The sequence below is a fragment of the Podarcis vaucheri genome (genome assembly GCF_965113315.1).
Source record: "Podarcis vaucheri genome assembly, chromosome: 2".
NCBI classification, from domain to species: domain Eukaryota; kingdom Metazoa; phylum Chordata; class Lepidosauria; order Squamata; family Lacertidae; genus Podarcis; species Podarcis vaucheri.
In genome coordinates, this window is record NC_138760.1 from 92,218,481 (window position 1) to 92,276,598 (window position 58,118).

At 44.8% G+C, this 58,118-nt stretch overlaps 1 protein-coding gene across 1 annotated transcript; it reads left to right on the forward strand.

The window, feature by feature from the left end:
- The first annotated feature begins 1,664 nt into the window (after window positions 1-1,664).
- On the forward strand, window positions 1,665-50,442 carry CHST13 (carbohydrate sulfotransferase 13). The gene is made up of 3 exons (XM_082210488.1): window positions 1,665-2,384; window positions 44,477-44,559; window positions 48,893-50,442. The coding sequence occupies exons 1-3, from the start codon at window positions 2,291-2,293 to the stop codon at window positions 49,736-49,738; spliced, it is 1,023 nt and encodes a 340-aa protein (XP_082066614.1). The 5' UTR covers window positions 1,665-2,290; the 3' UTR covers window positions 49,739-50,442.
- Window positions 50,443-58,118: the final 7,676 nt, after the last annotated feature.

Genomic DNA, 58,118 nt, shown 5'->3' on the forward strand with positions numbered 1-58,118 from the left:
CCCCTTTTACCCTACAGGTGGAGGTAAGTTGGTTACCATGGTGATCTGCCTGCCAATAAATAGCGTGGTGAAAAGTGGGATAGATGAATGATCAATGTGTAAACACCACACAAGCAAAACAGGATGAGACCAGGATGAATTTAATTGTCGTATAACAAGCAAATCAAAGAAAATGCTCAGTAACAAGGTTATTATTATTATTTATTAAATTTCTATACTGCCCATCAGGTTTTTTTAATTATTATTGAGTCTGTCAGCTGCTGGTTTGTTTTTAAAATGATACTCTTAAAGGTGGCTTTAAAACAGCAGCCACGTCTGAAAATAGGCCTATAGAATTAAGCAGGAATCACCTCTCAGATGAAGCAATGGCAAAGGGTTCAGAGACTAAGGGACAAAAGGTTTGACCAAGTATTTGACTAAGGGACAAAGGGTTTAAGGGCAAAGGCTTTGAGACTAGTCAGATTCCAGTTCCCAGCAAGTTGTTGCTCTGCAGACCATGTGTGGGGAACCTGTGGCCCTCCAGGGGGTCTTGAACTCCAACTCCAACCAGGCAACACAGACCAGGGTCACAGAGGTTGGGAGCTGTAGTCCAGCAATGTCTGGAGGGTCACAGGTTCCCCATCTCACTGTATAGTAAATAGTAGTACAGTGGAACCTCGGTTTTTGACTTCCAAGGTGTGTTTGAAAACAGAAGCATTCACTTCTGGGTTTCCGGCGTTTGGCTTCCAAAACATTTGGCAGCCGAGACACTTGAAAACTGAGGTTTGACTGCACAATCAAAGGCCATAGATTTGGAGGTAGAATCACAAAATTCAGAGTTGGAGGGGAGCCTGAGGTTCATCTAGTCCAGTGGTGTCCAAACTTTTTTCAAAGAGGGCCAGATTTGATGAAGTGAAGGGCCATGAGGGATGATGACCAAAGGGCCGACCAAAGTTATTAACCTTTTTTTAGGATTGAAGTTGTTGAGCTTTTTTAGGGTTCAAGCTATTGAGGTTTTTTTTTGGAGTTTACCCCAGGAAATAAACTGCCACAGGGGCCGGATTAAACTGATCAGCAGGCCAGATTAGGCCCCTGAAACGGACTTTGGACATGCCTGATCTTGTCCAACCCCCTGCAATGCAGGAATCTCAGCTAAAGCATCCATGACAGGTGGCCATCCAAGCTCTGCTTAAAACCTCCAAGAAAGTCCACCACCTCCTGAGGAACTGTTCTAGATCAGTTCCCTGTGGAAAGTCCAGATAGAGCATCTCCACCAGACGTCCTCAAGCAGACTCTGAAGAGCCATCCACCAAGGAGCTACTTTATACCACGCTGGACCAAAGACCCATCTACCTCATCATTGTCTGTGGGTCTCCAGGGTTTCAGGCACGAATGTATCCCAGCGAGACCAGGAGACACCAGGGGTCCAACCTGGAATCTTTCACATGGCGCGCAGCTCTACCGAGCAAGCCAAATCCAAGTGCTGGGAACCTTTGGCTCACCAGGTGCTGCTTAACTAAAAACTCCCATCCTCCATGGCCACGGTCTGCGCTGCCTGGGGCTGATGGGAGTCGTAGTTCAGCAACATCCGGAGGGCCGAAAGTTCCCCACACCCTCCCCTAATCCACCCCCACGTCCTACTCTTCTGACCCTTGCCCTGAAGGCGTAGGGACGAACGGCTGTGCCTGCTAAATCGCGCCAAGAAGAACTCTTCACATGCTCAGAGGCGGCCCCGCTTTTCTTGGCGAGCATATAAGAACCAACCCCAACTCAGGCGGGACCTGACACAGGTACGCGACTTGGGAAAGGAAAGCCGCAGCTGGGCGCGCGCCTGGCGACTCCCCTTTCAGCCGGACGCATCCACGGGGCAGGAAAGGGGGGAGCCGCCTTCCGCACGTCCCGAACGAGCCGCGCAACGAGCTTCCGCTCGCTTTACTCCGCCTGATCCCCTCGGTGAGAAGCGTCAGCAGCCGGGCGGGGAGGGAAAGGAAAGGTGCGGGAGGGCGGCGCGCCTCCCTTCGACGCCCTCGCCCGCTGTCTCCCCCCCCCCCCGCGCCACCGCGCCGCCTTAGTCCGGCCCTGCCCCGCGCCGAGGTTTCCCTTTGCCTTGAGGGACTGCGCTGTGCTGCTCTCGCTTCGCGCCGGAGAGGCAGAGCCGGCGGCCGGAGGAGCTGGGCGTCGGGAGGCGCCCGCAGCGACGCCGCCAGCGGCAGCGCGAAGCCCGGGCCATGAGGAGCCGCCGTGACTCTCTGGCGACTCCGCGCGACTCCCTCGCCGCCGCGGCCCCGGGGGATGCCCGCTAGGCGCGAGGATGAGGCAGAGCAGGGGGCAGCGGATGGTCCTGGCCACTTGCCTGGGCTCTCTGCTCCTCGTCGTCTTCTACTTCCAGAGCAGCTCCAACCCAGGTGAGTTAAACATTCACCCCGCAGGCAAAGGTCCTCGACCCGGCCCCGCTCCCCCGCAAGGCGTCTTTTCTTCTCCCCTCTCTTTCTCTCAAGTTTGGGCTTTGCTGGGTGTTTGGTCTTCCCAGCAAACTTCGGCAGCTGCTCCTCTTTTAAGGCGACTCTTTCTAAAAGTCATCTTGGCAGCAGCAAACCCAAGAGTGCAAACCTGGCGCCGCCGCTGTAACGGGGTCTACTCGGAAGTAAGTCTCAGTGAAGGCAATGGGGCTTACTCCCGAGTATATGTGGAAGTAGGATAGCAGCCGTGTTTATTTTAACTTTTGAGACCACTTTCTCGACCGCTTTTCCAAGCGGTTGGCAGAAGGAAACCCAACTCCGGAATGAAATCATTAACATTTAAAATCCATTTCCATCCAAGGTGCTCACACCAGCATGCCATGAAATAAAAGAAAAATAACCCAGCTAGCTTGAAAACAAGATCCAAGTTGTAATTTAATATTAATTAGCTTCCAAAGGCCATGATAAACAATTAACATTTTAAGGGCTTTATTTAGGTTAAATGTGTAGGGTTGCCTCCAAACACAGCTTCCTTTCTGGAAATTGTTGTCCTGTAGTTGTCTGAGAGAAGCAAGCTGCCCATTAAAAAGAGAGGAGATCCTGAAGGTAATGTCAGGGTATTATTATTATTATTATTATTATTAAGTCTGTCAGTCAGCTGCTGGTTTGTTTTTAAAATGATACTCTTAAAGGTGGGTTTAAAACAGCAACAGGTCAATAAAAAATGGTGCAATTCAGTCTTTATTCCTATGCATGCCTAGTTGGGTGTCAAGTCCCATTGAACTCATTGAGAAAATATAGGATTGGATTTACACAGCAGCTTTGAAAAATAAAGTAGCTGAACAATGCCCCAAACATTTTCAGTAACTTCAATACATTTAAGCCCATTGATTTCAGTAGAAAATACTTAAGTGTGGGACTCACTTTCATCCTGAGTCAATGAAGAACAGAAGGTCAATACCCTGAGAAGGCCTTTTTATGGTGTGAAGATAGAAAAGCAGCTTCCTTGCACTGAGTCAGCCAATTGGTCTATCTAGTTCAGTATTGTCTACACCAGTGTTTTTCAACCGCTGTTCCGCGGCACACTAGTGTGCCGCGAGATGTTGCCTGGTGTGCCGTGGGAGGGAGTCGGGCGAGTCGGGCGGCGAGAGGCGGGGTGGCGGCGGCGAGGAGAGGCCGCCCAGCGCGGGGCTCTCGCCGTCTGCCTGCCTGGCTGCCTGCGTGGCGCTGACGTCACGGGGCTGTAACGTGCCCCACATAGGCACACGCGGGGCGGCGAGCGAGCTCCCTCCCACATCCCATCGCCGCTCTGCCGCACGCTAGCTCGCTTCGGCCGGCCTACTGGGCTGTCGCAGGCGGAAGGCCTGCGCATGCACGAGGTTTTCGCGCCTTCGGGATTCCCTTCACGCCTTCCTCCTCCCGGGGCCTTGAGAGCGCGGGAAGCGGCAGCGCGAGACCGGCGTTGAGCCTGGCAGGTATTGTGCGGTGCTGGTGCCAATATGGTAAATATCCTTTGCTTCATTCTTGTCACATCACTCCTCATTCTGACTCGGTCTCTTATGATCCTCAGTGCAATGGCAAAGGTACCTAGTAAATAGTAAGAGTGGAAAGAATTGTTCTATTGGAAAAAGTGACCATTTTAAGTTTTAGAATGACAAGCTTCAAGATTTGTATTTATTTATTTATTCTGACATTTTTATACCTCAGTTTTTATTATCTTCTTAATAACAAAATATATAAAATAAAATGCAGAGAAATAAAAATCTCTCTCTCGCGCTCTCTCTCACACACACACACTGCACAGGAGTGGGACCAGGAGGAGGGAACCCTCCATAAATCTTAGCTGCCAGCCTGGCACATAGCAGGAGGGGTGCTCCAACAGGTATCTGAGTACCAAAAACACGCACAATCATTTCTGTTAAAAACAAAACCAGACAATGTAAAATACTTTCTTTGTGTTTATTTGATTCCTATTAAAGAGAATTACTTTATATATAGTCAATATAGGCACAGAGTTAATTTTTAAAACATTTTCTAATGGTGGTGTGCCTCGAGATTTTTTTCATGAAACAAGTGTGCCTTTGCCCAAAAAAGGTTGGGAAACACTGGTCTACACTGACTGGCAGAAGCTCTCAAGGGTTTCAGACAGGAATTTCTTTGAGCCCTACCTGGAGATGTTGAGGATTGAACCTGTGACCTTCTGCTTACAAGGCAAATGCTCTACCTCTTAGCCACAGCCTTTCCTCAAGTGGTTTCTAGGTAGGCCTTCCTGGGCAGTGACTTTGAGAGAGTAGAGGTTGCGGTGGGGAAAGTCTTCATTCCAGGTCCTACTTAACTTCCCTGGATAAACAGAGGGTCACAGAGGAATGCAAATGTGCTGACTCCTCTTAACTTAAGTAGGCCTTGAACTTATTTCTTTAAGCAAGTCACTGAGATGTTTTTTGTTGGACCATACTTCCAAGTACTGTAAATTTATGAGGATCACAGCCTTGGAGGATTAGAGTCCTAAGTCCAGATTTCATTGAAAAAAGAAAATACGAAGCAACTCTAGATCTGTGAGATTAGCCGTGCCTTCTGTTTGTGGAAACATTCAGTCAGATATGTGCTGAATTTTCTGAACCGCAGCATGGGTGCATCTTAACGCCAGGTACGTAAAAAACAACTTTAGTAAGCAAATACCAACTTGCTGGAAAATCCTTCTTAAGTGGAATCAAAGAAACAGCCCAGGGCAACTCACTCTGAGATATTACATATTTTCTAGCTAAGATCATGTTCTTCATCGATGCACATTTTTGCAGTGGGTTGTGACACACAGACTATGCTTACTGCAAACAAAACTGTGTTTTAAAGCTGGTCTTGGCATGGGTACCAGTGTGATGCAGTGCATCTGTAGCAGAGATGGAACTGAACGTGTGTTTCCTCAGGTATCCCGCAGAATTCAATGGTGCTTACTCACAGGTAGCAGGTAAAGGATATCAGAGTGGCTTTGTGCCTGCTGCTTTTGAGCTTCTATCCTAGCAGTGTGTTGTTCCTCCTCACAAAGAGTGGTATCTACTGCATAGCTATTTTCACCAACTTGCTTCCCTTTTGTGCTGAACTACTACTTGTGGTGGAGAGCAGCACACAGTAACAAAATGATGCAAGTGAGAAAGCACACATATGCATTCAAGTTGAATGGTTCTAAAATAGAGGTAGTTTCTGAACCCTCTGTGCATATATACATCAGTGGGCTAAAACATGTTTTTATAGAAAGGTTACCAGACGTCCCCATTTCCCGGGGACAGTCCCCGGATTTACAAATCAGTCCCCTGACAAAATCCATCCATTTAGTAGGGAGTTGAAAAGTGTCGCTGGATTCATTGAAAAAAGTCTGGTAACCTTATTTTATAGTAACCTGATAATGCTATATCTAGCAGATTATTAGCCATAGCATCAGCCACCTCTGGGCAGTGTGGATGGATTGAATCCTGAAGCTTCCAGCAGGACTATAGAGAGAAAAAATGCATGGGAAGTCCTTTCAATGTGGAGAGCGGTCCCCATTCCATTCCCCACTGAGAATGAATCTTCTCCATCCCACAATAGCTCATTGGCCGTACTGCAGTTCATCCTATTGGATGAGGTTTCACCCCTTCAGGAACATGCACACAGCACACTTCTGGAGCTGGGAGTCTGTGCACAGAAATGTATTTCACACATGTTTGACCTTAGCTGCATCTGACTTCAGCAGAACAATTTGGAACCAGTGTAAATTCACACCCTGTATTTATGTTCTGAGGCCTGGGACAGAAGTCGTCCTTGAGATGGGTGCAGTCCAGGTAACTTTAAGCACACGTTCAGAAGCACTAACCTACCCTACTCTGTCTGTTGCATTGCTTTCAATGAGGCTTAAGCACAGTGCATCTTCTGTGTGTGCACTCAGGGGTAAGTCCCATTGAGTTTAATGGAGCTTGTTCCCAGATAAGTGTGTATAAGATTGCAGCCCTATTTTTTATTTTTTTAAGGAGGGCTAAAGGCTATATGACTAGAAGCAGGCGTTTCAGTGAATTAGGGTTTAACTTCTTTGACTCCTGCTATATTTAATGAGCTATTTCAAGATGTTCTCTGGCTGTTTTATGAAGGCAGCAATTTCTCTTGTGTAATGAAAGCATAGATCTTTTCTTTTCTGGAAAGTCACGGCCCAAGAATTCAGATGATGGATGATGAGGCTGTCAGCAGCGAATAAACTCTCACAGAGGGCCCACTTGAATTAAAAACTAAGTCAAATTCTGTGGCCAGTGAATTGATAGATTAATCTCCAAATTAATGTTTTCTGTTGAACAGCCAAACAATGCGAAGCCAAGAAGAGTTATAATTTTCTTGCATGTTTCCTGCACCTTTACTAGAAAGTATGTTGCTTATTATTTTCAGAGAAACATGCGTGCATAATGCTTATGATTCAACAATGTGCCAGGGTCCTACAGGGCACTCTCAGCCAACGCTAAGTTGACCTAAATGTTCACAGATTTGTTTTTTACCATGATGCATTGAAAGGTGGTATTTCCATTTTATTGTGTTAGTTGAAAGTATAGAAATTAGCTGGATGAGTATCCTAGAATTCGAATAGGTCACTCTGTGCTTTAAACTTACTATGGAAGTATCATATAAGGCCTACTGGATAAGGGCTACAGTTTTGAGAAAACTGTGCTGGGATATCTGTTGAGATAAGACAGCTGCGCACTCTCTGTACTTTACAAAAACAAAAGTCATGTGTATTTCAACAAACTTTGTCAGCTGGCTGAATGCATGTCTGCCAAGGGCGTAGCTACCTGGTGTTGTTTTTTAAATTTATTTGTTTGCATTTATCTTTAACAGTTACTTAAGAAGTTTGTGGGAGGTGATAAATAATGTTGTTGAAGGAAAGCGAGCTCCAATTCATGACATGACTTTGTTTTTTAATGAAAAGGTAAAGAATTCTGCAAGCCACTTCCCAATGAGTTTAAAGATAAACAGAAGTACCCATTTGAGGGAAGGGAAAGCTACTGCGATGAAATAAAATGGTGCAGTTGATGTGCAGATTGTGTGGAGGAAGGTGAATGAATGGTAGGGGTGAGCGATATATCAATATATCACCCAAAACTGGTTTGAAGTCCATATTGTGATATCGGTTTTATAATTTTTGACCCAGCAATATATCCTGAATCATTATGTGTGTGTGTGCATGTATGCTATGCAAAAATCACAATGTGGGGAAAAACCATGAAGCCAGTCAATGCTTCTCTTGTTTGTTGCAACCTCTATTAACTCTTGCCAGCTCAGCTGTCCCCCGTCTCACGCAGAGGGCAGCGAATCGCAAGAGCAGGTGCTGGCAAAATTCACGATGCAGGAAAAACCGTGAAGCCTCTACATAGCTCCATCCTTATTTGAGACATCATGATATATTGGTATATCGCAATGTTTCACTGATGATATATCACAATGTTGAAAACCAGATATCACCCAGCCGTAATGGATAGCTGGTTCATTTTTGCGTCTGAGTCTTTTGCTTGCTCCAAAACCAGGCTGCAGGGATGTGACAACACTGGGGGAACTACACTTTGGATCCTGACAGTCTGGGTGAGGCAGCGTAGGCCAACTGATCTGTATAAGAGCTTTTTGGAGAGGCATCTTGCCAGCTAGGCTAACCTTCACCTGCTCCTGATTGTCATGTTCCTGTCTTGAGAACCTTCGTGTGCATTTCTAACCTGAAACTGAGCCTTGCAGCATTTCTGGAGAGGCTGACTCTGGAGTCCCTCTAAGTTTTCCTCCTATGTATGTTCTCTTGCCTCTGACCTTGCTTTCTCTGATCCATGCTGTTGTACCTAACTAGTTATCTGAAATGTCCACACATTTTGAAAGTCGGTGGTTTGCCACTTGACATATTTTCAGTTAAAATATCAGGAAGTCTTCACCTGGGGAAAAAAAAAGTTTGGTGCTTTTATTTCAGCTAGTTTTTAAAACGACACACTCTTTGTCATTTCAGATAGCAGAAGTGGCTTACTTTCGAGCTGAGGAAATTCTTGTCTGCTTTTGGTTTCTTTAATACCACAAAAGGGGGGGGGATAATTAAAGAACAAAGTGAACCTGGCACACATTTCCCGTCAAGCTTCTTGCATTCACTTCCTTTTAAAGTTGTCTCATTTGTTTTAAAAAAATATTGTTAAGTTTATTTGGGTAAACCTGATTTGGATTGAAAGGCTGAATGTAGAATTTCCCATTGAGTGTGAGCATAATTCATGGGGCATTGCTATTTGGGGCGGGGGGGGGGCAGGCCAGCAAGGTTTTTAGTAGGCCAGTAACTATTATTTACAAGCTTTTTTTTTTTAAAAAAAAAAAATCACTCAGCCATGTGCAGCATAGAATTGTCCACTGAGTAAGCCAAGTGTGCGTGTGTGTATATTAAGAACCTAAGAACAGTGGCGTAGCGTGGGGGGTGCAGGGGGGGCGGCCGCACCGGGCGCAACATCTGGGGGTTAGGGGGCACAAATCCACGGGTTAGGGGGTGCAAATCCACGGGTTAGGGGGCGCAAATTACTTGCCTTGCCCCGGGTGCTGACAACCCACGCTACACCACTGCCTAAGAAGAGCTTGCTGGATCAGACCAGTAGCCCATCCAGGCCAGCATCCTGTTATTATAGTGGCACACCAGATGCACTCTCCCTTCCTGCTGTTTCTAGCATCTGGTATTCAAAAGCGCACTGCTTGTGGCAGTGAAGGTAGAACATAGCCATCATGGCTAGCAGCCATTGGTAGCCTCGACCTTCACGGATTTGTCTAAGCCCCTTTTAAGGCCATGCATGTTGGTTGCTGCCGTTATTTCCTATGGAAGCAAATTACATAATTTAACAGTGTGAAGTATTTTATTTTGTCTGTCCTGAATCTACCGATGCTCAGCTTCATTAGATGTTCTCCACCAGTCCTAGTGTCATGAAAGAGCAAGAAAAACTATTCTTTATCCATTTTCCCAACATAAGCATACACTTTCTGTGCTTCTGTCATGTCACATCCTACTCACCTCTCCTCTAAATTAAAATGCCCCAAATGTTGTAACTTTTCCTCATGGGGGAGTTGCCACATTCCCTTGATCAGTTAATAAAAGGTAAAAAAAGGTAAAGGACCCCTGACAGTTAAGTCCAGTTGCAGACAACTCTGGGATTGCGGTGCTCATCTCGCTTTACAGGCGTTTTTGTCCACAGGGTGTTTGTCCACAGACAGTTTTTCTGGGTCATGTGGCCAGCATGACTAAGCCGCTTCTGGTGCAAAGGAACACTGAAACCAGAGCAGTGCACGGAAACACCTTCCCGCTGGAGCTGTACCTATTTATCTACTTGTACTTTTTTGGCGTGCAAGAGCTGGGACCGAGCAGTGGGAGCTCACCCTGTCACGGGGATTTTAACTGCAGACCTTCTGATCGGCAAGCCCAAGAGGCTCAGTGGTTTAGACCACAGGGCCACCCGCATCCCTTTGATCAGTTAATAAACAATACACCAATTCCAAGTTGTAGACAAGCCATTAGCCACCAGCCAGGGCTATTAATGTGTAGAGAAGAAGCTAAGTAGCAATTTCTGTGCACTGGACAAACCCAGCTTTTCTGGGAATGTTGCAGGAAACTGCTCCACCCACTGATCTGTTTAGGGCTCTGCCCTGCCTTGATGCAGATGGCTTTAAGCCCAGAATCTCCTGACTAGCAACCTGACTCTTTTATCTGAAGAGTGTGCAATCCTATGGAGTGAGTCTGCTAATGAAATTCTGCAGTCCTGGCTTTTGTTATTTTGCAGTGGGGCAACAACTGAGGCGTGTGAGGGTCACAACCAAGAGGTAGGGAAGCCCTTCTGGTGTGAGATGCTCTGAGGAAACAGTGCACTTGAGTCTCCTCTCTCTCTGAGCTCAATCCCAGCTGTGCCTGTTTTAAAATGCAAAACATGAAAACTGAACTGAGAGGCAGGGCTCTCTCCCTCTCTTTATCGGTTAATTATGTCTACAGCAGTTTTCCCACAGAGTTTCACCCTTCTGATAATTTGTAGGAAGGATGTGGCTCTCTCCTGCGGTATCACGACAGAGGCTGAAAGCATCAGTGAGGTGCCATTGAGTGATTGGGGGCAGTTTACACTGTTGCCTTTCAATTCTGATACAAAATGGATAAGATTAAAAAGTGGTTAAAATGTTTGCAAAGCTAGATAAATTCAATAGGCTGCAGAACGATATCCTACCAGCCCCAGAGGTTGGGCGCCATTTCTAAATGTGTCATTTGTGCATCTGTCTCATGGTGTGCATGGCTGACAATGCTAGCAGATGTTGAGAGTGCAGATTCCTGTCAGCCGCAGCAAGTGTGACCACTGTAGTCCAGCAACCCCCAGAGGTCAGCCCCTGAACTTCTTCAAAATCCAGGATATTTGTATATAGGATTCTGTTGCTCATGGGCTATTTAGGTCGTGAGTGCATGGATTTCAAGCTTGCAAGATCTACTTTGTTTTTGTTTTGTTAGAGAGGCCTACCCGCTGGAGCAAGTTCACAGTGGGAGAATAGTAGTTTGGGGAAGAAACCAGATACAAAATGGTGGCTCATGGGGTGGAGCCAGTTACCTATAACAGCACATGAACCAGACATGGGAATAAACTGAATGAGAATTCTAATCTCACAATTTGAGCCTTTTTTCTGTTGCTGTTCATAAACTATTGGACGTCAGCAACACTTTCTGATCTACTGCAATTCATCCAGCATTCTGCCTGCAGCTGCCAATGTACCTTGTGCCCAAACCTGGCTTAAGGGTTTTGCCAGTCAAACCCATTCACCCTAGTCACTTGTTCTCTGCACCTAGAACAACTGTGTGGAGAAGGAGGGAGCAAGATCATGCCACATTGGCTCTGGCCCTGAGTCTGCAGGTGTTTCTGTACCTCTGGACAACTGTATATCTGCTTAGCTGACCTCTGTTTTCCTCAAGAATATGATTGGAAGTACAGCCCCATGGTGAAAGAATGACCTCTGGCAAAATTCATTGTTGATTGCACTCAGCTGTGCATTTTTATTATCGTGCCCATCTTTTAAATATGTAATTTCCTATTAAGATAAGGAGTAAGAGGCTAAACAAAGAAAGGTTATTGTGGGATAATTACTTATCCACCAGTAGCAACTAACCCTTTGTTATAGTGTGAGGTTTTTTACACACACACACAAATATGTTTTGCCAAGAGTGTAGAAAATATTCTATGTAAGTTAGCCATATTAGTTCTCTGCTTATGATATCCTCAACTTCTGATTGTTGAGAGTCTAATGAGCAGTCTAACTTCTTATGACATGTGCATGTGCAAACACACACACACACACACACACACAGATGGGGGCGGGTGGCTTCCCAGGAAGCCATTGCACTAACAGTCACATACCTGATTCTGAGATGCAATGGTGGGCAAAGGATTTCTTAACCCTTCTCCAGTGGCTGCATACATTCCAGTGTTTCTTCCTGGAAGGTAAGCCCACCACTAACCTTTCCTCCTGCAGATGTTCTATACAAATACTCAAACTAACAAGATCTCCTTGCAGAAATGCAGCCCACATATTAATTTTGGTTATTATTCTGATCTTATTTTCCACACAGCAGGGAATTCTCAGTGGGTCATTCCCCATAAGTTATAAAACTGCCTCCCATATGAGTTTTGGTTGTTCTCATTTAGGTACCAGGTGAAAAGTTTTTTTTCTGTTTACTTAGGTCTTTGGAATGTAACCCACCTTTTTGCCAATGCTGCTATTTTGTATACGGGCACTTCTGGATGACCGGTTTGTTGAGCATTTATCCTGACTCATTTGCAGGGAGATTAGATGAAGTTGACTGTTTAATGAGCGTTAATTCCGATTTGCTTTGCATGGAGGTTAGATGACGGTGAGTCAAAGCAAGTGTCATCCCACATGTTCCTCTGTCTTTTCCTTTCACTTCCCCTATTGCAAGAAGTCTGATCTTTGGGGGAAGTGGGTTTCTTGGGCAAGACCTCTTAATCAACTAGAATTGGGTGAGCCAAGTTTGCCATTAAGAGATTAAAGATTGTGATAGTCTTTAATGTTGTTGTCAATACTTTGTTTTAAAAAAATATTGCTGTGTTATATATAGTGGCAAAGCTGCATGCTCCGGCACTGGGGTAGAGAGCAGGTGGGGGTGTGGCACGTCACCCACAGGGGCAGGGTGTGCATCCCGGGGGTGTGACATGCTGCCTACGGGGGGGTGGCATTTGTCCTGGGGGTGTGGCGTGTGTCCTGGGGCGTGGCACGCCACCCACGGGGGGGGGGGTGCGCCCAGTGTGGTGGGGGGGTGCGCAGTGCGTGTCTGGGGGGCAGCCGCAGTAGTACCCCCCTCCCCAATGGTGCTGGGGGCAGTGTGCTTCCCCACCCTCCGTTCCTCCACCAGTGGTTATATAGCTTGCTGCTCTGTGCTCTCATTGGGAGGAAGGATGGGGTAGAAACACAAGGAGAGAACGAAGGGGATGAATGATTGCAGGCAGCTGGGAGGACTTGGGTCTTTGGGCAACTGGCGGATATATAAGCTTATCTGGTTCAACAACAGTGATGGAACAGATTTCACTTTGCCTGTGACTAGTAGGCAGAAGTGCAAAACTCGCTCTAAGAGGCCCTCTTTTTCTTTACTTATTCAAACTCAATTGTTTCAGCTGCAGACCTTTTGTCAGCTTAGCTTCCCATATGCGTGTAATGTGAGAGGCTGTTGCTAGAGAGAGGGGGAAGAGAGAAGGGCTGTGCTGAATGAAGGTCCTCGTGTCAGCAGAAACTGCAACACTGGATAACACATGTTGGAATTTCATTTCTGCAGAGACCACAGCTTCCTTCAGCATTGAACAATAGGGGTGCAGTAGAGGCTTAGCGATCGATCCCATTCTTGTATGCATGTGGCCTGGACCATGACTACTTTGCTTGCAGCATGAGGAAAGGGTCATAGCTTAGTGCATGGGTAGGCAAACTAAGGCCCAGGGGCCGGATCTGGCCCAATCGCCTTCTAAATCTGGCCCACAGATGGTCAGGGAATCAGTGTGTTTTTACATGAGTAGAATGTGTCCTTTTATTTAAAATGCATCTCTGGGTTATTTGTGGGGCATAGGAATTTGTTTATTTTTTTCCAAAATATAGTCCAGCCCCTCACAAGGTCTGATGGACAGTGGACTGGCCCCCTGCTGAAAAAGTTTGCTGACCCCCGGCTTAGTGGCAGATCACATCCGTTGCATGTGCAAGATCCCAGATTCAGTCATTCACAAGGGCATTCTCCTGCCCACCCCCCAAATTACCTTCCATGTCTGTAGAAGGGGTTATGAATAAGAAATGCAGGTAGGGATCCAATTTTTTTTTTTAAAAAAAACAAATTAAAATCCCATGCGTATCTTTCTTTTTTTAATCATTAGTTTTTGCTTGATTCTGAATTTTCAGCTCTGGCAGATTAGAACAGCTTGATGCTGGTGCTTCCTGTCCAGTCTACAGCACCTCCCTTTCCCACCTCCAAGTTCCAAACGTGCCCATACATAGCCTGCAATCCAAAGAACTTCTCTCTTCCATTTTTTGCTTCCAGTGTTTCCTTAGGTACAACTTGAGCAACGGGTTTCTTTAGATGTCCTTCTCTCCCAGCAGTGGCAGAACTTTTCTCCCTTTATTCATCTCAGCTGGTTGCTTCCCATTGGTTCTTGTCTTGGTTTCTGTAAGAGAGAGAGTAGCTGAGGGGGAAAGTTCTGCTAAAGCCTCTGCTCACTTTGGGGAGGAGAGGATTACATCTTTCTTAGTGTCTTGGCTTAACTGGGGTGAAGCTGGTCAGTGGACAGAGCTAAAAGTGCTGGCCTTCCAACTTTTGCTCAGTCCCAAATATGGCCCCTTGTATTTTATTACATTTTTTAAAAAAATCGTTGCTGATCAGCAGCCTTTATTGGAAATGACTTTGTATTTGGAGCTGTTATAGCTGGAGGATTGCTTGGCATGGACGTCCTAGCTGTCTGTCGGCCTCTCTATTTTAGCATTGCAAATATTGAAGCAAGCAAGCGGGTTTGTTTTTCCGTGTGCATTTCTCTCTCCACATGTTCCGTTTGCAGTGGCAGCTAGAACTGTGCTGTCTTGTTGCAGTGTTTGGGGTGGGATTGAAGCTTCTCTAAACCTCACATCCGTCCCTCTTGCAAGACTTCTTTGCACCTCGCAAAGCCTGGAAAGCTGCTCAGCCAGCCAGACTTCGGAAAACACTTGCATAGGTCCATGAATTTGCTTTGCACATTCACTAGACCCTTGTTTTGACTCTCTGGCCCATGCTATTTGACTCTGAAAAAAGGAGCAGTTGTAAGGAATCTACATTTCACCGTGATTGCACGTATACTCAGGGACTCCCTGACAGGAGCCAGTTTTAGGCACCTGCTAAAAACTCTGTGTGTGTGTGTGTGTGTGTGTGTGTGTGTGTGTTTAGGCAAGCCCTCAAAGACATGTAAAGCTGTTATTTTCCCTTATTTAATTGGTATTATTGGTATTATTCACAGAAACCTACAAAGAGCATAAATGAAATTCTGTTCTAGAGACTAGCAAGCACAGCAAACAGCAATGCAGTTTGTTAGCAATCCCTCTCATACTCCTTCTCCAAACAATTCAAATTCCCGGGATTCCCTGTGCAGAAGAAGGAACCGTGATACTACTTAGTCATTTTAACAAGCCGTCTCATCTCTGCTTCAAATGCAGCGAAGTCTTTGTGATTCACTCAAGCCAAAGGGAATGAAGATACGCTGGGAAGATGTGGAAAAGATAGGGCTCTATCTTCATTCTCCCATAATCTGGTTGCTGTACCGTGGGCTGGAATTTATCAGTTCCAGATGTGGAACTGGCAGCCTCTCTAGAAACAAGCCAACCAGGCTTTCTCAGCCCTCTGAGGTACACCAGGCTGTGAGCAATACATCATCAGGGGAAATGTGCTTCTCCCACTTGTGCGTGTGACCTTGAGAGTTCCTTGAATTAATTTGGTGATGTATGAAAGCAATAACATGAATGAATTGTGCAGTTGTTAGAGGAGAGACAGGTGGGTCACATTTTACTCTGGAGGAATCGAAGGATTGAATGCCTGAACACAACCTGCATTTGAGACTGGGATAAGAGAGTGAACGGACATGGAACAGAATTTGAATTATTGTGGAAAGCTCTCAGATCCAAGATAGTCCAAGACTAGATCCTCTGGACAGAGGCCAGCTTTTTGTGCTGAGTCTGTGGAAAAACAGCTTGCTGCACAATTGCATGTGGGTCTCTGGCATTGCCTTTGTGGAAAACCTTCTGCTCTGTTGTATCCAGACCAAAGTTTGTTGCTTTCTCTCCATACCTCCACCTTGCCTCCACTGGCAGCCTTGGTATTTTTGGCACCAACACATCCAAAAGCCATGTCACAAAGGAAGCATACTTAAGCATTTGTGGGTTGAACATGCTGTGCCGCTCTCTTCCATATGCTGCTGATTCCATCCATGGTCAAGCAGCTATTCGGGGATATAATGCAGAAGGCCAGTTTTTGGAGATCACCCTGTAGCTTGGTAAGCAGAAGGGACTCTTTCAATATCACAGTTGATACAACTGTTAAAAAAAACCCCAAGAGATGCAAAATAGCTTCTTATTGTGGGCTGGTTCAATGCACCAAGTTCTCTGTCAAGTGCTGGATGAGGAAAGCGAAACATAAATAATAATGAAGTCCTCTTGCATCCACACCTGGTGACAGGGCACCTTGCTGCTCTGGGGACAAAGGTGGACTTTGTCTTGGTTTGGTTGAGTGGGTTCCAGGTGGTCTGCTCTTGCATCTTCTGTTCTGGAATTCTGGCAGACTTTTGTGACAGGTCTCTGGATTTTTCAGTTCAAGATTTATAGCAGGTTTAAACCTTCAACTCTGATATATCTCCCCTTACTTTCAGGCCATTTGGCTAGAACGATATGTTTGTATCCCATAATGAGAAACAGTGAAAGTGGTTTGCAGCCACACTGGCAAAAGTGCTGACTTGGCTCTGTACACGTCTTTGGGACTTCCTTTTGGAGGCCAGGTGTGCAGGTATCCAGGTAACTAGTACTGATGGCTTGGAAACTGGAGTCTCCTTTAACCAACAGCAACACGAGCTTCGTTCTCAGTGAGGTAGTAAACCTGTTTTCAGGCTGAATCACTTCATACTCTAGGTGGGGACTTGTACGCATTTGAGTGCTCTCCATAAAGTAATAATAATAATATTCTGCATGTACTATTATTCAGTGATCTATGATTAGACTTAAGGCTATCTCATGTTGGTTCAAGCTCTACAGAGCCAGGAAATGGGAAGCTAAGGCCGATGCCTTAAAAAACATGATCAATGATGTTGTGCAGTGTCATAGGTTGTGCTTCCTTACAACCTGGCTCTCCATAAGCCAACACTTTCCCTTTGTCTTAGTCCAAATCCAGATGTGGAGGGAAAAAACACCTCACAATGTCTTGTATTGCCTTATGAAATGTTTTGAGTGTTGCTTGAGGGATCCTCCCGCGAGTTTGACCCATGTTGCTTCGTTGCTTATGTTAGTAGCCATCAGAATGGGTTAAAGAGTGGGAGATGGAGGACTTCTTGAATGCAGGAGGGGCAAGACTCTGGCTCAAACAGAAGTTGAATCAGCTAGTTAGACAAAATGGATGGGATAACACCATAATTTGAGGGACAACCCTGCATATTCCCGATCTTGGCACTTTTGCCATCACTACTTCTGATTGATCTCAATGCCCATGAAGTCTAGAACCCTTTCTTTTGAATGTGGGGATGCATTCCATAGTTAACTATCTAACTGAGCTTTAGCTGCACTTAAGCTCATTAAGGGAGCCTGATTCCGCTGGGTCGTCACCAGTATATATGCAGCCAGCCACAGCAAGCCTTTATTCAAAGCGGGCAGAATTGGTGAAAAGGCATTGCACAGCTGCAGTTCTCCTCCTTCTCCGCCCTTTCCCCCCTCTGTATTAAAATAGGGAAAGCTCCCCTACTGAGATGTCTACCTCCACTGAATTTCCAAGCCATTAGTAAATACATTCTGGCAGCTGGGTTTCCTCAGGTCACAGACACTTTTTGTAGTGAATAATACCAGCTGATTTTAATGTCATTGTTCCTTAACCCAATTGAATCGGATTAAGGTAAGGAAACTGTCTGGCTTAATTAGGATTTACCAGAGGTCAAGTTCAGAGCAAGTGATCAAAGCCCAACTAATCCTGATATATACACATTTTTTCCACTCTTCACAGTGACAATCATCGCCAGTCATTTTATGCTGCCAACCCTTAATTCCATCTTTCAGGTATCCTTTTCCAGCAAAACCACACTAGAGGAGTGCAAATAGAAGCCAAGTTTTCCTTAGTATTGATAATAGGATGTTCCAGAATCCATATTTGGACAATGTCAGTATTAGGCCAACCAAAGGTCTTTGCCGACCTAGCATGTTGTTGGTGCCATTCAATGGTCAAATCATAGAGCTAGATGGAAGGGAGTCTTGTAGACTATCTAGTCCAACACCCAACTTCAAACAGAATATCCCCAGAGCTGGAGCACTCCCAGCAGGTGGCTGCCTAACCTCTACTGAACTACTACCCCAATCAGCACTGACCATTAGCCAAGACTGTGTGGGGCTGATGGGAGTTGGAGTCCAATGGCATCTGGACAGCCACAGGTTCCCCAGGTGTGCTCTACTAGTAGGTCTCTGGTAAGAATTAGCCCATCAACCACCAGCCAGCAATAGCTCAATTAAGCTTTTGGTTTTGCATTCTGCCTAGAACTGCAAAATAGAATAGGTCCAGTCCAGAGCAGGTCACAATATATGGCATATGTTGGCCTGCCATGGTTAGAACAGGATGCAAAACAGTGACAACAGTATTCAGCGGAAAAGCCAGGTGTCCCACCCCCAAACAAATTCTCTTAACTGAAAAGAGACTGTCTTATTTGAGGCATGCAAACCAATCACAGTGAACTCTTATTTTTGCCCTTTTCCTATGTGTTTGTTTTGCTGAACTCAGAAATAGTTCTGAAATTAGATATTGCAAATGTTCAAAACTTCAAAGAATCTCTCGGGTGTGCTGTGATCAAGTTGGTGTATAAATGAATATCTGTGAACACTGCATAATTTCTGGCCAGAAAGCTCACCCATTTTGTGTGCTTGCACACCAAAACTTTTAAAATACAGGATGGATTTATCATTTATTTATTGCAAAGCTTTTTGTGATGTGGTTTACATTTTCAAGTCTGGGCTCAAATTTTCTGTTTTCCATGGTTGCTCCAGCTTCTTTCTATAAAGGATAAGATGATGTGTTCTGTCAAAGCAGCCTTCCTGAGACTAGCGATGGCAGTTCACCTGCTCAGGGTCCCACTCAGTCTCTGAGGGGTCTTTTCTTCTCCCAGCCGACATTAAGCACCCCATATTCATGATCAGTTTTGATACAGCTGGGAGAACATTTAAGTGACTCCCACTTAGGAGTCTGGCATAATTGTGTGGATCCCACGAACAGGACTCCTAAAAGGGGCAAGGTGGAGATTTCATGGGAAAGGGATGCACACACCAGGTTTTGCTCACCTAGCTGGGCATTGAACTCTTTTCTCAGTTGCACAGAAACCACTCATAGATAATCAGCTGCCTGAAGTTGAAGGAATATCAGAAGATCATAGGAGAAGGGCTGGAGCAAATAGAAGTGACACCATCAGCATCAGCATCGTCAATAAATAAATTCATGCTGTAACAAATCTAAATGCCATCGGTGAATACAGATGTACAACAGGTTACTTTTATTCATTGGGTTTTCTAAGGTAAGGAGAAATCCAAATGATTTTTTTAAACAAAAGTATGGGCTATTGGGTTGACAACAGCATTGTGTGGATGCTGCAAAAAAGGTGTGTGTATAAGCAGCTCAAATTCCACAATAAATGTCTGCCTGCGAACACCCTGAATTTCTAACACAAATCCCCAAACAAATGCATTTATGATTCTCAAAATGTGGAGGATTTCCTTACTGGCATCTGGACACTGAAAAAAGGAAAAAGCTGGATGTTTCCTTGCTGTTTCAGCTGCAGTCAAGCTCAGGTGCAAAGTTGCTAATGGCCACAGGGTCTCACACTTTGCTCCCCCCCAAAAAAAAATCAATTTGAACCTCTGCACAGGTGCAGATACCACAAAGAGCAAAAAGTAGGCAGTGCTGAGTCTTTTGCCAGACACAAGCTAAACTGGCACTCCAGGTACTTTGAATTTTTTTCTGCAAAATTTTCATTTACCTTTTGCTTAGCAGGAAACGGACTCTCTATTTGAGGAAAAGTTGAAATGGCATGTGCATTGATTACTGTCAAAAGTATAAAAGAAAAGCACTAAATTCATTGCACATAATGGGAGTTTTATCTGATGACATGGGCTATTGCATCTTGCCCAAAGCAAACAAATTTGGAAAAGGCAGACTTGAAGTTTTTATTTCCTTCTAAATGTTGCTTTTAACACATCTGGAACTGGTTTAATTGCTTTTCTTCAGTCACAAATATTTGCATATAGCTGTATGTTGTTTTAAAATAGAATAAAGTGTGAGTTTTAGAAAGTGGCCAAGACTGAAATTCAGAGGCAAGGAAATTAAAAGCTAAGGATAGTTATTTGATGCTCCAATGAGCTTCATCCAGTCTGTTTCCTGTCCCTGAGAGCAGTGGAAAAGAAGAGTTTTCAACTTAGCAGTCACATTAAATTAAAAAAAAATTGGAACCCAGCTCTTTGAGATGACTTAGCTGTGGTGGCTGGCATTAAATTTTCTTCTGTCTCTATGCCTGTTAAATTTGTTAACAGTGAATGCGTCTCCTGGTAGGAGCACATCATATAGCTGACTACAGTCTCCAAAAATTATGCTGCCAGGAATAACTAACAGTACGTCAGAATTGGCCCTGGGACAGAAAACATTTTTTGCTTTATGAAAGGAGTTCTCTGGAGGGATCCATATGAAAAAAAAGAAACAGGAATGCAGAATTCATTTTTAGGAACCCAGTCTCCTGCTTCTGGATCTTTCATACAAAAACCATATGGATTTTGAATTCTGACAGTGTTCTCCACCCCCGCTTTAAATGGCTTTTGCTTAAATACATATATTATTCTTTGGAGTAGGGAGGGTGCCTATATTGACCATAGGCATTGCTCCACAGAGTAAAAGAAAAGAGAGAGCGATGTCTGATTATTGTGCCCTGCATCTCCAGAGTTCACAAGAAGTTAGTTTCACAAAACTATGGAATTTACTCCCACCAGAGGTAGTAGTTATGGCCACCAATTTGGGTGGTTTAAAAGTGAATTTAGAAGGGGGTGAGGAAGATAAGGCTATTTATCAATGGCTACTAGCCACAATGGCTTTGTTCCACCTCCATCAGAGGCTGCACCACATTGGCACCCATTGTGGTTATAATAATTTCCTTTAGGTGCCACTTCCCCACCCCTCTTTCTGCTCGACTTGCTGCTTTCTTTTTGCCCCCCCCCCCCAAGAAATAATTTTAAATGAATTGAGGGAAGAGAGTTCTAACTTTTTACTGCTGTTTGCTGGATGGCTGCATATGAACCAGTGACTCATCAAACCTTTCCAAGTATGTGTGTGTGTTGGCCAGAAACTTGCTTTCCTTATCGGCAGGGGATGAGGTGGGTGAGCAAGCAGCTCTCATTACTTTCTATCAGTCCACATGCTCTCCCATGGAGGAGCCACAGCCTGTTTTATTTTGGGGTATGGGGTGAAGAGAGGGAAAGGAAGGATCCATGCAAACTTGCCTTTAATGGAGTGTGTATACAACTGTTTCCCTCTGACAACAGTAAGTTGGAAATGTCTGTACAGGGAAAGGGGATTTTGCTATTCCATGCAAACTATATAGCCCATCGCTCCATGTGCCATGGTCGCCTCCAGACTGTGCCACCATTTTCCAGGAGGGATCTAATGGCATACTGGCAGTCAGTTAGAGTATGTTAAAGTGCTCCATCAATACAAATCTGCTTTGAGAAAAACGAAAACTTCTGAACTTTTGTGGTAAGGAAAGTGACGAGGACATGTGCTAAAAAATGTGGGATGGCAGTCAGTTGACGTGAAATCTTATAACCTCTGTGCAATCAAATTGGGACAAATACTTGATAAACAGCAAGCACAGTATAGCCTCCACGCAAGCTTTGGGCTAGCATATCAGGATTGAATGCTCAGCGGACAGGATGTTTGGAGGAGAGGAACTCCCAGTTGCCCCCAAATGCTGTTTCCTCAGTTGAGGGAGTGCATGTGTGAAAGAGGGAGGAGAGAGAGAGAAAAAAAACTGTTCACATGGATTTTGAGAAAGACCTTATATACACTAAATTTTACTGCAGCTCAAAATTCCATGTTGTTTGTTCAGAAGACATCCACAGCCCCTTTATCAGTCTGTCTACGCTTTCAGTAGTGAATCCTGAATTGGAAGTGAATTTTGTATTTACACAACAGAGGGTTTATCACATGCCAACAAAAACAACGAAACAAAACATCCTCTGTCTACAGGCACAAAGGAAGATTTCATTATCTTTTGTTATCTTTTGTCTTCCTACAGTTCATTTTGTGTGTGTGTGTGTGAGTGTGTGTGTGTGTGTGTAGAGGGAGGGATTGTGCTCTGTTTTGTCTTCCAAAAAATAGGCAGTTCTATCTTCCTGCTGTACTGAATCTGTAGAGTTGGCACAAACCAATATGGACGGCTTGTGCCATGGACAGCCAAACTACAGAACTGTTTGGAAACTAGTATCCAGTGGGCTTGAGATTAATCTTTGCAGTGGGCAAAGGCGTGATTGGGGGAGGGGGAGAGAGATGGATCCTTCTGGAGTTGCTGTTCGAATTAGGGGTAGTTGGCACTGCTTTGCAGTGGTTCTGGTCTCACATGGATGGTTATTTACAGAGGGACCTCCTTCATGTGCCTCCTCTATGAGAAGTCCGGAGGGTGTCCTTTTCTGACGTGGCTCCCTGCTTGTGGAATGCTCTCTCCAGGGAAGCTTGCCTGGTGCCTTCATTGCATATTTTTAGGTCCCAGGTGAAAACATTCCTCTTCTCCTAGGCCTTTGGCTAATAAAACAACTATGGCCTCTTAAACTGGGGGGGGGGGTATTGTTTTTGTTTGTTACTATGGCATGTGTTTTTATGTTGTAAATCACCCTGTGATCCTTTGATGAAGGGTGGTATAGAAATTAGATTTTTTTAAAAAATAATGGTAGATAGGACCATTGGTCTGTTTAGCTCAACACGGTCTCTACACCGACTGGCAGCAGCTCTGCAGAATCTCTTTCCTGGAACTCTACTACAAACCCTTTGCACCATTTCTTCCCTCATTTCACATCTGGCACTGCCTTCGCTGAGAGCAGGAACCACCTAGAGTGTGCTGAAAGCTGAAAAATGTAAATGCCAGGCTTAAAGGGAAGGGTGTGGAATGGCATTACCCATGAAGGGCATGATGCAGGATTCCATTCGCCTACTTTTTTTTATGGAGGGCTCAGCTGGAGCTGGGGAATTTTGCCCCTCTTCAAGCTAGCACCACACATAAAAGGATCCCCAGAGGTTTTTTGTGCAGCTGATGCAAGACAGGCATTAGTAACAGGTACCCCAAATAAGCAACAGAAAGTGATGCCCCCTGAACAGCAAACAATTTGCAAGGGGGACAATTTGTCACGATTCTGGGTTTTCTGATGTGTCGGTGTGATTTCCAGTCCAGGCCTGGCAGGAATTTTGTCTGAAGCTGTGCTGGAGCTCACCTTGTCGTTTTTGCATTCTGCTTCTGGAAGGGCAGTTGTGCAAAGGTGGGAAGATCTTGGAAGGTTTCAGGTCAAGAAGCTCTTCTGGCGGAAGAAGACTCGAGAACAGTTTGAATGCTGGGAGTTTCCTGGCACAGCCTAGTTTACAGTTGGCAGATGAAACCAGGATCTGATATAGTGGCATCTTTCACTTCAGAAACCCTGGTTGGCATTTGAGTCTCTTCCCTCAGCGCTTCTTAATATGGGGTAATAGTCAACTAAGTTTTACACAGAGTAGACCTATTGAAGTTAAGAGCTAGGTTTTTCAATTTCAATGAGTCTGTTCTGAGTAAAATTTAGCTGAATCCCCCCTGTGATTTCTCATCGCTTGCACGTTCAGGGGTATTGCTTGATTACTGAGGGCTGGATGACAGACAGCTGAATGTGTAAATGGGCTCTGTGGTGAATTAATTCTGCCTGTTTGTTTTATTATTAGTAATCTGCATCTTCAGGGGAGAAACACTCCCATTAAAGCCCACTCAGATAAATTAAAATAATAAAGGAATAAATTCATCGTATGACAACACTGGTAAAAAGAGCAGCGGAACAAGACACCACATCGTTACAATGTGCTAATTAAAACTGCTTAGCTGGGTTTAAAAATCTGCTGGAAAGATGAAAGGGTAGATGCCCTGTGGGTGTCCGTTGGAAGTGCACTCCATAAATGGGCCACCCTCTCCACAGTTGCTACTCACCTGCCACCAGAAGCTGAAGACACTCGAGGAAAAGTCTCTTGTCTGGCGGAGGTTACCAGCACATGGATAACTATGGCCAAGCTCCACCCTTGGGCTGGCGCACCAACCTCAAATGGAGGAGGCTGCTCTGTAACCTGGAGGCCTGACACCTCCTGTAACAACGCTGGGTCTGTCAGCATCCTCACCAAACAAAATGTGACGCTGGTTCTTGAGGTGGAGTGCAACCCCTCCTCCACTCTCACCAGCGGCACCTCCATCTTGTCAGGATACAGCCTCAGTTTATCAACCTTCCTCAAGTCCATCATGGATGCCAGGCACTAACTTGACACTTTTCCTCCTATGAAGTACAGTGGTACTTCGGGTTAAGTACTTAATTCATTCCAGAGGTCCGTTCTTAACCTGAAACTGTTCTTAACCTGAAGCACCACTTTAGCTAATGGGGCCTCCTGCTGCCACCGCGCTGCCAGAGCACAATTTCTGTTCTCATCCTGAAGCAAAGTTCTTAACCTGAAGCACTATTTCTGGGTTAGCAGAGTCTGTAACCTGAAGCGTATGTAACCCAAGGTACCACTGTATAACCAGAGGTTCTGAGGTGCCATTGGTGGCCATGTGTGAGAGGGGGCTTACTCTGTGGTGGTGCCCTGTCCCTGGAACTCCCTACTCCAAGAGGTTAGGCTGCAAGGGTATCTTCCTCTTCAATGGTTGAAGACATTTCTTTTTTAACAAGCTTTAGATGTTTGTGTTTTGGCTCCTTGTATTCTTGCTCTGTGATGCTGCTTTTTAGTCTGGTGCTTGTTTGTTCTCTCCCTTCCTCCCCAAATGTTCGATTCCTGGTGTTTTTATATTTTATTCGTTGCTTTGAGCAACCCCTTTTTGGAGGAGAAGACCTGGATATAGATATTTAATGTAAATAATAAGAAGAAACATTGTTGATGGCTCTCTAGGTGACTTCATCCAGCAGTTTCCGCGCAGATATGAAATAGAATGGGGACTAGATAGGATCCTGTGAAGAGGGGTTGAACACCAGTTCCCCATAGCCATCTTCTGGAATTTGCCCTTAGAGCAGGAGCAGAGTCATGGCAACTCACTGTGCCATCAGTCCCAGCTGCCTGTCCAGAAGGATTTCATGCTCAGTGATGATGAATAGCATTGAGTGGTCCTTCACTTAGCTTTTCAGGCACTTACAGTGTCAAAATCAGGCCTTAGCTCAGACTGAAATTAACCCAGGTATGAGATGATATGGTATAATATTGTGCTAGATCTCTGGTGGCCCATTCAGACGACCAGATTTTCACCTGACATTCTAGATAGTGGACAGTTTTATTTGTGAACTATTCACCCACAACTTACTGAATTGTTTCTGAGACAGGAAAACCGGCTGGCTGCTGCATAATTTCATTCAACCTGTGCTGGGCTTATTTGTGAAGGACCTGGTTGAAACAGCCACTCTGAGACGAGAATTGGGCAGTATTGTGTGGGTGAGCCTGGGGAGACAGGAATGGAAGGGTGCTTATAATTTATATTACAACATGGAAGTATCTATCTTTTGTTTTTAAAAAGTAATAAAGGGAAGTTTGCAGTTGTTGGGAGAAAGAGAAACACAGTTGTTTCACTTCATTATTTCCTGGAGATATCTGGTTTCTCTGGTAAGTGAAACTTAACAGCAGCACATCCCCCTGCAACATTTTTTTTCTGAGTCAGGAGAGCAGTCCTTTAACATACCTGTCCCTGTTCTGAATCGCAACACAGTCAGTCAGTGTTCTCCCCATTTTTACTCCTGAGCCAATATGCAGACTGCCACAATCTCCATAGTTCACACAGCTGAAACTTGGCTGCTCTGCCCATTTCGGGCTCTTATCTAGGGATGCTGGAGAGCTGTGAGGGGAGCATAAATCGCCGGTGTTCGCTTACTCATTGTGTTTCCGTAACAGAAATCAACCCAGGAAATAAAATTGGTGTTTGCTGCCACTGTGGTTTTCAGTCCACAAAACAATATGTACTAGATTACATTGTGTGCTCTCTCCCCCCCCCCCGCCCCCCAAAAATGCACGATGTTTCTCTTGCTTTGAAATGAACATGGGGGGGGGGAATAATGTAAGGACAACATAATGACATTATTTACGAAATTTTGCCACATTGGACAGTGAGACACATAATGTAGCTTTGGGTGGAAGATGAACTGCAGTGGAATGGAAACAGTGCTGCATGAGAAAAATACAATAAAATACACTTCTTTCACAACGAGGGATTTTGCTGGATCCCTGGCACTGAGAGAAACTGCCAGAGGGAAATTGGGAACCTGTGGCCTTTCATAGAATCATAGAATTGTAGAGTTGGAAGGGAGATCAAGGCCCCAACTCTCTGTAATGAAGCAATTTCAGCTAAAGCATCCATGACAGATGGCCACCCAACTTCAGCTTAAAAACCTCCATGGAAGAGAGTGCAGCAACTTCTGAGGGAGTCCATTCCACTGTCAAATGGCTCTTTCCATCAGAAAGTACTTCGTGAGATTTAGTTGGAATCTCCTTTTTTGTAACTTGAAGCCATGGCTAACCTGTCTCCTCTCAGTCTCCTCTTTTCCTGGCTAAACATACCCAACTCCCTCAACCATTCCTCATAAGGCTTGGTTTCCAGACCCTTTATCATCCACAGGTTCTCCCTCCTTGTCATAAGGCAAATAAGAAGAGCTCAGCTTTTCATATAGTTTATACATATCCCCTTTTTGGTGCTAATATAATCGTTTCCCAACAATTTGAGCTAGGAATACTGGAAAATAGAGTCTTTGCCATCCCAGCTACTTTGAAGAACCAGCTGAAGGGCTTGCCACATTTCCACTAATCACATTTTCCACTTGCATTACTAAAATAAGAATGCCGTTTGTGGCTTTTGAGCTTGTCCACGATAAGTCTCCGGTGCAATCTTCAGTTTCTCCCAGCTCCTGTTAAAAGTCTGTCCTCATTTCACTTTCCTGTACAGCTCTAAAGATCATATTCTGTTGCTTGATTGGGCTGTTTCCCGTTTAAGATGGCACACTACAGTGGTGCCTCGCAAGACGAAATTAATCCGTTCCGCGAATCTCTTCGTCTAGCGGTTTTTTCGTCTTGCGAAGCAACCCTATTAGCGTCTTAGCGGATTAGCGCTATTAGCGGATTAGCAGCTATTAAAGGCTTAGCGGCTAAAAGGCTATTAGCAGCTTAGCAGCTTAGAAAAGGGGGGGAAGTGGGAAAAAATCGCAACACTTGCAAGACATTTTCGTCTTTCGAAGCAAGCCCATAGGGAAATTCGTCTTGCGAAGCGCATCGAAAAATGGAAAACCCTTTCGTCTAGCGGGTTTTCTGTCTTGCGAGGCATTCGTCTTGCAGGGCGCCACTGTAGTTCGTTAAAATTAACATTATATTTACTCACGTAGAATCATTGGCTCATTCCTACCTTTATGAACTTCCAATAGAACTCTGGTTGTGGCAGTCACTTCACAGGTGGAGGGAGAGGGAGGGTGGGGGGCAGATGGAGGGTGGGGAGGAACCTTCTATAACTTCTGGTAAAAACCCTCCTTTGTAGTGGGTAGATAGATAAGGGTTTGAGGGAAGGTAAGGGGAATTGATTTGAAAGAGCTGAGTGCATGGAAAACATACTTAAGGAAACATATTTGAGGGGGAAGAAAGAATAGAGGAGTGGAAGAGAGAAGTGAGTGATTCTTCCTAGGATTTCTTTTTCTTCTGATGCTGAGGACAAACAGTGGAATGACTGATGGAGCTGCTCTACTTTGAATGCCAAGCTCAGCTTCACAAACATTGGCATTCCTCAAGGCCAAACATTAAATCTTGACAGAATGGTGAGACAGCCTCAGGTCGACGTGGAGGGGCAGCCATTCTGACATTTTTATTTTTATTTTATATTTATGCACGTATTTATTTGAGAATTTATTTCTCACCCTTCAGTGTAAATTCAGCTTTTGGGGCAGCTCACAGCATATAAACTTTCAATTTCATAACAATAGGACTCTCTCTCTCTCTCTCTCTCTCTGTGTGTGTGTGTGTGTGTGTGTGTGTGTGAGAGAGAGAGAGAGAGAGAGAGAGAGAGAGACCCAGTACAAGATTTAGGGCAAAGTGGACAATTGCCCTGCACAGGGTACTGAGGGGGCATGATGAAGATGAAGCAACAGCAGCTGTAGCAAAAGGAATTATTGTGGAAATAAGAAATGTTTAGGAGCGGGTGCCAAATTTAGTCATCGCTCAGGGCACCACCATATTAGCAAAGTCCGACCCTGATATATATATGCAAATTTAGAAATGATTTCTATTAGTAAAGTAGAAATACAACACATCTCATTATGATGGGGCAGTCACCAGGGAACTTGTGTGCTTGCTCAGTCTGTTGACCAGGTGCTGCTAACAGTTGACAGGCAGCTTCGGAGCTCCTGCTCTCGCTTTTTATGGTTCTTTAGCTTTAACCAGACTTGGACTGGACAGCCAATCAAACACAGGACTGTCACATGTAGTGTAGGTCACATGAATGCCCTGATCGCAAACATGTCACAGCCTAGAGATTTCCCTGCCACAGTTCCTCATGCAGTATCCCAGGTTCCCGGTTCTGTGGGAAATGGTTTCCTGGGGGCTTGAGCCACACAGTGCTGCTTCCAGGCCCAATGAACATCAGCTTGGGGTGTGTGTGAGAGCTGGCTCCCTGTCCATGTAGCCAGAAACCTGAAATCCCCAAATCTCCTGGGGATGTTTCAGGTGCTTTTGTTTTCTTTCCCCTAGTTTTAAGACTCTGCTTTCCCCCTCAGTGACACTAGAAAATGTCATTCTGGCCTATTACTCCACTGCCACCCTTTGCCAGCTCCCCTCAAGAAACCTCCTGAGGCAGCTGTGCCAGACACAGGACTTTGCCAGTCAACAGCCTCCTGTTACGTTGCACAGGCATGTCTGTATGCGTGCTTGGTAGGTTATCCAAGCCACTCGGAACAGACTCCTGCCTGTTGTGTGCTGCTTTGTCAGATCACAAGCATGCAGGTCTCACTTGGCAAAGGAAACCACCTTAGTCAGGAGACAGAGATGCACCTAGAGGAAGGGAACCCTAATGCTGAGGAATAAAGGTGCTATTCAAGGGCAATGTAGGTCAGGGCCTGGCTGGCACAGGAGTGGCTGGATTTCCTCCATTCAGAAAAAGATTTCTTGGAACAGCTTGGTTTGGGGAAGGGGGTCGAAGGGTGGAGAACAGAACTGATCCAGTCACCAGTTTTACAGGGGTACATCAATTGTAGATTTGGGAGTAAAAAGCTTGTCACATTGCATCCCACATCTGGCCAGTGTAGCTCACAACCAAAGGCATGAAGAGCATGTTGGCCAAAGTTGGTGGACAGGCTTCGCCTGTACAGACCCATTTGATCTTTATGATCATTGGAGGAGGCCCTCCATGGTTAGTGGATTGCCACCTAGGGACAACACTGAAATGGGCCTTTTCTGCATATATGTGACATCAGGCATGGGGGGCCCTGGCTTGCGTAAAATCAGCCTTGTGGGCTAAATTCTAACCCTTGCTGGGTCTATTTAGGCCCTTGGCTGAAGTTCCCCACTACTGCTTTTAGGAAAGGGATAGGCAACTTGAGTGTGACAGTTTAACAGAATTGTTTCGTGAATTTGGCATGCACCCACCTTCATTTTCTGTCTAACAGCACAATCTAACCATGTCTACTCAGTAGTAAGTCCTGTCAAATTCAGTAGTAAACAGCATCAGGATTGTAGCCTAAATTGCTTCCCTGCCACCCAACAATATTTATTTTTGGAGAAGTTTATCTTTAGATGAGAAAACCATGAAGTCAGTTTATAGCATAATATGTGGACTAAGGAATGGCGACAGTGAGAAAGTGTTGTGAAGGCTGGCTCCTCCTTCCTTGCATCTCCTGAGAGAGCCTTTAAGACAAAGAGAGATGTTCAAGCTAATACTCTCTCTTTTTAAAGCTTTGTCTTTCTACTTTCTACTTCATTTCCCATACTCTCTGTGGCATGCGTCACATAGGGTATGTTGGTTTGGTATAGCTCCTACAGAGGCAACAGTTGGGTGAGGTGGGGGCAAGGAGATGGGTCTGTTGACCAAAATTTGACCAAAATATTGGTTTTCTGAGCTTCCTTACTTTTATTGTAAAAAAGACGATGTTTGGGAGCACCATAGTTTGGGGAAGCAACTCTTCAACCAATGTGACAAGAAAATGCCCCATGTGGAAAAGAAGTCTAGACTTTAGGTCCTTCTCTGCGCTTTGTTAACAGTATTACATATGGCCCTATTACTGAGAGCGGATAAAAGTTGTATACATGTTAGCATTACAGATGAAAATACTCTTAATTTTGGACTGCCCCGGAGAGCAGTGGGTGATATATGTTTATTATGGCCTGGAAAAAGGACAACAACAACCAGTTTCAGTTTTGACAGATGTCTCTTAGATCTGCAGGAATCCAGCAGAGAAAGGCATGCTGCTCTTGTGTGTTTCCCATTTTTCTCATTTGTGGTCATTGCCGAACATTTAAAATGTTAGCTTTAACCAAGGAGGAAAGGTAAACAGGATCTAAATGCAGTTACCCCTTTCAAATCAATACTCTTCCAAAAAGCAACAAAGACTGACTTTAAAAAAAAAAAAGATCTTCTGGATCACTTTTTAGAATTTCTACTTCCAGGAAGGCCGGTGGCTGTAATTGTTGCCCAAAGCTATAATTTCTGGCTTTAAGACAGCTCTTTCATTTTCCCCTCTTTTTATATCTTGGGCAGATGCAACAGGAAGTGAAGGGGGTGGCTGAATTCAGTAACTGATGGGGCAGTAGCATACTCTACAGACTACAGATGCAAGTACACTCCCCTACTGTGTCTTTCCCAAGGACATGATCCAGTCGTGGCTAAGGACCTTTAAATCTCACAACTGATTTCAATGGGAGAGCAAACGTTCCTGCCGTCTTGCGTTGTGCCCTGGATTCCCAGTGTGTCATACAACCCAGCCAGTGGTTTGCATCCAAAGTTGTGAGCTTTGCATTTTGGGATCTGTTCTTAATCATTGCTGTACAGGGAAACCCTGTTGGCTGCCGCCTGCATGATGTCACCGTCGGCTGCCTTGAAATCTGGAGCGCTGTCCCTTCGGTTCCCAGCCAGTTGGATTCGTCATTTGGTGCGTGTCTGATCAGTACGCAGATCCAACGCCAAGAGGGAACTGCAGCAAACACGTAACGTGTTTGTGAATCCTCTTCTGGAGGATATCATTCTAAATGTCTCCTAGTCAAGTAATGGTACCCTTCAGGAGTGCAGCCTCATTCTGATTAATAGTAAGGTTGTAGGTAGTGAATATTTCTCTCATTACAGAGACTGTGTTCAAATAGGTCTTTGCGGTGCCCACAGCAATGGACGGTTCTTGGGATTACTCAGCACTCATGATTAGATGCTTAAATGAGCATTTCCCTCTTTGAGTGTTTGTGGCTGCGTTCCAGACAGTAGTTCTTTATGGCATGTTCACGTCCTTTTGCCAAACCACAGGTTCAGGCATGTTAGAGCCACATTGTTCAGTCCCCTTGGCCCTTTTCCCTTTGTCTCCTCCTACATGCCTACTTTAGAAGGAAGATGAACGGCATCAGTTTCCACCTCACAAATTGGGGGTTAGTGGGCAGAAATGGGAGTCCGGCCAATGCCATACTCTGAAGCTGTGAGGAAACCTGACACATTTTGGCATCAGGTTCCAGATGTGCAAGGCTGTGTGTGTGCTTTTCCAGTTCTTGACATGCTAAATTGGTTTTGGGGCAAAATGCAGCATTCTGGGAAATGTGGTGTTTGTTGTTGTTGTTGTCGTTGTCGTTTTAAGAAAATTAGGTTTTTGCTCTTGAGGCAGTGAATACAGATTTGGGTGATGCCTGGCAAAATCTTGGGAGTGTAGGAAGAAGTCAGGGGTTTGAATAGGAATTCCAGATGTTGGGAGCCTCAGTGCTGTACATAACTTGTCATCCTTTCTGACCACAAGTAGGAAAAGGTTAAGTAAAGCAATTTAAATTAAATTGATGAATAGAAGCCTTGGTATACAGTCTCCCCACCCCCCTTGAATCTTGGGTTGCCTTAGTAAAAATTTTTGACTTGCTTGTTTTATCAAAGATCACAAGTAGCCCAATGGACAGGGGTACTTTTTCGTATAAAGAGCTGAGGCTCATCCAGCTGATAGCTTCTATCTGTTAGGTGCTTGTGTAGTAAACTGGAAGTAGGACAAAATGGAAGCCTTTGAATGGAAAAAGTACTTTACACGCAACAGGTTAAAAACACAGCTCTTGACTCATACTGTTCCTATAATTGCTTCTGCTTTCTCTGTGAAGACACTGTTAGAAACTGACTCTTGCCTTTATGCAGTGGAAACTTGGTATGTTCCAGACAGACGAGACACTCATCTCCCTTCAATTCAGTTTAAAATCCAGTAAATGTTAAGTAGACTAGAGGCACCTTTGTGGGACTCTCTCGCACACACGTGGCCTGCGCAGCTCAGTCAGTTCATAGCTTCCAGAGAGGAACAGGAACATTTTGATTCCTAGAAGCTTGTGAACCAGGGTTTTGTGTAATTTCCATGTGCTAATTTTGTTGATGTCTTAGGGATTGTTAATGGTTTTTATTACGATTGTATTGGGGGGCGTACACATGTGTGTGTCATATATATATATGCATTGCCTTACAGTGGTACCTCGGGTTACATACGCTTCAGGTTACAGACTCCACCAACCCAGAAATAGTACCTCAGGTTAAGAACTTTGCTTCAGGATGAGAACAGAAATCGCGTGGCCACGCAGCAGCAGCTGGAGGCCCCATTAGCTAAAGTGGTGCTTCAGGTTAAGAACAGTTTCAGGTTAAAAACGGACCTCCGGAACGAATTAAGTACGTAACCAGAGGTACCACTGTACTGTGGGTTGTGCATAAAACACACACACACACTACAGTCAATCCATGGTGAAGTAATATCTTTATTAAAGGTAAAGGTACCCCTGCCCGTTCAGGCCAGTCGTGACCGACTCTAGGGTTGCGCACTCATCTCGCTCAAGAGGCCGGGAGCCGACGCTGTCCGAAGACACTTCCGGGTCATGTGGCCAGCGTGACGAAGCTGCAGCTGGCGAGCCAGCACCAGCGCCGCACACGGAAACGCCGTTTACCTTCCCGCTATAAAGTGGTACCTATTTATCTACTTGCACTTAAGGGTGCTTTCTAACTGCTAGGTGGGCAGGAGCTGGGACCGAACGACAGGAGCTCACCCCGCCACGGGGATTCGAACCGCCGACCTTACGATCAGCAAGTCCTAGGCACTGAGGTTTTACCCACAGCGCCACCCATGTCCCAATATATTCATTAGGACCAACTAAAATGTAACAAAATGGGGGGGGGTTTAATCTTTTCAGTTCTCCAGAGCTTGTTTTTAAAGTAGGTTGTGTGGTAGATAACAACCTCCTGACATTGAAACTATGGTGCCTGCATATAGTCACAGTTTTATGATGGAATATGGGAGGGAGCAGTAGGCTTGCATAGATTGGGCTGTACTAGATTCTAAGAAGTTTTCAAGTTGCATCTAGGGCTGCCTCAAGGGTTGCTGGCTCCAAGCAGCTTACAATGGTTCACACAGATCCCAATTTTTGAAATAAAAAAAAAAATTCCCCATCTGTCTCCATCCTTGGGTGAAACACACAGGTTCCTTAGTAAGTAGCATCCAAAATCAAGCTGGAACTGGGAAGTTTTAACAAAGCTGGAGACTAATTTTAAGAGATATACATGGAGGGAAAGTCAATACAAACTAAATTGGGTACTAAATGCTTAAATACTAAATAGTGTGGCCCTCAAAAAAGGTCCATTCTTTGATTTGTAGACACTTTTCTTCTTCATGGGGCTATTAGAGTTAGAAAAAGACAAGGTAAACAATGAACGAATACATGAGTGTCAAAATCTTGCCCTTTTGGCACCAAATTTCAGAAATGATTTTAGGTTCTAGGGGGTACAGATTGATCCAGGAAAAGCAAAGAGTTTGACAGCCAACTTTTGAAACTGCCGGGTTGCACTTGCCATAATTTCCAATGGAAATGCCAAAGGGCACCATTGGGATCGTTTCCAGGTCAGCATGGGATAAAGATCTGATTTCTGATCGTCAAAAGCAGCAGGGCTGTTCTCTAAGCTGTATGTTCTCAAAAGGTTCCGAGGAACATTCACTCTTTATCCTCTGCCCACTCAATTAGTATAATAAACCAAACAGGCTTAGCTTCAGATTGATTTCCTTTCTGTTTCTGAAAAAGAGTGATGGGAACCAGCTGGCAAGTCATTACAGGGCCCTGGCTATTATTGCCATCAAACTGCTGGAGAATAATAGCATCACTGTTTAGTAGAATATTACTTCCAATTTGGAGTGGTATTTTCCTTTTCCTCAGCCCTACAGGCAAGATTGATGGCAGTGGTGGTGAACTCCACGAAGTCATTCTTCATACATGGAAAGGCCTTAATGCAGTTGGATCAATCAGCGTTATTAAGTATCAGTTAATTATGTTGCTGCACTTCCTAATGCATGTTGGGTATTGGGAACAGAGGAGATTCTGTCCAGGGCCACTTTGCAGATTGCAGAGATGATAGCGGGGGCATTTCACACATTAGATTCATTTTGTAATGCTCATGTTAGCACACTCCTAGAAATTTAAAGAATTAATCAGGGATGTTATAGAGGTGGATTTCCTGCTCTGACAGAACTATAGATGACCTTTGTGGTTCCTTATAACCTGGGAATTAGGACCTGAACAACACCTGGAGGTCCACCTCTGCCCTAAGAGTTTGAATTGAACTGGTTTGGAGACTCTTCCAAAAATACACATCAGTATATTCTATTACATAGAGCTCTTTATTAGATCAGAGTTTGACATCTGGAAGAAGATGACTTAAACAGAACAGGATTGAGGGGCTTTCAGGGGCTGGCTATATTTGGCTGTATCACACTCACTCCTGGAGCTACTCAGCTATGTCTCTGCTAAACCTTTCAAGGGCCTTTGCATACGAAGGATGTCACAAACAGCACCTGATGCATCGTAAAGTCAGGTGGTTTCGTTCCAAGACATTGCAATATCGGAAAGGCTTTTGTGATGGGGAATCCTGCTGTGCTGATGGCTGTAATCCCGACTTCTAGTGGTGACTAAGAATCAGATCTTGCCCTTCAGGAGCAACTATAGGTCAGTGGTAGATCACATGCTATGCATGCAGAAGTTCCCACATTAAGAGTGAAATGAAATTGTGCTGAATTTCCCAGCCTTGAAACCGCATGTCATTTCTCTTATTTATGTGTGTGTGTGTGTGTGTGGTGGTGTGCATCTGAATCAGCCACCATTTGGAGGGTGGTGGCTTATCTTTAGAAGCAGGGCTGTAGCGGATCTTCTCTTCCCTTCCTCCTTTTGCTGCTACTTGCAGTGGCATTGGCAAAGGAAGAATTCTTCCTTCACAGTTGGACTGCTGCCCTGATGTAGCTGAGCCATTTGTGGCTCCCTTGGGGCCATTTTTATAAGTGATGCTTAAATCATGTTTTTAGGTTTTTCCACATTCTGCAAATTGAAAATGCTACACTGAGCAGAGTGGGCATTCAGTTTTTACAACAGCTGCCTCCTGTTTTCTCTACTGCACTAACATTCAGAAAATAATATTTCTGACTGTAAGGTGTTCTCCAGTTCCAGATAAAACTGTTCACTGTTATGAATAGAAAATATGATTCAGTTCACATTTAAAGGTGAACCTACCTATTTGGCAGTTTCTGAAACAATGCACGAACTGAAGCAGCCATTCTTCAAATTTTGCGCTTCCTTGAATTTTGCATTGCAGTTCTCCAGCCAAGTAACATGCACCAGAATGCAGGCTCTGGGATAAAGTGTGCATAAGATGCATATATTAGTGAAAATGCATTTTACTAGGGAAAAAATACTTTGCAGAAAAGTGTCTTAAAAGAAATTAGCCCTCAAATTCTGATGAATTTTCACGAGGGCTTTTTAAAATAATACTAATCAGAAGCTGATGTGGAAATTTGGGAAACTGAGCTTATGGTTGGAAAACTGAGAAATCAAAATTAACAGGTCCCCCCATCCCTAGTTCTAACTGAGATAGGCTGCAGTAGTTTAATATTGGGAATAGCTGAGTATAAAGTAAACAGAAGTATTATGGATTAAGGCACTTACTGATGCACAAGTGTTTGTGAAATCTGCCGTCACTTCTGACCCAAGCCATGAAATTTGAAAAGCATACAGACAAAAGAGATGGCGTAATCTTTTATTTTAACACCACAACTGCCAGGTCCTGTGGAATGAAGAAGCTTGGCTGCTGCCCATTTCCAGGCGAGAGCTTCAACGTTCTTTCACCAATAAGTTAGCAGCTACTTTTTTTCTAAAAGAATAAAGATTACATAGCCTTCTCTTCCCCTTTTGCCAAGCAGACCAAATGTTCTGCTGAGTATTGCAGACATTCATGAATGGTTCCTGCATATACCGGTATTTGGTTGCTGTCTCCTGAAAGGCAATGTTTTGGTCCTTGGTTGAAGCCCAGCCTAGTGGTGCCAAGAGGGGTCTGGAACATCATGCACTCCTTTTTATTCTCCACCCACACAAGCAAAAGCCATGATCAGAGTTCAGGGGCATATTGCAGCCAGCCAAAAGCACTCTAGGTGGGTGCAAAGCAGGGGTGGTAAGGAGCATGGTTGGGTTATGTGGCCTGGGTAGGGTCCCAAGAGCCAGACAGAGAGGCTTGGAGAGCTGCATTTGACCCCAGACCTGAGGTGCCCCACCCCCAGAGCACAGCTATTCCATTACTCAACAAATCCCCTCCCTTTTTTGACTTCCCAGGTAAACTGACCTGATCCACACCTCCCGGACTGATGTGAAGATTGTTGTTGTTTAGTCGTGTCTGACTCTTCGTGACACCCTGGACCAGGGCACGCCAGGCACTCCTGTCTTCCACTGCCTCCCGCAGTTTGGTCAGGCTCATGTTTGTAGCTTCGAGAACACTGTCCAACCATCTTGTCCTCTGTCGTCCCCTTCTCCTTGTGCCCTCCATCTTTCCCAATATCAGGGTCTTTTCCAGGAAGTCTTCTCTTCTCATGAGGTGGCCAAAGTATTGGAGCCTCAACTTCACGATCTGTCCTTCCAGTGAGCACTCAGGGCTGATTTCCTTAAGAAAGGATACGTTTGATCTTCTTGCAGTCCATGGGACTCTCAAGAGTCTCCTCCAACACCATAATTCAAAAGCATCAATTCTTCGGCAATCAGCCTTCTTTATGGTCCAGCTCTCACTTCCATACATCACTACTGGGAAAACCATGGCTTTAACTATACGGACCTTTGTTGGCAAGGTGATGTCTCTGCTTTTTAAGATGCTGTCTAGGTTTGCAATCGCCTTTCTCCCAAGGAGCAGGCGTCTTTTAATTTCGTGACTGCTGTCACCATCTGCAGTGATCATGGAGCCCAAGAAAGTAAAATCTCTCACTGCCTCCATTTCTTCCCCTTCTATTTGCCAGGAGGTGATGGGACTAGTGGCCATGATCTTTGTTTTTTTGATGTTGAGCTTCAGACCATATTTTGTGCTCTCCTCTTTCACCCTCATTAAAAGGTTCTTTAAGTCCTCCTCACTTTCTGCCATCAAGGTTGTGTCATCTGCATATCTGAGGTTGTTGATATTTCTTCCGGCGATCTTAATTCCGGCTTGGGATTCATCCAGTCCAGCCTTTCGCATGATGAATTCTGCGTATAAGTTAAATAACCAGGGAGACAATATACAGCCTTGCCGTACTCCTTTCCCAATTTTGAACCAATCAGTTGTTCCATATCCAGTTCTAACTGTAGCTTCTTGTCCCACATAGAGATTTCTCAGGAGACAGATGAGGTGATCAGGCACTCCCATTTCTTTAAGAACTTGCCATAGTTTGCTGTGGTCGACACAGTCAAAGGCTTTTGCACAGTCAATGAAGCAGAAGTAGATGTCTTTCTGGAACTCTCTAGCTTTCTCCATAATCCAGCGCATGTTTGCAATTTGGTCTCTGGTTCCTCTGCCCCTTCGAAATCCAGCTTGCACTTCTGGGAGCTCTCGTTCCACATACTGCTTAAGCCTGCCTTGTAGAATTTTAAGCATAACCTTGCTAGCATGTGAAATGAGTGCAATTGTGCGGTAGTTGGAGCATTCTTTGGCACTGCCCTTCTTTGGGATTGGGATGTAGACTGATCTTCTCCAATCCTCTGGCCACTGCTGAGTTTTCCAAATTTGCTGGCATATTGAGTGTAGCACCTTGACAGCATCATCGTTTAAAATTTTAAATAGTTCAACTGGAATATCATCACTTCCACTGGCCTTGTTATTAGCAGTGCTTTCTAAGGCCCATTTGACTTCACTCTCCAGGATGTCTGGCTCAAGGTCAGCAACCACACTACCTGGGGTGTACGAGACATCCATTTCTTTCTGGTATAGTTCCTCTGTGTATTCTTGCCACCTTTTCTTGATGTCTTCTGCTTCTGTTAGGTCCTTTCCACTTTTGTCTTTTATTATGGTAATCTTTGTACGAAATGTTCCTTTCATATCTCCAATTTTCTTGAACAGATCTCTGGTTTTTCCCATTCTATTGTTTTCCTCTATTTCTTTGCATTACTCATTTAAGAAGGCCTTCTTGTCTCTCCTTGCTATATTTTGGAAATCTGCATTCAATTTCCTGTATCTTTCACTATCTCCCTCGCATTTTGCTTGCCTTCTCTTCCCCGCTATTTGTAAGGCCTCGTTGGACAGCCACTTTGCTTTCTTGCATTTCCTTTTCATTGGGATGGTTTTAGTTGCTGCCTCCTGTATAATGTTACGAGCCTCCATCCATAGCTCTTCAGGCACTCTGTCCACCAAATCTAAATCCTTAAACCTGTTCCTCACTTCCACTGTGAAGATTAGGATGCAGTTATTCATTAGATTTCACACTTCTCAGAATTCTGCAGTAGAGCTCTTGGCATTAAAACCCACACCAAACAGCCTTTAAAATACATCTAGAGAAGCTTACATTGAGACAGAATAAGCATCTCAGGATAAACAAAATAAAAAAAATTCCTTCCAGTAGCACCTTAGAGACCAACTAAGTTGGTTATTGGTATGAGCTTTCGTGTGCATGCACTTCAGGTGTATCTGAAGAAGTGTGCATGCACATGAAAGCTCATACCAATAACCAACTTAGTTGGTCTCTAAGGTGCTACTGGAAGGAATTTTTTTATTTTGTTTCGACTACAGCAGACCAACACGGCTGCCTACCTGTAACTACATCTCAGTATAGATTTTGTGATAAGATAAGGTCAGGATTCACCTAGTGAGCCTGGCAGCCAAAGCCGTCCACAAGGACTTCTGCTTGTGTGAGGGAGCTCTCCACTCCCCCCCCCCCGTGTCCCTCCTTGAAATTAGCTTGGGAATCTGAGAAGCCCCAGAACAGTGTCAGAGGGAGGAGAGCGGTATCATAGCTATCGGCTAGTCCACTGGAGGTGGTGGTGAGGAACAGCAAATGAGCCTCATGTACTGCCCACCGTACTGCTTCCATTTCTCTTATCTGCCATATATATGGGTGCATTCTGCACTTACGTGAAGATAGACAGATGATAGAGTGGCTTGATAACTGGGTCACAGAGCCAAGCAATTTTCTATTCAGGTCACTGTATTGTCCATAACCACAGTGCATGAGTGGGGCCTGCCATGGCTGATAGCACAATCAGTAAATATCCTACGCTGATGGTTCCCTTGATAGCTTACATGCACACTCTCTGAAACAAGATATCTCACATCCCAACTTTGCCTGTACTTGGTGGGCTACGAACATTTATCCCATTCCCACTCTTCATGTTTAGTTTCCCCAAAACTGGCTGTTGACATTCTCTTTATAGTGGAAGCCCTGCACCACATACCACCCTGCTGCATTCTGCATAAAGAATTATGTAACTGCCCTCAGGCTACTTGCCCCTTTCTTTAAGTGTGTTTTCATAAGGCAAGCTTTCATCTCTGCTTTATGATCAGCGCAGAGCAGGCACAGCTAACCTGTGGCCCTATGGATGCTGCTGAGTGACAGTTTCCATGCCCTCATCATTGCCTGTGCTGGTTTTGGCTGATGGGAGCTGATCTCCCAACAACCTCTGCAGGGCCAAAGGTTAGCCACCTGGCGGAGAGATTTAGAGACTTCTGACAACTCGATAAATAACTGCGCCAAAGGGTCATTTATACATCCATGTGCAATGTGTATCTGACAACTGAGGATCACACTCCTTGCATCTGACAAAATGACCCCAAGTCCACAAAAGCTTATGCCGTAATGAAAAACTGTTGGTGTTTAAGGCATCGCAATACTCTCTGTTGTTTTAGGAAGGAAAAAAGTCTTAGCTGCACCCAGTTGCTTTTTAGTTTTCAGGTGTTGCAAAGATGCCAAAATGAGGTTCCAAAAACCATATTAGAACCATGTCTTCAATTAGGCCAGCCGAAATAGTGTGCAAACTCTTGAGTTCTCAAGAACTCTTCATCAAGCCACGTGATCAAGCCCACACAGCAGGAAGGGGGCATATTCCCTTCACTGCACAGAGCAGATTGCTACCAGTACTTAGTGAAGGAAAGCCTAAAACACAAAGTTGTCTTAACACCACGAGAGGTGTATAGGCAGTGTTAAAACTAGTTTTTGAGTTACACATATCTACAGTTCTCATTTGCCACAAGAAGGGGACGGCAGAGGACGAGATGGTTGGACAGTGTTCTCGAAGCTACCACCATGAGTTTGACCAAAGTGCGGGAAGCAGTGGAAGACAGGAGTGCCTGGCGTGCTCTGGTCCATGGGGTCACGAAGAGTCGGACAGGACTAAATGACTAAACAACAACAAATATGTATGAAAGCTGGTTAGTTAGCAAGTTTCTAACATGTTAGGTGTTGTCAAGCCAGAACTGAGTCCAATTCAATGCCAGTTCTTCCTCCCCCACTTTTTTTGTATGTGGTTTGGTGCACGTTTTGTCATGCATTGTCTTGGAGCAAAGGCTGCACTCGCTGAGACCAACATTGGAAATTCCCTTTGTGCTTTGAGTTCTGTCTCTTCCTAGGCAAGAGAACTTGGTCTAACGGTACCAAAATCCTGTCAGTTTGGATTAGGTGTGAACATTTCCAATCTAGGACAGGGCAGAGAGAAGACTGAAATGCAGATTAACACTTGGTTCCCCATATCTAGCAAAGCTCTCGTGACAAGCTCTTCCTTTCACCCCCGTAACGGTACCTTTGTGGGCATGGGTTGTGGTTACTTGCAACATCGCACTTCTTCAGTAACCTGCCGCTTTGTCCTGACTTTTTGCATCAGCTCACAGATCACTTGCCCTTTAGCAACTGCCAACCTTGCATATCGGCACTGCATTTGCCCAAACTGAGTAACTTCCCCTTCTGTCACGTGACAAGCATGTGGTAGGGCTGGTGATATTTTTCTGGATGATTAAATTCTCCCCCTCCCCTGCTGATTTCCACAACCACTGCAAGCTATCAGGTTATTCACTGTGTAAGAATGTGACCAGTCTTACTTTCTCTCCCCCACCCCCAACTTCCCTTAGCATGCTGAGTTGATTTCCAAAGTACAAAGCGGTATAGGAACATGCATGTACTTGCTTTCTCAAGACAGGGACAGTGGCATTTAGATTAGTGGTCTGTTACTTATGACTTACAGCCTGGAGTTCAAAAGCTTGCTCCCCTTCCCCTAGCATGCTCATCCTGATTCTTCATATTCATGCTTCTACCACAAAAGATCTAGATTTGCTATTTCAAACATGCCACCTTGAAACCCATGTACTGTGGCGCCTACAGCAGGAGCAGCAGCACTACAAAGAGATGTTTGGGCCAGTCAGTTCTGTTCTGTGCTGATTTGTTGCTATCCCAGCAGTAATGAGAACACAGAGCGTAGGCCTAGGGTTGGGCATCGTCCTATAAGCCGTGGATGGCTTTGGGGCAAATTCATAAAGGATAAGGCTGTCATTGGCTGCTACCAATAATGAAGGACATGCTTTGCTTCCACAGACAGAGGCAGTAACACTTCTGAATACCAGTTGCTGAAAATCACAAGTGGGGAGACTGCTATTGCACTTAGGTGCTGCTTGCAAACTTCCGGCAGGTTGACCACTGTGAGAACAGGACGTTAGACTAGATGGACCACTGGGCTGATCTGGCAAGTTCTTCCTGTGTTCTTACATTGAGCCTACTACAATAACAAATATCTTCAAAATAAAAAATTTCTTCCAGTAGCACCTTAAAGACCAACTAAGTTAGTTCTTGGTATGAGCTTTCGTGTGCATGCACACTTCTTCAGATACACGTGTATCTGAAGAAGTGTGCATGCACACGAAAGCTCATACCAAGAACTAACTTAGTTGGTCTTTAAGGTGCTACTGGAAGGAATTTTTTATTTTGACTATGGCAGACCAACACGGCTACCTATCTGTAACTGGAAATATCTTCTAGTTCTTATTATGGGGAGCAAAACTAATGAGCATGCCCTTCTTACTTTTTTCCAGAATCCTGGCCCCTTGCCTCAATAGGGTTCTTAGTCATTGCCATGAATGAATGTTTAAAATCTGCCTTGACAGGTTTCTCCTTTTTAATTGGTAAGCCACGGGCAGTGGCGCAGGCTCAGAACCTCACACATGAGCAGCTCAGCAGAGTGTGGCAGCTTGGCATGCGTTTGATCAGGCCACATCCCAGCGCCACAATGGCTTCCCCTTGCTGCAGGCCGAGGGTTCACTGGGTTGAGCAAGCCAGCGACTGTTTACTGACAGCCACCACTTCTTAGGTAATTGCCTGGGGAGTCTGGCCCAGCGGGAAGTGGTCTATCCTTGTGCCCACAGGGGTCTAATTATTTTGCAAGTGACGAGTGAAGGGTTTAGGTACTGTAAATGGGAAGTACTAAATAAGGCAAACCACAGAATTTTGGTTTCCCTGTCTTACGCCCTGTCTTGGACAATGAAATGGAAAAATATGAAATGCAGTAGAATTAAACAACAAACCAGGATAAAAAGCGAAGCACAGAAACATAAAATATTTATTAAAATTTTTTGAAATATAACAGTAAAAATGAAAAAGAAAAAAGAAAAATACAAAATAAAAACAGTTAAAAACATACATTTTTTTCTTTTACTTATTTTCTTTTAGCTTATTTCCCGGACCTCCTCATACCTCCCTTTTTTGTATTCCACTTCAATTTATTGGTTCAGCAAATCCTTACCATTAGATTTTAACCCATTTATAACCCTTTTTTATATTCTCTTAAATCATTACAGCTGGAAACTCCTTAGTTGCTATCCAACATCATTCTATCATTCATTAATTTTACAATATTTCTGTATTGCGCAGCACAGAAACATAGGGTCGTATGTGGTATGTGGTGTGCTCTGGTCCATGGGGTCATGAAGAGTCAGACACAACTAAATGACTAAACAACAACAACAACAACAAATGTGGTATAGCACTATGTGAACATTCAGTCATCAGTGCAAGGACTTCTGCTTGCAAAATGGAACATTCTCTTCCCCGCTCCCCTGGACTGTTCTAGGGGTTCTCCCAACCCTCTGGAGCAGGTTTGTGGAGGGGGCAAGGGAGGTGGGGAGGGGACAGAGGGGGCAGAGATAAAAATTGGCTAATTTGGGAAGAACTGGGAGAAAAGAAAAGTTTGTAATAAAGGCTGAAAACATCACAATGCTGGGGCTTACTTCACTTCTAAGGGAAGAGAATTTCAGAGAACTGGTGCCACAGCACAAATAGCATCTGCCCATTTGTCGTGTTTTATTTTGCTTTCTACTGCTAGTGTTTTTGCTACTACTGCTTTCTTGTTTTATTTACCATTTAATGTTTCAGTGCGTTGATAGCTTCAATCCTTGTTAATAATAATAATAATAATAATAATAATGTTATTGTTTATATCCCGCCCATCTGGCTGGGTTTCCCCAGCCACTCTGGGCGGCTTCCAGCAAAATATAAAAAATAATAAAATGTCAGACATTAAAAACTTCCCAGATGTTTTCTAAAAGTTGTGTAATTCTTTATCTCCCTGGCATCTTATGGGAGGGCATTCCACAGGGATACTTTGAAGGTGTCTCTAACAGAAGAGTGGGATTAAACTAGTAAGTGAGAGCCTAATATTATTTTCTCTAATAATTTTTAGTGGGAGGAAAAAGTGAGAAGTGGAGCAAGCGAGACAACCTGTTTATCAGACCTGTTGTGCTTCCCAACTCCATTGGAGAGTTTTTTTGTCAGGCTTAGGTGTTCATCTTGACTCAGGCATAACAGAGCACATGTGAAAACTATTTCCCAGGGAGAATCTTCTTTTAGATGCCTACCACCCAGGCATCTCAGTCACATACTACAACCAATTGGGTGCCTTCCAGCTGTTTGGACTACAGCCCCTGCCAGCACATGCTGGAGGTCACCAGGTTGGCAAAGGCTGACACTGTGTGTGTGTGTGTGCGCGCGCGCACGTATTCATTCATTCATGAGTGGCACTTTTTAAAACTTCCCCCTTTCCTTTCCAGCTGCAGAGGACAGGATTCTGAAGTCCAGTTGGCATGGAAAGTCCGGTCGAAGTCCACTTCAGGCTCTTTACCACGGTGATCAGGTGAGTGAACGTGAAAAGGGAAGGTGGAAGGGTGTGGAGGGAACTGGCAAGAGTTGGCAAGTGCTCGTTGTGTGTCAAAGTCCAGGCAACACACAACTCCTGCTATGATGCAACTTCGATGTTACTGTCTGCAGAGGGAGATGTGTGTTTCTTCTTCTTTTTCTTAGGATAACTTTGCACCCAGGCCACAATTTTTTTGACCCATTTTATTCTGCCTCGTTGATAATTACAGAAAGGTGGTGGGCAGAGGAGGTAAATTGCCAGTTTGGTGGTTTTGTGTATCTGGAAAGGGGATTGAGTTGCTCTCATGCCCTGGCCACTCTGCTTTCAAAGCACCCAGCAAGCAAATCAGGAGCAAGTCTTCTCAAAGGTTAGCTCCACTGTGGGCATGTTGGCTTTTTCTCTCTCCAAATAGTTTACAGAAGTTAGAATCAGTGGAATCAAATGCTTCTGCTGCATAGCTCAGGCTCTTGGGCTGCAAGTATTCTGGGAGGCTTCTGGCAAATATATCTAGATCTAGAAAATTGGGTGGAGTTATTTCTCTCTTAGAGGTTAGACTCAATTGTCACTCCTGGGGATCTAACCTATCATCTTTTGCATGTTAAAAGCATGTGCTCTACTGCTGCACAATGGCTTTCCCCAAAGGTCCGCAGCTGTCCCTGCTGTTGCTCAGAGATTTGGTCTAGCAAGAGATTTATCCCCATAACGTTTATACCCTACAAACAGTGGATGACTTAACCAATCCTATGTCTGGATTGTACCACTTTAGGTTGCAGGGGGAGGCATGCATGATTTAACAATTCCCTACACTTTTTTTTTAAAAAAGACCTAATTGTTGGTAACCTTTCCCACTGATGAGGCAGTTACCTATTTGTGGTGATTTTTTTTTGTATGTTTGGAGGATCATTCATGGACATCGACCCCCACCAGCAGTTTGAAATGGTGCAGTCCAGGTAAAGGTTTTCCCACCTTATCCGATGCCCCTGACTGCTTGGCCACAGACTCCATTTAGCAGTGTGATTTATGCTAGCAGACTGATGCCTGGCAAGGGCAACCTAGGAACAAGGAAGGTAGGAAACTCTCCGCAGTTCAGATACCACAGGATACTCCCTGTGTGTGGCTGTTGGAAATGGAGTTTGCCAGAATACACTTTATTTTCTCCTCGTAACCACCTACTCTTGCCTTCCTTTTGACAATTAATTTAATGGAAACAGGAGAAAATGAAAGCCAGATAACTGCTCCCACGGCAGCGACGATGACTCCCCAGTGAACCCATATAGGAAACGGAACGGCTGCTTTTGAGTGTTATAACATTTCTGCCTTAATGTTTTAACTGTGTTTTTAAAGAGGAGCCATTGCAAGTGCACAGCATTCTATAACTTTTAACCCTTGTGTTACACAAAAGCCGCCTGGCCCTTGTGAAATGGGGTGAGTAAATGGCCCCTGACATCAGTAACCATAGCTTCCTATCTAAAATGTGCCCCAGCTCTGGGAGACGTGAGTTCAAATCCTGGGTCAGCTTATGAACATAAGAGCCCTGCTGAACCAGGCCAAAGGCCTCTCTCTAGTTCAGCATCCTGATTCCTGCAGAGGCTGGCCAGCGATCTCTCTTGGGAAGCCCTCTAGCAGGACCAGGAGCAGCCCTAGAAATAGTCCTCTCCCAGAAACTGGTATTGGGGATAATGCTGCCTCTGGTCCCGGAGGTAGCATACTGCCACCATCACTAGTAGCCACTGGTAGTCTTATTCCCTGTGGGTCTGCTGTCTTTCTTTTCAAGTCACTGTGTCTGAGCATTGGTCTTACTCCCCACCTTGGAAGTGACCACAATCAGATCCAATTTTGCTGGATGGCCAAAACAATAAGGTGTGATGTGCCTGCTCCACCCATCTCTCTGTCTGGCATTAAGAGAGTGGGTTGGTGTGTTTTTTTATGTTATCCCTCTTCCTTTTGAAGAGAGTGAACAAGTCTTATTTGGCCTGGCAGATGCCAACGGGTGAGTGAGAAATTGAGGCAGGCATGGTAGGTTGAGCAAGCAGGCTGCTGGGCTGTGATCTAACAGTGCCTGACAGCTGTCAGGAACCCTCAGAAGACAAATGTGAAGGAAGCAAAAGGTCTACCTACACGTTGCACAGCCCCTCCTAGGAAGAAAATGCTGTTGCTACCTAGTGGGAGCCTTACTTGAAAAGGTTTTGTGTTGTGTAGGCCAGATTGTGGTTTCAGAGCCGTATGCTTTTTAGTAGAAGCTCTGTGCTTAAAGCTAGGAATGCTTTTCTGGGTGCAAGACAAAGGATCTGCTTAATTGTGTAACAAAATGCAGAATGTGCCCTGTGCAAATGTCCAAGATTTACTGCACGAACAGAGCTTTAAGCCCTCTGTGGGATGCCGTAGCTGATTCCCCCCTCCCCCAGAGAATATTTTGCGTACGGGGATCTTCAAAAGCAGGCCTTTGGCATGGCATCAGAACTTGTGTGACGGTGGAAGGAGCAACCGAAGGAATAAATGCAACTGAACCCACAGCTGCAGTTCACGTGCCGAAACGAGAGCTTTCTGTCTTTAACAAAATAGGAGGGAGAGAAGCAGGGTGGGCTCCTTCCGTAAATTGGTGTTGCCTTGTGTTTCCTTAAAAAAGGGGGGTGGAGAGACACTGGTGGGCATAAGTGTAGAAGAAAGCAAGAGGAACACACATGCATACCTTCCAAGTCATGAATCCAGCTCTTGAACTTGTTCAGAGTAGCAAGCCCTGGGGCAGCACCATGACCTTGGAGTGGCCTGACCTGACCCCTTCCTAACAGATGGCTTGCACAGGAAAGAACCGCAATAAGGAGCAGGGAGGCTGGGACGTTTGAATAGCCCAAGGCAGTCTCGGCTCACGTCATCCTGTCCCAGAGTTAACTTTGCCCTGCCAAGAGCACTTGGCCAGGCCTTTCATGAAGGAGGCTTTGATGCTCCCTTTTCCTTTGCCTTCAGACTGGGCACGTAACAGTGATGACTTGACACACTTTAACAGCACCTTCCTCCTCCTCCTGCAACTCTCTTGTACACAAAGCCAGGTTACATCCCCCCCTTTCCAAATGCGCCGGCTGGCATTTTAAATCTTGTGACATTTAGTTATCACCCAAACAAATTAGCAGATGTACAGGGAGAGAATACAAACAAATGACCCCCCCCCCCTGTGATTCAGGTTGCTAAAAGCTCTGAAGGGGTCGTAAGGAGCCTCATATCATGTGGGCACATCTACATTACAAAGCTATATCAGGGTTGTGTTTGGGTTTTTTTTTTTTTTAAATGGATGTATGCCCCACCTGTTAAAAAGCATATCTGTGTGTGTGTGTCTGTGTTTCTATAAACGTATCTAGACACACACACATTAAAAATATAACAATAAAAACATTACAGTGCATATAGATAAAACAGCACAACTGTGAGGATTTATAAAAATGAGTTAGAATATGCAGACTTTTAAAAATATAGGCTATACCAGTTGACCTCCCAAATAATTCTGTGAATTGCAGTTAGGTGAGGGTGCTGCACATTCTTGGTGGCTGCAGACTTCTCTGGGGTATAAATATGCCTTATGTGAATGCCTTTTTTCATTGCAGCAACATAGTTGAGGTAAAGGTAAAGGACCCCCGGATGGTTAAGTCCAGTCAAAGGTGACTGTGGGGTTGCGGCGCTCATTTTGCTTTCAGGCCGAGGGAGTCAGTGTTTGTCCACCGACAGCTTTCCGGGTCATGTGGCCAGCATGACTAAACCGCTTCTGGCACAGTGGAACACTGTGACAGAAGCCAGAGCACATGGAAATGCTGTTTACCTTCCCACCACAGCTTCACCTATTTATCTACTTGCACTGGTGTGCTTTCGAACTGCTAGGTGGGTAGAAGCTGGGACAGAGCAACGGGAGCTCACCCCGTCATGACGATTTGAACCGCCGACCTTCCAGTCAGCAAGCCCAAGAGGCTCAGTGGTATAGACCACAGCGCCACCATAATTGAACCCCACCCCTAGATTTGTAGAGTTGGCAGAAACCCTGAGGATCATCTAGTCCAATGCCCTGCGATGCAGGAATAAACTGTCCCTCCTTCCTCCTCTTACTCTTTTGCCAACTCTGTTGCCAGCCAGAGAAGAGGTAGGTACAGTGTTTTTTTGAAGGGAAGTTGTCCCAGTAGCAAGTGATCTCCTGACAACTGCCTTAGAAAGGCCTCCAGATTCTTTATCTTCTTGACATGTAAGTGTTTGTGGCCCTGAGCAGAGAAAAGGTTGGGATCTGACCAAATGCACTTTACCAGCCAAGTGTACAGTGACTCTTTCCACCTCCCCTCTTCTGTCTCCTCAGTTTGAGCAGTCCTCCCTGCAGGCGACGCACCAGCACAGGCGGGACCTGCTGAACAAGGTGTGCAACCGTTACACGCGCAAGCGGCGCCTCCTCACTCCTGACGACTTGCGCCACCTGGTGGTTGACGATGTTCATGGGCTGCTGTACTGCTACGTCCCCAAGGTGGCTTGCACTAACTGGAAACGGGTCATGATGGTCTTGACCGGGCAGGGCAAGTACCAGGACCCGCTGGAAATCCCAGCCAACGAGGCGCACGTGGCTTCCAACCTGCACACTCTCTCCGAGTACAGCATCCCCGAAATCAACTACCGCCTGCGCAACTACCTCAAGTTCATCTTTGTGCGGGAGCCTCTGGAGCGGCTGGTCTCTGCCTACCGCAACAAGTTCACCCGCAGCTACAACACAGCTTTCCACAAGCGCTACGGGACCAAGATAATTCGGCGGCATCGCCAGGACCCCAGCGACGAGGCCCTGGAGCACGGCCATGACGTGCGCTTCGAGGAGTTTGTGTACTACTTGCTGGATCCGCAGACTCAGCGCGAAGAGCCTTTCAATGAGCACTGGGAGCGAGTGCACTCCCTCTGCCACCCCTGTATCATCCACTACGACGTGGTAGGCAAGTACGAGACATTGGCCAAGGACTCCAATTACATCCTGCGACTGGTTGGGGCTGACGCAGGCGTCAAGTTCCCCTCCTCCTCCAAGACCACCAGGACCAACGACGACATGACGGCTAAGTTCTTCCAGAACATCAGCCCCTTTTACCAAAGGAGGTTATTTAATTTATACAAAATGGATTACTTGCTCTTCAACTACTCCATCCCGACTTACTTGCGCACCCGATGAGGTGGTGACCAAGCAGCCGGGGCTCCCTTTGCCTTTCCTGGTTTATGCTGTCAGCCAGTGAACATAAGATAACCTTTCCCCTCTTGTTGTGATGGTCAATCCATTGGGATTCCAGTTTGTCAAAACTGCAGCCACTGTTCCTGTCTCTTCCTTTCCCTTATTTCAGTTAAAGAAATCTACTGTTGTTTGATTATCCTTCCTCAGCCAAAGAGAGTTTTTCCAGAAGAACACAGGAATTGTGGCCTCTTTTTTTTTTTTTTTTGGTAAGGAGATTGGAGAATCAACCTGGAGCAATCAGAGAAGCAATAAAACATGATATGCATTTTATGTGTTGTTTAATATTCCCCCAAAGCCTCTCTCTCTCTCCTCATAGATTGAAGAAGCAGGGGGTGTGAGCCAAAAGTGTCTTATTGTGAACAATGTCTTTAGTGTGAACTAGAATTTTTCTGTGAGACAAAGCCTTATTTCATGTCCCCTCCTCGCTCTTTCTCTCTCAACCAGTGTTGGATATGACTGAGCACTTACTGCACACAAAGCCCACCAAGTTATACTCCCAAGCAAATTCCATTTATATGAATAGACATTGCACTGGGGCAGTGCTGCTTAATAGATTGTCCATTGGAGTAGGGTGGGGTATGCACACATTTTCATGCATATGAATGGCCTGAACCAAAGCAGAAATGAATGCCTTTCTTCAATCCTTTTTTTTAAAAAAAAAAGTCAACATGCAGTCATTGCATGAAGGAATTGCTGTGGCTTTCTTTATGTGCATCACTCAGGAGTAGCCAACGTGATACCTTCTATATATTGTGGATGATAACTCCCATCAGCCCCAACCAGCATGACCAACAGCCAAGGATGATGGGAGTTGCAGTCCAAATCATCTGACAGTCACCAGATAGGCTACCCTTGGCCTAGCTCACCATGGGCCTAACTAATTTAAGCTCTAGAAACAGGTTCTTTAATCTGAAAAATGGGTGGAGATGGAGACAGAGTTGGGAACACCCTTGGTATTAGAAGGCTAGCAATGTTTCGTTTTACCAGTCTGAGGGGAAATGTACCTTGAATTAGAATTGAGCTTTTTGATCTGGTTCGCACAACCCAGTAAGCCGAACTATGGCTTATGGGGGACTACATGGGCATCTGGGTTCCCAGAGAGCAGCTTGCCACTGCTTTGTTCTCCCACCCTCAGTCATTTTTGCTCCTGTATTGTGCTAAGCCAAGGTGCCATCTGGACCAGAGCTTGTAGCTAAGTGATGTCTCACTCACTATGAGTTGTAACCAAGAGCAAGCCTTTGGTTTCTCATATTGTGTGAACCAGGCCTTTGTGCCCCACACCATTTACTGTCCCACCAGGTCTGACTCCATAGAAGGGATCCTGTTCACCCCACAGACCTCTCTTGGCAAGTGGAGCATGTAGAACATGCCTTGTAGGACTAGTCAGTTTCCTGCCCTTGCAGGTATCCATCTTTCTCTCATGCGATTTCCAGAGGAGGGAGATAATGTCCCTGGGAAGATGGTTGCCATCTTCTCTCTAGGAAAGCCTGCATCCTCTTTACCAATCATCACTCTTAGGAGGGAAAGAAGTGTATATTTTTAGCAGTGGCCTTCACCTCAGAGCTAGCCACTCTCTCAGCCTGAAACAAAGGAGAGGATGTAGGGCTGTAACTCTGAGGCGGGGCAGGCAGCATTCTGTATTTAGATGCTGAGCTGCGGGTTTCTAATTGCAGCTCCAGAATAAATACAATCCCTGTGTGCCCTGTAAATTAGAGGTGTCTGGAATGTTCAGAGCAAAAGCTGGACTTTTGGAAGTGGGAAATAAAAATGCCCCTTCCCTTCCAAACCCCTAACCATGCTTTTAAAAATGTTGCTTATAGTTCTTCACAACCCTTTTGTTCCACCCTCTCTTGCTCCTTCAGTGCCATTGTTTTCCTGCTTTACCAGCCCCAATATGGGGATCACATATTGACCCCTATGAGGTCACAATGCCATATAGCCAACTGGATTTTACTAAACAGTGACATCATGACAAATACTTGGAGTGGGAGCTGTGCTTCTTTTGCTGACCCTGAGAGAGGGCAACTGCTTTCCCCTTTGTTTCCAGTCCTCCCAGGAAATTCAAACAGAAGAGGAGTACTTTCCCTAAGGGAAACACTTTTACAAAAGGCACTTCCCCTTCATGCCAACCTCACTACATATATTTATTTATTGCCTTATTAGGGTAATGTCTCGACTGTTCCCCCCCCCCATAGAATAGGCATGGGCAACCTGTGTGCCTCCAGATGATGTTGGGACTCCCATCAGCCCAAACCAGCATAGCCAATAGTCAGGAATAATGGGAACTGTAGTCCAATGATATCTGGAGGATCGCAGGTTTTCATGCATGGCCTAGGACAAGAGTGTAACAAAGTGTGTGTGTGTGTGTGTGTGTGTGTGTTTATGTCTGTGTCCTTTAATTGGAAGAGGGGATTTCTCCTCCCAAGTGGTCCATCTGTGCTTGGCACTTTCCTTTTTTCTCCTACCTCTGATTCATACTCCACACATTCAAAAGCATTTTTAAACCTCCCAACTCTTGTGCAGAGAAAATGAAAGGGCTGAATGCTGAAACTTGGAGCCTCCCCTGCTTTGGGGGATATGAGGCTCCCTCATTTGTGTTTTTGCAAGTTGTGCCTCAGCTGGGCCAGGGTGCCATTCTGAGTGAAGGGATGGTGGATTTGGAAAGAGTTGGCGCCCTTAAAATTCTCCTTATCAGCTGGATTTGGTTCAGGAAGAGTTTGGACAGAGAGCAGTGTTCATTGATTGGGGTGCCCTGCTCTCTACAAATCCTACACCCAGGAAGATTTGCCTTACATTAAGATTGGATTATATTAAGACTGAATGCACCGTTTGCCATAGACTGGTTTGCATATTGATCATTGCTTCCCACCCCCACCCCGAAAAGCTGCCTTCGTTTCATAGGCCAAGTCAATCCTCCAGCATATCCATTTTTATTTTGCTGCAAAGCACTTTGAAATCCCAAAGAACTTGAATGCACTCTAGAAGTGGGAAGGTAGGAAACCTTATTCGGTGATGACATGGGTTTTGGAGGGGAAGAACATGTTTGGAGTGGTAGACATATTGCCTAGATATGGATATATGAGAGAGAGAGAGAGAGAGAGAGAGAGAAATTTCACTTGTAAGCCATGGTCAGTCTGCCTAGCTTTGGAGCATTTGTACTTGAAGAGACAATCAGTTAAGTCCAAATGGACACTTTTGCTTCAATAAAGCAGCATTTTTGTCTCTACCATGTTACCTTTGTCTTTGTACATAATGCATCATCTCTGTTAACTAACTGTGCTGATAAAGTGGATGACTGTGCTGCAGGCCTGGATCTGGTGACTTGGGCAAAGCGATGGTCCATCTGGGGCTCTCGAGATGACGTGGACAGCCTCAGCATGGCCAAATGGTCAGGAGAGCTGGGAGCTGCCATTTGCCAGCATCTGGGCTATCCTTCCTGTTCTGAGTGGGCTTGGGGTAAAGAGACTTGAGTAGCCATTTGGAATTGCTCCCCACAAACTGAATCGGGTTATGCAATAGCCTAAAAGTGTGCTTCATATTATTAAAACCTGGTCATATATGCCCCTGTGACTTCTCTGTTTGTATGCAAACTTTCCATACAAGAGTGCAAGCCTCTTGAGACTGGTTGCACCTAGAATCAACATAGAGCTGTGGGGACACCTCGAGGCCGATTGGGTGAACTACAACCATTTAAACTGAATGTGATACTCTTCTTGCACCTTGACATGCATGCCGTTGTTTCTGTGGAGCAGTTGCAGGTCTGTTATCTTCTGCATTCTCCTGCTTTTTTAAATGGGTAATTCTGATGCCATTTCAAGTTAAGAAGCCCCAAAGCAGCAGGAGGGGAGGGTGCTGTTGTGCTCACGTCCTTCTTCCATGATTCTGTAGGAACTTGGTTGGCCACTGAGAATTGGATGCTAGACTAGATGGACCTCTGACCTCATCTAGCAGGCCCTTCTTGTGTTCTTTCTGCTTAGGAAATTGACTCAGAGGTGGTTATTGAGAGATCGCATAGTAACCAACTTCAGGAAGGGAACTTTGTAGGGTGCTTGCTATATTTTCTTTTAAAAAAGAATTTAGAAAGATACTGTCTCAGCACCATTGGGCCTTATGGCATAGACAATGGGTAGGGAATCTGTTATTGGACTTCCAACTCTCCACAAGCTCCTAGCAGGCTGGCTGATGGCCAGGCAATGGGATAGTTGTACAGTGGTACCTCGGGTTACATACGCTTCAGGTTACAGACTACGCTAACCCAGAAATAGTGCTTCAGGTTAAGAACTTTGCTTCAGGATGAGAACAGAAATTGTGCTCCGGTGGCGTGGCAGCAGCAGGAGGCCCCATTAGCTAAAGTGGTGCTTCAGGTTAAGAACAGTTTCAGGTTAAGAACGGACCTCTGGAACGAATTAAGTACTTAACCTGAGGTACCACTGTACTCCAAACAACATCTTGGGGGAGGAGGTACTGGTTTCCCCTCCATGACATAGTTTTACTTTCAACACAGCAGGTCTAGGCACTATTATATAACAGGGCAAGCCAATTAGAGTTCACGCCCTAAAACCTTCATTGTTCTGCTACCCCCTGAATTCTGGAATAGCAGGTAGAAATTGCATTTCCTTTTAGGAGCTTTTGTGTTCACAGAGCAAAACAAATTTTCAATCAAAGCAATTTACTGTAGGATGTCCCTCCCCACTTAAATATTCCACAGTATGTTTTTTTGGTAACAGAATGGGCAGGAGAGAACTGGCTAGCAAATATTTCAGTATGAACTTTGGACCAATGTTTCAGTATGAACAATGAGTTGATTCTGCCTGTCACTGGCTCTTCCTACCGTTGATCTCCCATCCCATCCCTGATCCAATGGGCGCCAGCCACCACTGCTGGAAGGATCCGTGTGCCTTTAACAGGCGAGCGGCAGGCAGCAATCCAACAGATGCAGCTTTCCTTCCCAGCATGAAGATGTGGTGACAGGAGCTGATGGATGGGCCTTGCAGCTGTGGTTCTAAAGAGAAGCATGTGTGGATCTGTTGGATGAAAAAATAAATGATTTGTTTCAGGTGGGGGGGGGGGAGTCAGCTGGCTGTCCTACGAAAGCCTGCAGTCTACCAAGAAGAAAAACTTGGTTTTGTCAGAAGTTCCACAGCTGCTGTGACCTGAAGCCTCATGTGGGTCTTTGAAGTTAATTAAGGGATCTGCTTCTACATGTTGGCTCTTCCTGGGTATGGCTGCCCTCCTGGTGCATCAGAGCAGATTGCAGAATTCATCCCCCACCCTCTCCGCTAACCCGCCTTGCTGTGCGTCATGGGCTGAATAATGGCACTTGTCCTCTTTGTCTCCCGCATTTGGTGCAGAACCAGCGAGGCCATTTATCACCCCTCTTCTGCTGAAAAGTCTGAATAATCTTATGTGGATTCAATCTTTGTCAATTAGATTAGAGAACATTGCATAAAACGGATTTAAATCTGCTCTCTTCCCTGGCTGCATTAATCAATAAGCTGCCACCAAACGGCCACACTTTTCTCTCGCTCGCTCTGCGGCAGGATGTGTGCCTGCCCTCCAAAGAGCTCTTGGAAAGGGGCCTTAATCATTTCTTTGCAACATAACGCCAAAGGTTTTGACTTGGTAATAAATCTTCGTTATCCCCCACTAAGATTTTTGTTTAAAAAGCAACAACAACCCAACCCTGACCCAATTGCTGCAAGATGGAGAAAAGTCTGCAGGTCCAAGCTAACCCCCTTTTCGGAATAGTCTATGTAGAAAGAAAACGTCTGGCTCTCATTTCCAAGGAGAGCAGGCCGGCTCTGGTTAGCACTACTTCCCACGCAAACCACAACTCTTCCCTGCAAAGGCCCATAGCTCAGTGTGCGTGTATGTTGACCCTGAACAGGTTTCAGTGTGCCACTGTGATCCATGGGCTGAAATAGGTTACCTAATGCTGGATTCGTGCGTATGAGGTATTTATTTTTTTTTAATGCACCCTCATCAACAAGAATGCAACTCTGTTGACTCTATCTAATTGGCTCCTAGTGTTACATGGGGGAAAATGGAGCTTCCTTCCATGCAAAATAAGCAACAGCTGAATGTTTGTGCCAGATCAGGAGTATGTTTGTTTGAGTGTGTGTGTGTGTGTGTGAAATGCCCAAATACCAAAGTCTCCTTTCAGAGTTTGGTGTTAAATAACACAGCTTTGACTGTTTACCAGGTAGAGGGATGAGGCATATACTGTGCTGGGGCACCTGGGGGATTTTTAAAGGAGGTTATTCAAATCTGACAGTGTCGACCTGTTGGCATTTTGCTTGCTCTGCGTTAGAGAACTTTTGCATCTCTGTCAAATTGTTGCTGCTGGAAAACTACTGGCTGATGCCTGCAGAGTGGCTCTCTGTGGTGGGGAATAAGAAGTGCATCTTTTGTCTTTTTTTATAAGATATTTATTAAAAAAAATTGGATATAAGAAAAAAATGAAAAATAAACATACAGAATAATAAACAATTAAAAACACACATTAATTTTCAATGACATAACTTCCATACCCTTATTTCCTCCGACTTCCTCATACTTCCCTTCTTTGTATTCCAGTTCAATTTGTTAGTTCAGCAAATCCTTACCATTAAACTTTTACCCATTTATAATCCTTTTTTCATGGCTCCTAAAGAATTACAGCTGGAAACCACTTAGTTTCTATCCAACATCTTTCTAACATTCATTCATTTTACAATATTTCTTTAAATAGTCCTTAAATTTCTTCCAGTCTTCTTTCACCGACTCTTCTCCCTGGTCTCGGATTCTGCCAGTCATCTCAGCCACTTCCATATAGTCAATCACCTTCATCTGCCATTCTTCCAGAGTGCGTAGATCTTGTGTCTTCCAATACTTAGCGATTAGTATTCCTGCTGCTGTTGTGGCATACATTAAAAAAGTTCTGTCCTTCTTTGGCACCAATTGGCCGACAATGCCCAGGAGAAAGGCCTCTGGTTTCTTCAGGAAGGTATATTTAAATACCTTTTTCAGTTCATTATATATCATTTCCCAGAAAGCCTTAATCTTTGGGCACGTCCACCAAAGGTGAAAGAATGTACCTTCAGTTTCCTTACATTTCCAACATTTATTATCGGGCAAGTGATAGATTTTTGCTAGCTTGACTGGGGTCATGTACCACCTGTATATCATTTTCATAATATTCTCTCTTAAGGCATTACATGCCATAAACTTCATACCTGTGGTCCATAACTGTTCCCAGTCAGCAAACATGATATTATGTCCAACATCTTGTGCCCATTTAATCATAGCAGATTTCACCGTTTCATCCTGAGTATTCCATTTCAACAGCAAGTTATACATTCTTGACAGATTCTTAGTTTTGGGATCTAACAGTTCTGTTTCTAATTTTGACTTTTCCACCTGGAAGCCAATTTTCTTGTCCAAATTGTATACCTCCATTATCTGATAGTAATGGAGCCAATCTCTCACTTTATCCTTTAATTTTTCAAAACTCTGCAATTTCAATTTATCTCCTTCTTGCTCCAAAATCTCACAATATGTCGGCCATTTGGCCTCCATATTGAGCTTTTTCAAAGCTTTTGCTTCCATTGGTGACAGCCACCTTGGGGTTTTATTTTCCAACAAATCTTTATATCTTATCCAAACGTTGAACAAAGCTTTCCTGACAATATGATTTTTAAATGCTTTATGGGCTTTAACCTTATCATACCACAAGTATGCATGCCATCCAAATACATCTTCTTGAAAACACAGACATTTTGGATTTAGAAGGTTTTAACAATGTATTTAGAAGTGCATCTTTTGTCATTTGGGTAGCCCAGATTTTTGCAGTTAGGGGTGGCCACCACTCCAAGCTTTATAAGGAGAAACATTTCTGGCTACTTCCAGTTGTGGCTCCTATTAATGGTTCCACCCAGTGCTTTTTTCTGGGGGGATGCAGGGGTACACACACCCCTGAACATTTTGTGAATCTAACAGGAGAAGAAACTAATATTCTTTTTTAAAAAAATAGTTTCTTCTCTAGCACGGTGAATTATCAGTTCTGCTGATACCCCTGATGGCAGCCTCATTTCCTATCATGGTGTTTCCTGAGTCTCAGACAGAAGCGAGTGTTTAATGTGTGAAGTAGGAGTTGGAATCTAGCACGGTGAATGGTCAGTTTGGTTGTTACCACCTCTGACAGCAGCTTCATTTCCTTTCCCAGTGTAATAGCATGTTCTTTGTACTTTTGTCCATTTACTGTATTTATTTTTCCTAATTTGAACTATAAAATGGTGATTTTCTTGAGTCAAAATGAAAGTACTCCTAAACATTTTTTTTTTTG

Coding starts and splice junctions, on each gene's coding strand:
- CHST13 (XM_082210488.1), top strand. CDS start 2,291: ATGAGGCAGAGCAGGGGGCAGCGGATGGTCCTGGCCACTTGCCTGGGC. Junction 2,385..44,476: donor CCAGAGCAGCTCCAACCCAG/GTGAGTTAAACA, acceptor TTTCCTTTCCAG/CTGCAGAGGACAGGATTCTG. Junction 44,560..48,892: donor CTCTTTACCACGGTGATCAG/GTGAGTGAACGT, acceptor CTGTCTCCTCAG/TTTGAGCAGTCCTCCCTGCA.